The following is a 60,948-nucleotide window of genomic DNA, read 5'->3' on the forward strand; positions in this document are numbered from 1 at the left end:
CAGCATCAGCAACACGTGATGCTTTCGGTCTGTCCTGCTCCCAGCGTAAAATCTCTGTTGAATATCAAGCCACTTGTTTTATGCATTCATGAACCTATTTAGAAGGTTTCTGTCTTTCTAAAGAAGGCAGAAGGAAAACAGTGGAAGTTACCCAGGAGTTCTGTCAACTTTGGTGCACTTGGGATCAAGGACATACATTGTTTTCTTTCCTGTGTATCCTAAAAGACGATTAAGGGAGGTGTTTGGAGAGCTGTGCCCTGGGGCCTATGCTCCAGGCTCCTGTCCTTTTTAGCATCTGGGCTGTGTTGTCAGCCATCCCTTGAGACGGTCAGGCTGCTCAGCTCTTCTAAAGAACCACCAGCAGCACAGCTTGTGCTTAAGAAGCCACTGCCTGACATTTATAATCTGGCTGACTGTCAAGCTGTGCCTGGTCTTTCCTTGGTGCGTGCAACTGTTTGTGGTGAGTGAGTTTGAGCGGTATCAGATACATACAGAGATATAGACGTATTGTTTTTTCGGTCTTTGCCAACCAGGGTGTGGTAGAAGGACTGTCATCCCCGCTGTCTTCTAAACACAAACGCCCTGTCTGCTTTCTACTGAGTCCTTCCAGGGTCTTCAATAGTTTTGATTTTAATGTCTTCCTGTACAAGCTGCTGAGCAGTGAAAGGACCGCACAGGTCACTTTGCCTTGGAGAGGAAGACTTTACTTTCCTTAGAGAGTAAAATCAGGCAATAGCTTCTCTCAGCACCCTGTTGCTTGTGGTTTTGCAGAGGGAGGTCTCCCCACCAGCAAGGCTGTGCAGGGGACGAGCGGGGCCACGGGGACTGCAGTGCTCTGCGTCTGCAGGTCACAGCCATCCTAATGCCACGCTCCGTCCCAGTTACCCAGTTTCCAAAGGAGATTAGGATGTAGTTGGGAGCCCTCTGGCTGCAGACCAGTCCAGGCAGAGCAAAGGAGGTGAATGTCAGCAGCTGGGAGACAGACGGGAAGGTACGGATGGAGGCAGCTGGTCCCAGCACGGCCTGCTAGGCCCTCCCAACACGTGTCCTTTGTCACCCACATCTGCAACCCGGGGGTCTGGTCAGACCCTGGGTTATAGTAGGAAGATCAGGTGGCAAGGGCAGCTTTCTCTCTGCCATGTTTGGCCAGGAGCACGTTGCTTCTTGTCTTGGAGTCAGCCGTTGCTGCTCTAACCCATGACATTGAAAACTCCATCAGATGACACTGTTACCATTGCATTTGCTCTGGCTAAAGGCCAGAGAGGAGAAGTGAAAATTTTTCCATGCAAGGAATAGTTGACCTGCAGGATTCCCAACTGCTACGTATGGGACCAAGTGACTAAGAACGGGCAAGTACCAGAGAGAAGCTTTAAAGTGTTACCACCTTGTATGAATAAAGCTTAGCACCAGCAGAATTATTTACAGCAAATATCCATGTTTATCAATGTGGATTTAATGTGCTAATTAGTAACAACTGTGATTTATTAGGAAGGATGCACTTGGCAGATGACGGACAGTAATTCTGCACTGACTTGCCCATTCTTCTTCTGTGCTTCATCCGTGGGTGATACTACAGCTGTTGCCATTGCCTGGTGCTCCCTCTGCCCATTTGTTCTCTGACTGCTGAATTCAGGAGAATTTGGGCCTTTAACATAATTATTATTATGTTTCTATTTTATGTCTCTTTTCATGAGGCCCCTCAGTAGCTGATTATACTAATCAGAGGTGATTATTGCCTGTACCCACTTAACCCATATTAAAATGCAGCAGCCTGAATTTGTCTTCAGCACGGCCTCCAGAAGATATGAACCCAGCATCAAAGAAAATTAATTCATAGGTACATCATCCTATGGGATCAAGCTAAAATGTGGTCAAAGAGCTTCAGAGTCACTGTATGCTTTCATGGAAGGATACAGGCAGAAGAAGGTAGCCGTGGTTTTTTTTGCACAAGATTTTTCCCCCTTCTTTGAGTTAGGCAGAATAACAGATCACAAGAATACTTATCAGAGAATATTCTACTGCAGTTAAGAGAGAACACTTTTTTCCTATACAAAAATAATAATTATTGTTGAAAGTATGATCAGCCACATAAAGTATTCTTTCACTCTTTTTCCTGGCCAGATCTCTGACTTGGGCACCTCTCAGCTTTTCAAATAAATGCATTTACCTGGCCATGCTATTACTCCAGCACAAGGAAATACAGGGCCTTAGATACACACAAAATTTGGATACCAATCTTGCCTCTACAAGAACCATCTTAAATCATTTTCTACAAAATAAGGTGCTGGATGATGGAAATGAAAATATTCCAGTTGGTTCTCAAAAGCTTAGGTGGAATTTTGTCCTAAATGGTGATTTTCTCATTTATATTTCTAATCCTTTTAAGCAGTTGCATAAAGATTCAAAGTGGGGCTCAAAGATGCTGGGTAGGACGGCAAGTAGCTCCTTCCAGCCCACAGGGATGCAAGATTTTATGCTCAGGGGAAATCCTGTTCACACTGGAGTAAATGTGGTTTTTGCTCTGCCTTTAATGGAGTTTCCGTTCCTTTTTCTGAACTTAAACAAGAATGGGATTTTACCCATCTTCTCACATGATTATGATGCAAACCTGAATTTTATTTTTGAGTCTTTTTTAAGGGAGGAAAATGAAGGTGAAACTATATAAGCCCAGAGAACAGATACATCTCCAGAGGGAGATGGACTCTAGTAACTGTAGGGTGTTTCTTGAAGCTGAGATGTGAGCTCTAAGCAGAGTTCCCGCAGTGCAGCAGCAATACCAGCAGTGCTCTGGAGTGCTGGAGAAGCTGCTGCAAAGCTGGACTGTGGGTCTCTTACAGGTCGCAGGGTTGTGCATGGCCAAAATGCACTTTCTTCTCCCCACCTCAAGCTGGGGTGGGGTGTCTGGGATCAGGAGAAGGTCATAATACCACAGAAAGGAAAATGAACTGCTATTTCCATGAGTTTTCAGTGAAAGTTTAGAATTCACAAACATAAGGATAGATAAGGAATTGCAGGGGCAGAGTTTTACATAGGCAAACTCTTGGGCATTATATTTTTATGTTGCAAGTAAATGTGACTAAAATATTCCATAAACCTCAAAAGTATTCTTTACTTTAAATCCGATAATTCATCTCCCAACTTTGATTTTGTTAAATAACCAATACCATAATTCAGAGGCAAGAACTTAATCCACAGAAAATTCTGTCCTCGGAGAAGATCAAAGTGAGTCCTGTGGCATTAAGCACACACCTACAGCACTTGATCTTGAAAAAAAATTAAGCGCGTGTTTCAATCAGCCTATCCCTTCTTACTGTTTCCCATGCATTAACCTAAGCCTCTGCCTCAACGTTTTCAGTGCCAAGATCAAGGACCTATGGAGATCTCCACACCGGGAGAGCAGAGGTCTGAAAATGTAGGAAGCAAACACGTGAGAACATCAGTGGGCCGTGGTGGCAATGCCCAGTCATTCCTCTGCATCTACCAGCCCTACAGTAAAAGATTGAAAGTCTCTTGGGTTATATAAATACGCAAGATAAGTGCATACACCAGAACACAAAGGTGAAATGGCCCTGTTTATCAGGCACAATTAAAATGAATAGAGGATGACTAATAAAGAGGCAGTTCAAAATCTTTACATGACACAGTGTCAAGGCAACAGTGTTGTGCAATAGCACCGACACAATTAACACCGTGTCCCTGCCTTGGGCTCCCGCTGGCCTCGCCTGCTCGCTCCAATGGCGGGGCTGGGTGGGCTCCTCCGCTCCAACTCTCCCCTGGCTGCCGCATCCCAGACTCCCAGTGAAACCCCCACAGAGCCAGCCTCTTCGGATCAAGGCAAGGGTATTTTTTCCACTTTGTTGTCTCTATTCTCTCTCCTTTTGGTTGGCATTATCCCAAGCCTCACGGTAACTGCTCTGTGGAAAGCGAGAACATCATGTTGAATTTCTGGGCATGCTCCGGAGTGAGATGAGGCTGAGGTGCCTGATCCTGTACGGGAGCTGGTTCTCACTTTAGCACTGTGCAATGCAATCACTTCCTGGCTATGGATTTTTGCAGTATGTAATTTAAAGGCTAGTTTGGACAACCCTTTGCTCCGGATGAAAGGTTGTGCATGGGAGTGTGACCTTGCAAAATACAGCCCAAGCTATCCCTCTATTTCTTTGTTTAATTATGTTATTCCTTCATAGTGCCTGCCTGGCTGCAGGATTCTCCAGTGCACTGGGTGAGTGTAGCAGAGACAGGCTGATTTTTTATATATATATATATATATATATAAAATACATATATATTCTTTGCTGTTCTTATTTTCTGGCCAAACCTGAGTTTCTCTTGGTTTTATTGCTGCTGGCATGTCTTTGCAACACAGTATTGTTTAAAACTAATAATATAAGCAAGTCTGAGGCTATGCCACCCATCACAGAGCACAGCCAAAGCTGCCCAATGCCACAGCTTGCTGAGCAATGTGTGAATGTTGTTGTGTCAGATATGTCTGTTTCCCCATTCTTTTTTAAGTTTTGGAAGGATCTTAGTGGAGAGTGTGTGCTTCTAAACAAGATAATTAAAGTCATTGACATGCAAACTTGATAGCATTGCTATAGGAAGAGTAGCCCCTGCGTTTGCCCAGCCTACTGTCTGTACTGGCCAGGGGCTGCAGGGAGCTGGTTGAAACACTTCAAATAGAACATGATTTCTGTTCAGAAAATCACGTTATTGCAATTAACGTGTAAAGTGGCATTTCTGAATGTTTTGCTGTATTAGAAGAGAGCGCTGATGTTGTTTGCTGTGCCTGCCGGGCTCACGGGACAGGGGGGTGGCCGTGGAAGTCTCCCAGGTGCAGACCTGGCCAGGCAGTGCCAGCTCACCCAGCGGCTGCCAGCACAACCCGAGGCAATGGCTGTGGCACTTGGTGCCTCCAGGGGAAACCTGCCCCAGCCCCAGCCCAGCCCAGCCCAGCCCCTCTGGGGCCACATCCTGCCTACGCTGCCCACAGCATCCGTCTGTGGGTGCTTAATCTGAAGTGCCTCAGCTGCAGAGTGCGGTATTCTCTTTATTTCTGATTGAATGCCCCAAATGTGTATCTGCATGCCCACGTACGCAGGCAACGGCATCTTCTCAGTGACCATCACCTGGGTGGCAGGGCTGCACTGCAGAGACACACCTTAACTCAAGTGAAAAAGGAGTGAAGCACAGCATTAGATACCTATTTGTACCTTGCCTGAAAGAGGGCAAGAAGGATTTTTCCTGCATCAATGAGGGAAAGGTTGCTGTGTTTTGTGTGATGAGGCTGTGTGCCTCAAAAATGGGCTCTCAGTGGGAAAATGAGATTTGCGACTTGTGGCAGTCAGCCCAACCATGCTATTTGCCTTGCCTCCGATAAGAAAGAAAATAAGAAATATTAACTGCATGCAGGGGTGCCCCTTCTCTTGTCTTCATCAATAATAGCCAATGTTCCTCAGGGCTATTGCTGTAACAACATCACTTCCCTTTCCTCAGTGGCATCAGGTTTATATTAAAAACCTCGTAGCAAAGCTTTTTGTCTGCTGTCCCCTTTTTGGTTCTACTTTTGTCCCCCGTCCCCCATGCTGTGCTTTGGGGCACTGGTTCGTGCTGGGGACAGGGCCATGCAGGCAGGCTGCCCACCTGCCCCCTTCCTCCGGCAGAGCGAGGGCTGGGAGAGGAACAGTAATTTTGGCTAAGCAAAAAAAGCCAGGGGTCAGGTGTGCCAGCTGTGGGAAAGGGCTACTGGGCAGGAACGTGCTCCCAGAAGGAGCAGATCTCCCAGCATTACACAGGTTGAGGAGCAGCTTTCCGAGAGGAGTTGAAGGGGGCCAGGGGGACACCAAAAACCCGCCAAAATACCCACCTAAAAAAATCTAACTTGTTAGTTAGTGAGAGAGAATGCATTCCGTTTTGGATGGGGACTACATGATGCAGCTGCTTGTTGCACCCTGGGGCCTGGGTCAGGGACCAAAGCGATGTCCCCAGCCCCACATTCCCCCAAGTCACCCCAACGGTGGCACAAAACACACGTTTCCCACTGCAGAGCCCCAGCCAGCGCTAATCCCCCCCCCCGGCAGTACCTTAGAGAGAGGAGGAGGCTACAGACCAGTCTTGATGCCACAGCTTTTGGTATCTACTGCTTCCAGAAACAAGAGAAGCATGAATCAAATCGCCGGCAATCAGCATTACCTAATGGAACAAGTGAAAAGCGGCCCCACCTCCGGCTCTCCGCAGCTACCGCGGCCGGGCCGGCGGGACCCGCTGCCTCCTGCCACCGGCTCCTCGCCCGGAGCCGGGCACGGCTGTTGTCGCGGGCACCCACTGTCCCTGGAGAGAGGAAAAATAATTACCGGAGAGAAAGGGAAAAAAAAAAAAAAAAGTCGTCTGAGGAAGGAAGCAGCAAATGTTAAATGAGTGACTCATGGCACGGGATGAGTAATGCCGTCAAAGCACTGCTGGTGTCGGGCATGGAACTGGTGCCGAACCGAATTGGTGGGAGAGCCGAGAGGTTGCGGGACCCGGCAGGGGCAGCGGGAGCGCTGGGGCCGCGCTGCCGCCCTTGACCCGCTCCCCTCCGCACAGCGCCCGGCAAAGCCCCTGGAGGGGAGGGGAGCAGGGCCGGTGCCGGCCGGGCTCCGCTGCCGAGCCCTCCCGGTGCTCGCTGCCGGTGTCGCTGACCTACATTCCGCCGGCTCCTCCCGACGGAGGGCACCGGCGCGACCTGCCCTGCCCTGCCTGGGCTGCGCGCCTTCTGCGCCCCTTCTGCGCCCCTTCTTCCCTCCGCCCGTGGTCGCTCGGTCCCGGCGCTGCCCGCCCCGGTGGCGGCGGGGAGGGGAGGAGGAGCGCGCCTGTGCAGTGCCGGGAGGACGGGCTCAGCCCGCCGCCGCGTTACACAACCGCCCGCCGCAATCGGCGAGTTTCACAAGTCCCGCCGCAGCTCGCCTGTAGCCCGCACCCACCGGGCGACCACCCGCCACCCACCCCCCCGCCCCGCCGCGCCAGCCCTGCCCGCCCTCATGCCATGTCTCCTGCGGGCAGCGGGACCCCAGGGCGGGCGGTAACCCCCGGCGCCGGGGGGGCACCGCGCCGGGGCTGGGCATGGCACTGAGAGCGGCTGCGGGACGCGCATCCTCCTAGACGGTAGGTACCCCCCTGCGGCGGGGATACGGGTGCCGCGGACCCTTCGCGGGGCGTGAGGGTGCGGGATGGGGGGTTTCCCCTCGGGGGGGGGGGGGGGGTGGGAGCGACAGGCCGGGCTGTGGTGTGCCCCGGGAAGAGCAGCCGCCGCTTCGCCTTTTTCTCGTCCAACACCTTCAGGACGGTCCCAGTTAAGTTTTGGAGAGGAAAATTTACAGCCGAAACTTAAGTCATCTGATTCCCCTCCCGCCCCCCCTCCCTCAAAAAAAAATTCCGTGTATCGGCAGAAAGGGACGGGAGCGCAGCGCAGGCTGCCCGGTGGGTTTCCCGGTGGAGAGATGAGGCGGGGAGGGGGCTCCGGGGGCTGCAGCCGCGGCTCCCAGGCGGGGATGCTGGAGCGCGGCCGAGCACCGGCTTCATCCCGGCCCCGCAGGTGTCCGCGGACCCCAGGGTACGGACCGGCTCGGGAACAGCAGAACTGAGGTCTGCGGGGTGCCGGGGTTGCGGGGGGGACACGGATTTGCTGGGGGCTAAAATGGGCCTGATGGCAGTTTTCTCGTTCTGTCTTGAATTTCTGTCGTTCTGGGAATGTGTTTGTCTGAAAACACGGTGGGGGAAAAAAAAAACCTTCAAACTGAGTCTTGCTCTTAAATATAGCATCTAAAATTCAGGTTGAAAAGTTACGCCTCCCACCAGGGTTATTGTGTCATTTGATTTTGCAGAGTGTTTACATTATAAGTGGGGAATGATGAAGGCTTTGAAAGTCTCTCGTATGTTTCAGTTGTGGATTTGTGAATGATAACTCCAAGCCTTGGTCCTTAATGGCAGAGATTGCAAACTGATCGCTCTGGGTAGCTTGCACTGGAAGCACAGTTCAAAGCTGAGCCCAGCCTGATTCGTAAATGAGGTGTCACATGCACTTTAGAGAGCACTTGTCCTTTGTAAAATGACACAGTCCCAAAAAGCAGGAGGCTCCTGAGCCATTTGCAGAGCAGGTCCCTCCTAAGTGGATTTTGGAGAAGTCCAGCACAGCAGTCCCTTTTTGGGGATAGAACTGGCACCAAAGTGCCAACTAGCACTGATCCCCAAATGAAGTTGTCTTCTCCAGCAGGGGAGTAGTCCTGGAGTTAATGCACCTGAAATCAAAGCTATTAAAATGTTCCATGCTTTACCTGCCTGCGAGGGTGCAGTATAACCCGGGAGGGCAGGGCTGTTTATTAGCCCAAGTTTATTTTGTCGTGTGCGGTGAAAGCGGGGGTGCTGATTTAACATGGGACGAGATGGTCTGGCGTGTAGATGGGAAAATGTCAGGAGTCGCTTCATTTTTAGGCGGAATGATGGTGCTCCCCTGTCTTTATTTTGCCGGATCGCTGCTTGCTAATCCCTGGCTCTGGAAGTGGGAATTTGCCTTAAAGAGCCAGCTAGCTCTTCATGTTTTGACACACAGGCTTTACAGTCCTCATAGGTCCTGCGAAAGTTGTTTGGAGCAGCGGGTAATTTCAGGGGTATGCAGTGCGAACCCCTGGTACTGAACGTACTACAACGTGCTGTTTTGGTTGGGAATTTATGCAATTTTTATAAACTTCCTAGGCTGCAATGCCGCACCACAGTCAGAAAAGTACATTTGGATTTTTGGTTTTCTAGAAACTGTGTTTTAAAAAAATATATATGTGCTAATCAGAGTAAAGCAGTGTGTCAGGGATGCATTGCAGAGGAACAGAGTACCCTGTGCACTGATGCGCCGTAACGACAGCGCTCTGGGGTTCTGTGGCTGATGAGGTTCTGACAAATGCAGAAAGTACTAATGAGGAGAGGAGGCTCCAGGAGGCTGGAGAGTTGAGCCAAAAGTGGAAGTTTGTGTGGCAGGGAGGCATTCGTATCTCTTGGGCTAAATGTGTTTACTACTGAATCTTTAGAATTTTTCTGGAAGATGTAATAGGAAAAATGCAAATGGCTTTAGGAGTGGTTCCTTACTCCTCATTTATTCTGTTCATTCAGAGCTGTGGATTAGAGTTACTTGATCTAGAGAAAAAAGTAAAATTGGTTTGAATTTTTTTTTTATAAACTACAAACTTCAGTGAAATTTGGAAGTAAGGAATGTGATGTTCCTGTTTTTTAGCCACTCAGACTATGTCTGTATTAAATTATTTCGCTGGTTTAAGACACACATCAAGTACTCAAAAATAGCTCAGGGTTAAAGATTAAAATTAGCAAATGAGTAGTTCATAATTAAAGTCTCATGGTGTTGGAAGCAGCATTACATTTCAGAGATACTGGTGTCGAAGCCAACTTCTGCTCATTAGTAGTATCAAAAAATTGGTAGGATGTCTTTACAGTTTGGAGCTAGGGCTTGTCTATGCACAGAAGTTGCATTGTTTTGCCTTAAATTATGCAACCTCCCAAGATTCACATGTAATGATACAAAGGTTTTGATGCCAACGTAGCTCATTCCTTGGAGACTAGGGGAATAAGCTATGTGTCTATACCAGAACAACTGAATCCAGGCTTGTGCTGAAACAGTTATGGAGTCTAGTGGAAGAATATGGCTTTACCCAAAATAGTAAAACCTGTAAAAACCAAAATAGTATGGACCAGTCTTTGCTGGTACTGAAATGATACACCTCTGCATCACTTCAGTTCCAAATCTCTGTTCAGGAAATCAGGCAGGTACAAAAGCTGTATTTATTCGTTATGACCTGGGTGACACCCTTCTTTCACGTGAATCTTTGTTCACCAAAAGCCATGATCGGCTTGATGTGCCCCACGTCATCCTGCTGCAATAGTGACTCTGTGCCCGTCGGCACAGCTGCAGATGGTGGGGCTCGCCTGGCCAGTGGCCTGTGTGCCCGGCAAACAGTGCCCCTGTGCAGAAGCCCTGCAAGAGCCTCTTTATTTTTACTCTAGAACCACTTGAACCCCAGTTTTAAGTGAGGTTGAGGCAGTGGGAGGCCTCGACAAGCGCTCTGTACACAGCTGGGCTTGCTCCCTGCACGTCTGCTTGGCCTCAGAGGCACCAGACTCAGTCAAACCGCAGAGGTGTGTACAATTAATGAGAGACTTTGACCTACTTCATATTCCATTATTGGCTTTGGCCTTGTCTACATGCGGAGATTACACCAATTTAGTTTAAGTCCATTTTTAAAGTGATTTGATTAACCTGATGTGACCTCGTGTAAGGACATTCTTATTTTGGTTTGAATGAACTTATTTGGGTTCAACCAAAACCTGCACTTAGTCAATTTACACAGAACTGAAATTAGCCATGCCTAAACTGAAAGGAGAACTCATGCCTCTAAATAATGACACAACTTTCTCATGAAAGCAGAACCTTCTGTAAATCTGGAACAGAGTGTAATTACTAACAAATCTGCAGGAGACTGAACGCTATTCATAGCAAAGTTTTAAGAAAAAAAAAAAAAAAGAAAAAGAAAACAAGTAAAACTTAAATATCTTAGTGAGACAAATGAAGAAGTGCCAATAATCCCAGTCCTGGAATACTAAAAGCAGTAGCACGAGGCTTGCAGCAAGGCTCTCCCGTGGCTCTTCAGCTGCAGAAGGGGGGAAGCATTTGTGTCCTGTACACAGAGCCCCTATACAGTCAAAAAATTAAAAAGTGATGCAGGGAACTATAGGTCTGCTGATCTGAATGCAGTAGTATACAGTGTCTCGTGACGTATTTTGTAGGAAAGAATAATTAGACATGGAAATAATGAGGAAGCAGGCTAAATTACAGATTTTATCAAAGATGGATTGTGCTAGACTAATCTAACATCTTTTTTGTATAACAGATTGTTTAGGTGGGGTAAGGCAGGAGTGTAATTTATCTAAAGTCAAGCATTTGATACCATGCCCCAGAGGACATTATTGCTTCAAATGACGATGGTGGTTCAATACAAGAATTGAAAAGTGGAAAAAGAGCTAGTTAAGGAAAAGATACACCAGTTGCATGCAAATAAAGTTTTCTGAATGGAGAGAGGTATCCAAAGAAAGTGATCAGGATGGAGAGAGATTAGTGCTGTTGCTCCCTTGGGACCAGGCTTGTGCCTGTTGAATGGAGCTGCTCTGACCTGTGGGCAGGATTTGGGTGTGTGCCCAGGAGCTGTGCGGGATGACACAAAGTTGGGAGGTATTGTCAATATGGAGGAGGATCAGATTATCATGTGAAAGGAATTTAGATGACTCTGTTGATCGGAGTGATAGAAATAAAATGACATTTAATAGTGCTGAATGCAACGTCATGCAAAGTTCTAAGTATGGAGACCAATAACAAGAATTTCCAGTGTGAAACAGGATCTCATCAGCTGTCTGTGACAGAAGGGAGAGATGTGGATGCACTGGCTGGTCAGAAGATACCTGCAAGCAAGCAGTGAGATATAGCTGTGAAAGAGACCAACGACATCCTTGGATATGAAAAGAAAATAATATGAGAGATTCAGGAGAGTGTGATATTATCATTGTAGAACCATCATACAGAGTGTCAGCACAAGAGCTTTCCATTGCTCATGGAGTAGCCCCTTGGGATTTTGCATAGCTCTGGACACCCCAGCCAAGAAAATGTTAAGTTACAACAGTAGGAGGGCTAGAGATGTGGTTACACAAATGGGCCATCTATTGTATGAAGGTATATTGTATGAGCTTAAAGAGCATAATTTGTTTAGCGCTGGCCAGTTGAACAAATGAAAGGACAGGTCACAGCAGGTCTTTTTACACACAGTTGTGACTAAATAGCAAGAAAGCAGAAAAACTAAGTCAAAAGATATCATCCACAGGAGATCAAATTGTCTGAGTTGGTCATGAATAAATTTGGATGGGAAATTATAAGAAAGCTTCTAGCTACCTAAGGATTGAAGTTGTGTAATAGTCTTTCAGTTAGGGAAGTTTTGAGATAGATCTTGATAATCTTATGAAAGAGATTATACAATTAAGCTAGAGAGTTCCTGGAGATAGGAAATTAAGTTTGCAGACTTAGTCCTTTGGTGTCCAGTACAGTCATATTTTTAATGTAAGGTTGAAAGGAGAATGGACCTGGTGTTGTTTGCACTATTAACCCCATGCACCAAGACTTCTGCTGTTTTCTTGGGAGCCAAGACAAGGATGAATTTTCCCTGTTGCTGTAGATTTGAATCTTTTTTTTTCCCCATATTTGCCTTCCTCTCAAGCACTACCCATTGAAAGTGTGCGGTGCAGAGACTCCTTGTAGCATTAGACAGGCACAATTGCCTGCAGTTTTTTTCTGGCATGCTCCCTGGTTTAACCTGTTCATCAGATTTTGGGCCAGAGAGGCATTTTTCCTTCAGGTTGTGTTGCCAGTAACCGTATTGTATTTCATGGTATATTTTCTGGGGTCTGCTGCTAGTGTTGTTTAATGAACTTTGGCTCCAAGGACATGCAGTACTGGCAGTGAGCTTTACTTGTCCTTTTCTGTGTCACAACACAGTTTAATCTTTTGTGGTCCTGATGTGTATCATAGGTTTGTTGTAGGATGTGAGGACATGTTCTGGGGCTCCTGCTGCATCTCAGCAGGTTGAGGAGATGTTGTGAAGTAACCATTAATAGTGTTGTTTTCCAAGACTGGAGTGCTGGTGTTGGTGTCCCCACTGTTCCTTTTCTACCTGATATTCCTAAAATAAGTTGCAAAGCTGGACTTAAAATCAGCTCTGCTCTGCTGCTGGTCAGAGCAAAATTCTGTACTCTGTGCAGGATAACGTCTAGAAGAAATAAGAGATTGCTAACCATTAGTGATGGATTAGTAATTTTAAAAACACAGTTTTGTTATTGGAAAGTTGAATGTATAATGTGCGTCTTATTACAAGAAAGAGAAAAGCAAAGAAAAAAAAGGGACAGAAACAAGCAGGCAAGCAAAAAGGGAAAACAGCTTGACTTAGCCTGAAGCAGAGATCACATACCTGATAAGCTGCCTGTAAAGAGAAATTGAAATATGGAAAAATGACAGTGAAGATGACGATAATATTGAGATGGTAGAAGAGGAAGTGTGTTAACCAAACTCCATGGAGCTGTTGAAATGCATTGAATCACCTGACTGTGACTTGTATTCTTAGGCAAACACAATTGTATAATTGATTAATTTGTCGACATTTCTTTAGTGCATAGCACTATGGTAACCAAGAGGCTCACTAAACATTGTCACAGAGAACACTGTAAAATATATCTTTCCCTACTAGGGAAGGAGGGAGGGAGGCAGAGCAAGACCTTGGATCTCTAACTATGGAGGACTGATACACACACGCAAACATACCCAAGCGTGTACATCAGCAGTTGGAAATGGCCTCCTGTAGATGGTGGTGGAAGATGAGCACGGGAGGGTTTGTTCATGATGTACATGTTCTGGGTAGCGTTGAAGAGGTGACACTGGCTAACAACTGCCTTGAGCACTAGTGCTACCTGCATTTTGCGGAGCAGATGGACGGGGACAATTATGCCATCCTCCCACCAGGTTGTTGACATCCGGGTGTCCCAAGCAGACAGGGAACAGGGAAAGCCAAAGGGCTTGGTCTTCCTCACACCACCACTGCCATGGCGTGGAGGACTATGCCACCCTGCACGTCACCCTTGTCAACTTCTGGGACCTCAGACCTCCAGGGCTGCTTCTCAGGGATTTGCTGCACAAAACAGAAATGTGTAGAGTTTTACACCAAGCACCGAGTACCCTGAGCTTGGCGAGTAGTTGTGTTGTACCTGCAGTTGCCACCTGGGCTGCTCTCCGTGCCTTGGCTCTGGGCAGAGATTTAGGCAACCCCCCCTGCTCACCATGGCAGGGTCACGGCTCAGCAGACACTTACACTGGACCTCTGCCTCCCCACGATTTGTGTTCTCCCTCACCTATAGGTGATCTGTAAGTCAGTGTGAGGTGCTTTGTTGTGTGACGGGTATAGAGAGATTGATTAATTGATTGACTAATAAATAAATGCAAAGATATTTGTAGGTGTGTTTACTCTTGTTTACAGACTGCCCAAGCTTAGGCGAGATTTTCAAGTATGTAGCAATGGTAGGAATCATATCCATAAAAATGCTAATCTTCTCTCTTGCTTCATCTGTTCAGCCCACAAACACACGCATACACACATGCTTAAAAGAAATTAATAAGGTTTGTTTGTTCTCTTCTGGGCTCAGCCTACTTTAATCTTGTTTTAACTCACAGCACAGCGTGGTTATTGCTTCGGGACAATAAGGTTTTGACCATAAGCAACTTACTAAGTAAACCATTTTTTGAGAAATAAACGAACAACAGATGAGCTGATAATAGCTCCTGTTGCCATTAATTATTTTGCACAGATGTGGCAGCATGGTAGGAAGATTTTCAAGCAAACGCAGAGGACTTATCTGAAGGGGATGGGATGAACCCCTGGCCCTGAAAAAGGCAAAGGTTGAACTTCCATCAACTTCTGTGCACTGAGAACCTCTGCCAGAGTATCAGCTGAAGAGAAAAATAAATGTCCCTGAGAGTCAGCCCTTGGGTTTAGGCTGTTTAAGGCTCTACTGCGCAAACTGCAAATCTGTTTTTATGTATAGAGGAGGGTGCTGTGTGTTTGGTCCACTGGTGGCTTGTCACAGCAAACACAGCAATTAGAGAGGCTGTAATAGCTGGGGAGGGTTACACCCCTTGCTGAGGATGTTTGGCCATAAACCTGTTTGTCCTGTCTCTGAGTGCAATGTACACTGGCACGATTTACAATAAATTAGAAATATTCACTCTGATCAAACTGTTTCCGATCAAATTTTATTAAGTGATGTATTAAGCGTATGTATTAAGCGAGTCATGTGCGGAAAAAAGGCAGGACTTTGGTTGACTGAATGAATATCAACAGTTTGCTTTTTCTCTCAAATAGAATAATTGGAATAGTTTCATTTGGGGGCAGGTTTTTAATGGAAAGTGCACGGTAGGAAGTATTAATAAAACAAACTCTTTGTGCTAATCTTAACACCTACAATTTCTATTTAATCTTGCTTATTGCAGAGGGCTGACCCTTGTCATTAGTGGAGACAATGTGTCAACACAAAAAAAGTGAGTTACTTTATTTTCTTTGCATCATAAGCTCTGGGGTTTGCCTCCCACACAGCAGCAGTGATGTGGAGCTGTGTAATTGCAGGGGGAGGATACATTGGCCCTCGGGTGCAAGTGGGACATACAATTCTCATGCTCATTCTGCTGGAGCGTGGACTTTTGTGAAGCTAAATCACTTTCCTACCTGGGGCATCTTCACATCTCTTGAGATTTGGGGCTTCAACTGCAAGACCTTCTGGTACCTATGTCTCACCAGGCCCGAAGCAGGAGTCCGTTATTTGGGGAAGTTTGCACAACTCAGGAGCCCTTGCTTAAAAATTTTGTTATGTGGGAAAATTGTCTACAACTCTATCTTTTCTACTTTCTGGAAATAATTCAGAGTTTCAAAGAAGAGGGTCCCAGAAGAAGGTTATTATGGTAGGGGAGTGTATATGATTCTGTAGTAGTCCTGGTATACTGTATGGAAAGGGCAACGATCCGTCACCTAAAACGGGAGAAGAATAAATGCAATGGACTAAAATTGCCACTAAACCATTTGGAAACAAGAAATGAGTCTGAATCAGAACTTTGTCTTAACCAGGACACATGTTTTGAATCTGGACCTGAATTCTTTATCCTGGGCGTATTCATAGTTAAAAAGGCAACTAGCAGACCTATCAAGATCTAGAGTGTTAGACTGATTAGTTTGTTGGTACTAGGCTGTTGTGACTAGAGCAGAATCTGTTTTCGCTTGAGGGATGGAAAAAAAGACTAATGCAAAGAAGAACAACTTCTGTGTTTTGATTTTTTTTGAAGACACGCATATGAATATTAATAAGTGATCCAGCTGGAATAGCATTTCTTAAAAATTGTCCTTAGAGATAGTGTATTATATTAACATGAATTTGAATGCACGGTAAGTAAAATTTTATAAATATAGATCATCATCTTATTTCAAAAGCAGCAGTGCCGAGGAAACTGTTCTGGGATTTTCTAATATAGTCCAGTTTGAATTGTTTGAATAAGAAGAGATATCAGTGAATAAATCAGATAATGAGCTGCTTTACATAGAAGGCATAATGCCTATTTATGATGTATGGAAGTCCTGAGAGAGATGAATTGTCAGCTTAATCTTCTTTGGGCTGTGTTTGAAATCTACTTTTATGAGTCATTCCTGACTGTCCCAGAGATTACTGCTCAGATGCTTATATAGACTTCGTTTATATTTGATATACAACTCTACAAGGTCCTTTGCAGGCAAATGTTCTTGTTCTTCAGTTGTTTTTATTTGGTTCCTTGACCTTGAAGTAAAATTTGTAGTGATTATAGGTGTTATAGGTATAGAAGTTTTCTTCTGACCTGGTTGCTCTTGTCAGAACTTAGGAAGCACTGTTATTCAATGGATGTACCTTACCAGAAGTAGCAGTAATACAGATCATCTCCTTTGTCATTGGCATCTTTGACACAACGTTGAAGAGCTTTGCTGCTGACCTGAGAGGGGCAAGGATTTCTCCCTTGCTCTGTGCAGTAACTAAGAGTATGGAGTTTGGAGCCATTGCGATAAATACTTCTTTTTCCTGCTTTTTTGTAAGTTCTTGTGATTAAGTTTCCTGTGGAAAAGAAGGATCACCAGATGAATTAAATCAGGTTAACTGAACATTGGATTTCTTTCTTTGTTTCTAAAACGGCATTGACCGTTTATCCATAAAACAGCTGGGTTTTGAGCAAAAATGGGGAGTTTATGTTTGTGTGTTTTATGACATGAACGTCGTGTTTTTTTAGGGAATAATTTCAATCAGCTTTAGTAGCAGCTGATTTTCCTCCCAGCCTTGCAACACTTGCAGCAGCTTCAATCAAAGAGCCCTGATGGAGAAACATTGCTGGAAGGATGTCATGCAATGCTGGCGTCCGGCAGAGCAGGATTGCTGCTCTGCAGAGAGGAAGCAAACATCTGTGAGATATTAAAAACTTTTGATAGGGATAGGAAGATAATTCTCAAGACGATAATTCCGCGTCAAGCTCTGCTCTAACCTCTATCTCCTGCCAGGCTTCCTAAGCCCTAGGTCATAAGGTTACAGAAAATTGTGGGCTGGTTGTGTCATCCTTCACCTGTAGATACAGAACTTCCCAGTTGCAGCCAATCGCCACCAGACCCAGGTAGCCTGTCGTCACCCTCCTATTAAGGATGACTGTTTCTAAAACATTAACATTCATGTCAGGCCTAGATATGGATCAGCAGAGGCTTAAATCATTGTCAGGAACAGATGTGAGATACCTAATCAGTTATTTCCTAAGGAAAATGAGTTTGATTGCATGAATAGTTGTAAATATTTCATTCAGCAATTCAGCTACTGCGGCACTGGTAAACAAGCTTCTGAGGCTGAAGAGAAGCATTTTGTGGTACTGTACTTGATTTCTTATTCATTTAAACTTTAGTCTAGAAGAAAGCAGCTTAGGTACTTTGGATTACTTTTTGTGACAGCACTGATCGTAACTAGGGGCTCACTTTGAAGAGAGCCCAACATGGTTAACCCTCATAAACACAGCCAGCTTCCTCCTGGTTTGCGATGTGCAGCATTTGTCCGCAGGATAAGCACAAAGCTGCAGATTTTGCCACTGGAAGATACCGTGGCGCAGATTTTGGCTTCAGTAGAAAGACGACAATCTGAGCACCAAAACCTCCACCCTCTGCCTTGGTTTTATGCCAGGCTTTGGTGGTGACCACAGTCCTTGGCTGGGCGATGATCTGGGACTGCGTGCTCTGTGCCCCTGTCGTGCAATTGCTACGCCATAACTCTGCTGGCTCTCTGAAGCATTGACTATACATAAGCAATAATTAAGGACATGGCTTTAATTTCTTGTTTGTTCTGCACTTCTCACTTGTTGAAAACAAAACTGAATTAATTCGGAAGAAAATTCAATGTTTAAATCAGGATGGGTGTCATACTAATTCCAGTGAAGTAGATAGGAATTTTACTACTAATCTTTTGCGAAAGGGCTGAGAGGAAGAAAAGGAAGGAGGAAGTTAGCTTTTCTCTCTGCCTGATTGAATGCTTTACCTGCTTGAGTTTTGGCTATTGTTTGCTTATGATTTTTAGGAGACAAGCACAAAAGCAGTGCATGAAAGAAGGAGGCTGGAAGTACAGAAGATATTTGCCTCTCAAACATGGTGTGAAATTCTGAGGAAACAGGGGCTGCCAGCTAAAGGTCATGGGCATTTTTAACTTCTGCTGCTGGCTTCATGCTACTGTGTAGATGTTTGTCAGGGAACTTGCTGGCCTTGGTGGTATTACATAGTTATCACAGAAACAAGCTGCCTTTTAAGCCATGTGTTTTTTATGCGTGTACATTACAGTATGATTCTTTTCATCAGCTGGTTCTAATGTGTATTTTCTTGGCCAGCATAATACTGTTGTGTTAATGGACATTGTTAGTATAGGGACATATGGTTTAAGGTGCTTTGGTCAGGAAAGCCCTAGGTAATAAATTCATGTTTATCCTAATTCTGGAAACACAAATAAATCCCACTGTTTTCACTGTTTCAAGAATTACACAGATGGTTAAAAAAAAGAGGCACGTGCCAATGGATCTGGCTAAATGAAGGGTCAAGCTTTTCAATGCTCTTTTCACTCTGTCCCAGGTGAGATAGGATCTCACACTGCAGCCTTTTCAGCTGACCCAGTCTCTTACTTGAAAACCAGGGACCACAGATGTCTATAGGTACAGATCCACCATCCTCATCAGCCACATCCATACAGCCAGGGCTGCTCAGCAGGATGGCACTATCCAGCGCTGCTGCCATTAACTAATTGGTACAGAACAGTTACCCTTTGAGAGACGTGGAGCCGTGTATTTAATTTATTGGTTGTATTGGAGTCTTTATTTTGACTTGTACTAGGAGGATTCTTAGTACTGGACCATTGCAGATGTGGAGAAAAGGCATATTTTAAAATTTTATACATGCTTGCACAATTGTAATCCATAGACAGCATTTAGGTGTCCAGAAAAACCCATATGTCCTTAATTTTAGGGATGCCCATCCTTGGGGGACACGACCAAGTCTCTGTCCCGTGTCCTTCCTCTGCCGTTGGTGAGAAGTCCTCACCTGCCCGTGCTGCAGCGGGTGAGGAGGGACCCTGCGCTCTGCAGCGCTGCTCACACTGCGAGAGACCAGAGGCTCTTTGAGGGCACAATAGCAGAAACGTTGCTCTTTGATCCCTTCCCGTTCCCCTGAGTCTCTGTGTTTACTCAAATCTTTTTTACATGAACATTATCTGGGAGAGACACATCTTTTCCGGTCTTCAATAGTTTAAAAAAAAACCCAACCCTCCAAGAGAATGCCCAAAGCGAAGTGGACATTCAGTCATGCTGAGTCATATTTTGTTATTATGGCTGATTATCCGGCCAGCCATGCAAATAAACTGCAAGGGGGAAAAAAAGGATGTGTGTGAATATCTTATCTGCGACAGAATGAGGCCTTGGGTCTTTATGTGTAATTTGTGTAACAATAATGACCTAGTATGAAAGTGTTCCAGTGACTGACATATTTGCAGTCTAAAAAAGATAACAAAGTAATAAGAGAGAGAGAGAGAGATCTGTGGATGTTTATCTTCTCTTTTCTTCTTTCTGAAGGAAAGTTTTGCTCTCTCATTATATTTCTAGTGCATATCAGCGGTACCATGCAGAATGATGAATATGATTGCAGTTAATTGTTTAAATATTCTTTTATTCCTGAAGCTTTCAAAACAAATAACCATCTTTTAAGGAACGAGCTGAGAAGTGATGTGGGCAAGATAGTGCAAAAGAGAATATTGGATGTGAAGTTAAAAGTGCCTCAGAGAAGAGGAAGAGAAGTGGGGGAGGGGTGTTTTAAAGAAAGAAAGAAAACCAGTTATATTATTACAATACCAGTAACATAAGTGGCAGTAATTCGTTTTGAAAGAAATTTGTAAACTTCAATAGTTCAAATTTATCCTTGGTGTAACAGCGATGGAATTACACTTGGATCAACATCTTTTCTGTTGCATAAGTCTTCTAGTGTGACTTAATGCAAATGCTACAAATGAGCATGACTTTGTCCAAAATGCATTTGCTGACTATATTTATCATCTGTCATAGTAAACAAAAAGAGACATATGTGGAGAAGGTCTGGTAGCCACAGAAAATATTTTGCATCGTAGTGTCTAACTGGTGCCATTATGAGCTATTCTCATCTCAAAGAGCTGCTCTTTAGGGCAGCTGAGACACAAATGTACATTTGGTGTTTTGGACCCTTTGCAACTGTATGATATATTTGTAATGCAGGAAGTAAAACATGGGATGGAAAAGTGCCACTTCAAGACAACTGTGAGTGATTTTGGAAATTCTGAGTAATGAGATGAGTTTTCTCACAATAATGCTCAAGTCCAGCCCTTAATCATACACTTGAAACAAGTGGGCTCAGACCTTATGAAAGGTGTTTACTTATTCAGCTTTAAGGCACAGGCCAAGAAATAACTTGATCGGATTAGCTGAGTTTGAATAGGAACGGCAGCAAATAGAATCAAATGAGTGTGAACGATGCTGCTGTGCTCACTATGAGAAAAATATCTGCCAGCTGCCGTTGTGGAGTATAATCCTGCAAGATGCTGACGCCTCCGGTTCCCATTGCCCGAGGGAGCTGGGCCAGGGCACTTCAGGCGAGCGGCTCCCATTACTCACCTTAGTCAAACAATGGTTTTTCTCTGAAATCCTTCTTTTCCCTGTTACATAAAGGCTGATTCTTTTCTACCTCCTCTTTCTTGAAAGGCTCTTGACGCTTACAGGGGCTGGGTGCGTTGCTGGTTATTCTCAGCTGCAAGATTACAGAGATGGCAGTGCTAAGGTCAGTGGGGCATGAACACGGCTCAGCTGGAGAGCAGATGTGAGCAGATCATTTAAGGAAAGCAGCTGAAATTCTCGGAGCCAAATGAGGATAAGACAAATTTTGAAATGTAAGGGCTTTGTTTAAATTCCTTTTGACTGATGTGCACATTATACCTGGAATGCTCCAGAATTAAACACACCAAGAGGGTAAAGAAGTTTCTTATGCTTGAACTTGGACACGTGAAGCCAAAGATGTAAAATGAGGTCAGTTAGCTCAGCTGCAGTCAATCCTTTGATATTCATTTAATGGATAAGTAGATAAAACTCTAAGTAAGCTTGCATGGGAGACTTTGAATTTTAACTGCTTTATAACTTTTAACTCTTTATAATTTTCTTACAGGTCTTTTACATAGACTGGACATTAGGAAGCATTTCTTTACCGAGAAGGTGGTCAAACACTGGAACAGGCTTCCTCGAGAGGTGGTCGATGCCTGTCAGTGTTCGAGAGGCATTTGGACAATGGCTTTAATAACATGCTTTAACTTTTGGTCAGGCAGTTGGACTAGATGATCATTGTAGTTCCCTTCCAACTAAAATATTTCATGCTATTCTATAGGGCAGTTTAACTGTTCAGGCAGTGCTGTTCCACTTCTGCTGCAGTACCACTACAGGTCTGCTCAACCTGTTTTCTCATTTCTTCTCTCTCTGAACCAGAGGTGGTCTGGCTCTGGGAAATTCATTGTTTTGGCAGTCTTTGGGATTGAGTTTTATGCTGAAGTCAAGAAGTTGAACTCTGGATCAGAAGCTGAATTCTCTTCTGGTGTAGGGAGGCTTTCAATCTGGTTCAGACCTACCTCTAATCCTTTTGTCGTAGTATTTCCTTTTTTTGAATAGCTTCCTTATGTATTGAGTTCCAGAAATTCCAGGCTGGTGATACACATGGGAAACAGATTGCAACAGAGAGCAGATTAAATTACTCAGGTCTAGGATTACTGAGGCAGAACATTTTTTCTTCATGTTGTTTGAAAAGGGAGAAGAATCTTCCTTTTTTTATTTATAGGAAGAAGTTTGAGATCAAATGACTCTGAGCTGCCCTTTTATTGGTCAGTCGGTGATCTCTTGAGGCAAAAATAACGAACTGGGTTTTTTTCCCCCTCCTTCATTTGAAAATCGGTTCTTACCAGTGCTGTGTGTTTAAGGGAGTTTTAAGACTATAAGACTATAGATGCTTCAGGAAGCTTATTTTAGGAGGGAAGACTTGACTGAATGCCAGTAGACGGAGCTAATCATGAGGACATCTGGATTCACTTCTTAACTCTGCTGCGTGACCTTGGGTCAATGATTTAGGTCGAGCTTTTCCAAAATGTGCATTGTCTGTAGGTGCTTATGCTGGGTTTCAGCATTACTGAAAATTAGGCTGTAACTGCATTTACTGTTTCAAATTCAGCTTCCCAAAACTGGGACACCCGTAAGAAGAGACAGAAGTAAAATGTGTGCCCGTTTCCTCACTTGTACATCAATGATAACTGTGTTTATGGGGTGGCCTGAGTCTTCCTGATGTAAAAGCATTAGAGGAGAGAGAGGATGGCAGCAAGCTGCTTGCAAAGCATCAGAAAAGTAGACGTTGTTCAGCACAAATCAAAGGACGCTGAACAAGAACCAGACTTCCAAGACCTCCCACTTTACCAGCCGAAGGGCTCCCCAGGCAGTGTAGAGGACCAAGCAGATCTAAGGAAGCGCAGAAATGACAGCGTCAAGGATAGCCATCTGTCTTCAGACTGTCTGAGCATCCAGCCCATCCAGCTGCCTTCGCACACATTGCCCAACAGCAAAAGAGGAGCAGCTGAGTAGTCCTTTCTTGGAAGGGGGATCCAGGGGCATTGTATTGAGCGTGACCAGGGCAGGGCAGGTGTAGTAAGCCATGTGCTTCCAGGAGGCTCTGATTTGTGTCACATACAGTTGGTCTGTGTATGCCAGAAAGGGGCAGACTTACTGTGCAGGTGTGGATCAACTATGCTAAACGTCCGGTCATGTAGTGGAAGAGTCCTGGTAAGTATCAGGCTCCTTTCATTAAATGGGCGAGGGAGTTGGTAGATTCTTCTTGTTTTCAGGGGTGATAGGAGTGTAGAGCACTTTCGCAGGTGCATCCTCCAAGATTGACTCTGGTTGCTGCCAGGCTTTGAAGTGAGCTGAGGCACATCAACAGGGCAATGACCAGAGGAGTACTGTATGTAGACAGAAGATGTTCGAGTTTGAAAGAAAATCCTCCAGTCCACAAAGAGCTCCCACCATCTGCTGGTCCTACAACCTGTGAGCAGATGGACCTTGAAGCTAAGTCATACCAGCATTTTTCTCCTCACTGGAGCAGAATAGTTTGGAAGTGTGGTCCTGTAACCACCTAGGACCCACTCCTGACTCACTTGAAGGCCCCTGCAGTACAAGGCAAACAGCCCTCAGGCCTTATGTTTATTTTTGCATTAGACATTCAACCTCCAGCACAAGCAAACACAGAGCACAAGTGCTCATCTCCTCATCTGTACCATCCTTAAGCACCTGAAATTCATTTTATATACAGGACTGCGAAGGGCAAAAAAGAAACAAAGCAAAAAATGTATTGTTTGAGGAGAAAAAGAGAACAGCTAAGGACATGAATGCTACGACTGTCTCTTTCAATGAACTGGTAGTTGCTGGGGGTGTTCTCTTGCTGAGGAAAGTAGAGGAGAAGGTATTTAGTTTAATTAGATAGCTGATTTTCTCTGTTGTATAATGATTACATTTATTCTGTGCACAGGGAGAGCATAAGGCGTAAAAGTAGGCAGTTTAATGACAGATAGACTTTAGGTAGCTGTCTGCTTGGGATGAGTTTCACCCATAGTAAATACAAGAGATGAGAAATTACAAGAGGGATTTCAGGGTAACACATCCAAAAAGACAGCTTTGACATGTTTGTCCTAGTATCTACATGGTTGCCAAAACAAAATCCGGAACCGAAAAAGGACCCAATGACCTTGCTAAATGCCGTAAATACAGTTGATGCAAGCTATGTCCTCTTGGTGCGAGTAACGCACAGCACCTCCCAGGGAGAAGCTCCAGCTGGTGATCCCTGAAAACGGAGCACAAGGTGTCAGGGTGCCCAGCGCCCGCTTCAGAGGCAGCTCTGCAGTAGGTACAGAAGCCAACGCTGTTCAGTTCACAGAGAGTGTTGGTTTCTTTTAAAAATGTTCCTACTGATAGGAGCAGTTTGCTCTGATAGTGTTGAAACTATTCTGAATGAAACCCTGAAATCAGCCAGAATTTCACCAATGGGTCTGTGATTAGATGTTGTTCATATTGTTTAAGCTGCAGAATCAATAGCTTTGGGGATTTCTTTAGCTTGTTGAGCCACTCTTTTCATTGCTGAAATTTATTGGGTTAACCTTCCCACACATGCACACCATCCTTTGAGATTTGCCAGAGAAATGAATATGATAGAAAGTGGTCTGAGGCATGAGAGAGGGAGCTCTGCTCACCCTCCCTCCGCATGCACCCGGCAGGAACGGTCACTTAACTTCCAGCATCGGGCGGTGAGCGGTGCAGGAGTCATCCTGAATGTCACCGCTGTTTTCCTTGGTAGAAATTGCTCTCAGTATTTTTTTGCAAATTGCTCTGAAGTAAAATGTGTGTTTATATATGTGTGTCCGTGCACCCACCCACACACCCACACACATGCATTTGCACCATCAGTATCAGCCATAAGCAGAAGCAGAGCTTTAAGATCGTTCATATTTACTGGAAGTTTTGGAGAATATTCTGTTCTGACTGTTAGATTTCAATATTGCTGCCTTCTCTTTAGTTCTATATGCCTTTCCTGGAAATAGTCCTATGAAAACGCACATCTCAATTTCTGCTGAAGGATTGACTGTGGACAACTGCCTTTTCTCCTGTTCTACACAAGAAAACTGAGTTATTATTTGAGGATTATTTGGCTCTTTGCCTGAGTCAGGTGTGTTAAAGAATTGTTTATGGGTTAGATATCATCATTTCATACTACATTTACCTTTCCTGTAGTAACTGAACAGCTACAAGTGGAGGTATCCATCCAAGACTGCAGAAGTATTATTTGCATATGCATTTTTATCCTACCCTGCATGTGCCAGTTTTGTACTACTTAGGGCTGTGAATCAGCAGTTCTGCCTTCTGCCGTGTTTTGAGACTTTTAAGGGGCTATTAGACAAATTGATAGAATTAATTAAATGCACTCCCTTCTTGTTACAGAAACCCTGGAGACATTTTAAATAATACTCTACAATGTTGTATCTTCACCCTGCAAGGTTCAGTAATTTGCTAGAATGGAACAAACTTGGCCAGCTATTTTCTCCAGGATCTGACAAAAATCCTAGAGGACAAAATGTTCCAGTAATCATCTTTTCTTTTCAAGTGTCTGTTAGTTTTTAATCCTTTCCCCTCTTTCTTTTGTCAGAAAATGCCATATCTTGGTTAAAAAGACAAAAAAAACCAAAAAAGCCAACACACCACCATTGTTCCTCCCTGTATTTTTCATTTCAGTTCTGAGCTGAATCACAGTGTTCTGATCCAGCCTTTTATATGGTGTAATTGTTTTGTATAATCCATTTTCTTTGGGCACCTCTTAGCTTCTGTCTGAAGCTGTTTCTGCTATAATGAATGTAGTAATAAATCTGTCACAGGTAACAAGCTAAATTTAGAGCTCAATAAACCAGGGGAGAGTATGCTGTAGATAAGTGAGCACATCGAGATGCAATAGTTACAATAGTGGCACAAAAAGTCCACTTCTGACAGGTTAACAAAAGAGGACAGAATATTTGGTTCCCTCACTGATTCACTACCCTTACCCATGTTCCAGAAAATAAAGATGCTGTGCTAAAATATAGATACGGTCCTGGCATGTCACCCTGCCTTGACACCCCCAAAGAGGGAAGGTGTGTGTCAGCTGCCCCAGAGGAATGTGCTCTACGGGACCACTTCCCTCTGCCATCCCCCAGTGGAGATGTGGGGTGGTGTTTCTGTAAATGATGGAGCTGCACAGCTGCTACTGAACTAAGGGGGATTCCAGTTCCTCCAAAGAGGCAAAGGGTCTGAAACTGGAATTAGGAGCAGGACGGGACCCAGTGCTCCTGGACCTTGACCAAGGTAGTGTGGGAGCCGACCGTCTTGAAGACACTCGTCTGATCCCCACCAGCATGATCCCTAAGGCAGCAGGTTCCTAAATGGAATTTGGTGGTCCAGCATGCCTCAGACCTGGGCAAGCCAAGAGTTCCCACAGCTGAATGGCTGATTGATTGTCAGCACTGAGATCATTGTAACATTTTTTTTCTCTTTTAAGAAGAGGAAAGTGAAGAACACAGAGAAGAAAAAGCAATGGAAAGATGAGGGCAGGTGACATAAGAAACAATAAGATGGAGAGAAACCACGTTCAAGAAAGATCCGATTCTCTGAATTGCAAACCAATGGATGTTAAGTAAGGGGGATAAGTGAAAGAAGAGCAGGAAAGAGTGAAGAACAACAGTAGGCAAGGCATGGCAAGGAAGGGAAAAGGTGAAGTGCAAGCAGAAAAAAATTAAGCAAGCAGGTCAAATATTGTAGAGATGCAACTCATTTGCTACATATGGTTTGGTCTTTGCATGTCTGTGTCGTGTTTTCACACCCAGCTGTGCCGTAGCAGCGGTGAGGCAGTGCCGGATGGGGTACTCCGGCAGAGGGTAATGCCATAGCCCTACGGAGCAGCTGCTGCTCCTGTTGCTGGCTCGCCTGTCCAGGAACATTTGTCCCAAGGGTGGGTAAGTTTGTCACTGGAATCTGCTCAGTATAAGTGAAAGACCTTTGCAGTGGAGGGCTGTGGGAGCCGCTGCCGTGGCTGTCCCCTCTGCCCTGTGTGATGGGTGGATGCCCGGGGAGCTCGGGGGCAGGTGGCTCAGGACAGGCTCCGGTGCTCCGGTGCATGAACGGAGGCGGTGATCGCTTCTTGTGCTAAACAACACTGTTTGGCTTTTCAAATGTCATTTACATTAGCATCTTATAATTGAATCAGTAGCACTTTACTGAAAAGGTTAAATTCTGCCTTTTAAAAATTAAATCATCTGTTTAGCTGTCAATGACAGCCATGCCCTCCTGTTGCCTCAAGAAGAATGAAACATTGGCATATTGACATATAAATTGTAGTGCCGGAGAATGCATTAACTCTCTTATTTATGAGTGCATTGTGCCACAAAGCGCTGCATCTTGTAATTGAGGGCTCTCTGCTGAATTTGTTGCTTGTAAAATCTGTGGAAATTATTAGCACAGCACATTTCCATAATTAAAATATTTCCTACAGTATAGATTTGAAGACTCCCTAACTGCCATACATTATTTAAATGCAAAATTTTATGAAAATTTAAATACAAATACAACAAAGTTGTACTTTGCATAGAGAATGTTTTTAATGAGACCAGTTGATGTAGTTGGGAAAAGCAATCAAATTAGCTGGGTTCAGAGACCTTTCTTAGGTGACCAGTGAAAACTTTATTTGCTGCCTATCACAAAGAAATGTGCAGCATTACATTCACAGAGTGATCTTTACCTTGCCATCAGTGACATAACCAAATAATTAATACTATAATGAAGCATTCATAGGAACTGTTGTTTTCAGGGGATAATTCTTACTACTGTGGTGTTCCATTAAGAGTTATCCTAAGGTAATGTTAATATTTTGATGATTTGCAGCAAGCCAATAAATAAACATTTTCTTTAGCAAAAAGTTTGCAGTTTTAGATAGCTCCTGAAGTCTGACATTTCTGCAAAACAAAGAATTTTAAACAAATTCCCTCTCCCATTCTCTCTTCAGTAAAAAATGTGCCAGAATATTGCAGATAGCATGAAATAGTGCTTTAAATATTAGCTGTGTGTCTGAGAAGTCCATTTGTCTTGTTAAGGCTGTCATATTACATTACCCTCTCCGTAACCCTGGAAACAACTTCAAAACCTGTGATATTTGAAAAGTCTAAAATATAACTTGCCCTTAAAATGCTATGAGTGTTTTTTGAGACTCCCTGTACAAGGGAAGAAAAAAAATCTTTTCCCTTTGCAGAGGTCATTAAGCAGTGATGGATGTGCATTTCTGTGTGGGAGAGCTGATCCTCACCTGTTGTAGGTGGGGTGAAAAACGATGCTAGCAGCACTGACAAGTGTCCTCTCTCTTTACCTGCCCAAAGAGTTCAGGAATCTTTCTCTCTGAGTGTTGCAGGAGAGGATTTTCAGGAGGCAATAAATAAATTTTGATCCCTCTAGTTAATACAGTTAAGGTCAAAGAGATTCTATCTGGAGCTATTTAAAATACTCTTAACATGCAGACATACTGCTGTCAGTAGTGCTAAGTGCCTTATCTTGCTGAGGAGTATATACAACCCTTATGAAACTATTCTTAAGTATTCTGGTTACTATATTTAGCTCTGGCTCATAACAAGACAAAAAGCACTTAGCTAAATGTAGTCCTGAAGTGCTTAATCCGGTTAAGAATATTTTGTCCTTAGGTGTCTTCTACTAAGACTTTTTGTAGCTCACCATCCTGCTGCATCATGCAAAAAGCTTCTCTTTGTGTTTGAGGCTGGGAATTCTTTTACTGCCATTTATTCTGTTAGAGCCTTGAAAGCCAGTATAGACTGCAGACATCTCTCGAGCTCATTGGGGGTGTCCCACGGGGACTGTCCTGGGAAGCCTCATTCCTCTGCCCTTTGCAGCTCTCATCGGCTGTACGGCAGCAGGATGTGATAGCTGCTGCTAGAGACTGGAGAACTGGGGCTTTGTTTCCCAATTTAGACTTGGTAAGCATTAACTGGACTGCTGTCTCTCTCCGTGGTCAAACAGCTTCCCTCAGCTTACTGCTATTCGAGCTGGCTGGGAGGGCAGCCACTCGTACAAGGCAGAAAACCCATCAGGCTTCCCGGGAGTTTTCAGTTGTTAGACAACCTATGGGCAAGGCAGTGTGAAGGTTTCTGCATAAAGCTTTGCACTCAAAGCTCAGGAAGAATCCCTTTGTTTGGCTGAATTTTTGCATACTTCAGCCTGTACAGAAAAAAGTGTTTCCTGAAAAATTGTGATCGCTCTGCTTGTATATTCATAAGCGTTTTTTAGAATTTAACCCATCGCTTTAAAAAGAATTTTCTTTATGCCTATGTATCTCAGAAATTATTATGAGTTAGTAAAATTTCCATGAGAGTCATTCTTCTAGAGGAAAAAAGCAACTATATGATTTTGGTAAAACAGCACTGACTGCTGAGGAGCAGTGACCAAGATAAGCACCTCAGTTCTATGATAGCTCAATAGGGTAACAAATAAGATCATGTGCTCCTTTTGAACTAGGATAGAAGCTTGTAACTTGACCAGCATACAGCGACTGTGAGAACAGAAGCATAGCAGATCCACCATGTTTAAACTTGTTACACAGCGCTTGTTTTCAGCTGCAGCTTCGCTGCGGATATGAGGCGTTGCATGAGCTTTTCCCCGGAAGCTTGTGTTCTGCGCTGAAAATGCTCACTTCATGCCAACTACATTTTTTACTGGATCACTTACCTCTGAAACACATTAGGTATTTTAACTTTTACTCCTGTACTTCTGTTGCGTCAGGAGGTTCAGGCCTCTTGCAGGTAACTTCTGTATTACATTTACAACAACCCTATCACACTTTATCTGAGCCAATTTTTTTGAGCAAACAGTCTGACATCATTCCATTTATCTGCAATGAGCAGGAATTTGGCTGGTGGTTTCACGTGACTCACATAAACCTTCCCTACAAAGCACTCTCACCGTATCACTGCTCAGGATCTGTGTTGCTTGTGGTGTTCAGCAGTGGCCCCGCTTTGTCAGCCCCTTCCCCATCCCAGCCACCCTTCCCAGCGTGCATGCCTGACATGGGTCTCTTGCAGTGGTTCTTTAGCCACTTCTTCTTGTGTTTCCTTCCCTTTGAGGTGTTTTCAGTAGTTGGAGAAATAAACAAGCTCTCACTAGTCCTTTAGATGGTCAAAAATGTGGGGGTATGTTTGCTTGTTCACAATGGTTACAAATATGTAATCCCTGGCAGTGGCAGTGAGTTTTTTGCAGTGTCTTGAGCTGATGCTGGAGGTCATGGTAACAGGAGAAACAGCCATGAACCTGGGCTCAAAGCAGGGAGGTCACTTCAAGGGCATTAAAAGCTTGTTCAATTTGGAAGCCCAGCATCTGGCTGTTGTTGAAGATACTACTGTCAGTCATGGACAGTTTGGTTGCATCCGCATCCTTCCTGAGAACGAGGCTCATCTGAAGCCAAAAAATTTCAACAGTGACGGTTTCAGGGAGTTGGGCACTGTGGTGTCTGTATAGTCAAGAGTTTAGGGTGTTCATGAGTAACCACCTAAATCACAAACAAAACAAGTCATGTGTTCCATTAGTAGCAAATCTTAGTGGGAGGCCTTAAAAAAGGTGTTCCATTAGTAGCAAATCTTAGTGGGAGGCACTTAAAAAAGGTGGGTGGTTGTAGCTTGCACTGATTTTAGGTGATCATGTTCATCTTGAAGGAGGTTTTTGGTTGCATGATTGGATAGACAAAGTATGATTCCTACTCACCAGTTTTCATAGTATGCATGCGAGGTAAACTGTCATACTCTGGAAGGCCACTGATCAATCTTCAGTGGCCCTAAGCTAGTGAGGCCATTCCTCCATCCTGCTGGGCTACATGGCTTTTTGGACACAAGAGTTCAAGTTGGCCTTCCCAGGCTTCTTCTGCAGCAGCAGGTGGTTCACACAGAGCCAGGAGCGCCAGAACACGGTCCAGCTCCTGTTCCTAGAGGCTCTGCTGAGCTTTCACCAGTTAAGCTTGAGCATGTTTCTAATTTATGGTGGTAGACATTTTCAGCTAGAAGTGATGGCTGTTCTCTGGGCTAAGTCTTGCCTGCAACTGTGTTTTAACTGGGTTTCCTTTTTCTTCCAGGATTAATTTTTCTCCGTCTCTATTTATATGGTGATAAGAAGTGCTGATCTCACTCCGTCACTCTGGACTGATGAATCTGAGGAATAGAACAGGTAATTTCTAATTTGGCTTATGGCTTTCAGTGACTCAGGCACTAAGAACCGCTTCCTCCCCATGGAGTGCATTCCTATGTCGGGACAAAACTAGATGATCTTTAAGGTCCCTTCCAACTCTAACCATTCTATGATTCTATGATTCTGTCTGGGTCAGCTGCAGGGAAGGAGATCCTTGCCCTGAAGCAGGAAAAGGAGAGTAAATTTTTGTAGCTTTTACTGTGAGCAGCATCTTTGACTTCCTATCAGTTGTGGGTGGTTTAATTTGGTGTTACTTTTATAGCCACCGGGTTGTTTGGGCTTGGAGTAGTCTTAAAGCAGGGAAAAACATTTGGATGTACCCATTGAAAAATGCCCCTTGGGTGCTGGGTGGGGTGGGAGGGTTTTACCAGTGAAAATGCTTTCTGGAGGTGGAGGCAGATTGGTGCTGATGCCGGAGATGGGGGTGATCTTCACTTTGAAGGTGTCCGAGTGGGGAGCAACCCAGCAGAGCCGATCCCGGCAACGCGGTGTAGAGTGATGGCAGCTGCTTGCCTGCATCTTCCTGGCTCCCCCTCCCTTGGACTTGGCCCATCTGAGTCCCAGAAAGCAAGTCGCCAGTGAAGAGTTTACCCTCACGTTGAATTTTGCATGATTTCACAGGGCTTGAGAGTACTGTGTCCTTACTGGAGTTGTTGCCAACTTACCTGTGCTGCTGGAACAGTTAAGATAAAGTGAAGGCAGCAGCCCACAATGACTGTTTTGGTGCAGGGACATATAGAACCTAGGGGACTCGGGTCACATTCCCTTCTTTTCACTGGTTAATGCCAGGTGAGGAAGTTTTAACTTGAAGTCTTGGGTATGAGTCCCGGTAGCAACTCAGATGATGTGGTGTAAATCCACCAGTGCAAGCAGCAGTCATTGGCTGCAGGGTGCTTTGGATGAGCCTGCCTATCATATCATCTCTTAGATGTCCTGAGAAGACCCTGCTGTTGCCTAATACTAATCCTTTGGGGGATTAGCACAGTTTCCTTCTTCCTCCTATGCCCTTCCACTGGGAAAGAAATCTCAGATGCATTTCAAGCATTACAATGCTTGAAAGCAACCAGCAGGCTGTTGGATTTCCCAAAACAGGACCAGGCGCAATGCTGCCTGGTGCAGAGATCAGAGTCAATTTGACTCTCACATTTGCAAGGGAGATCCTGATTCCTGCTCAGAGTTCAGTGCTTTCGCAGGGTTCCCCATCCTGTGGCAGAGGGGAGTGCAAAGGCAGGTTGAGGGGCTGCTGGCTCTTAGCTCTTTCCCTCTGAAGTCATGCTTATTGTAACTGTATGTTTGGGTATATAGCAATGGTCTCACTTCTGAAGCCTCAGGAGCTGACAGAACAAGTAAGAAGCTAGAGTGGAGTGGAATTTGGGAAAAGGAAGATTGAAACATCCAGGAGGTCATAAAGCACAAACCAATAAGCTGCCTGGATGCAGTCCTGAGTAGCATTCTCTAAGCAATCCTGCTTCAGCAGGGGAGTTGGACTAGATGATCTATACGGTCCCTTCCAACTCTAAAAAAATTCAGTGAAAAAAATTCAGTGAAAGCTCCATATTCTGACATCCTCAACAAGATCAGGGATTATGTCTCAGTAAGTTCTTCTGTCTTTTCCTTCCAGAGCCCTGTGTTGTGTAAACGAACTGATGGATGAAGATGAGAAGGACAGGGCAAAGAGGTATGAAGGGATGCACTGACAGTGGGAGCTCCCTCATGGGAGAATTATAAATGCTGTGTTGTCCGATGCTTAAAAAAGTACTTGGGACCACTGATGTCAGAGGCAAAACCCCCATGCAGTTCACGGGCTGTGTATAGCAGACCACAAACAGCACAATTAAGTCACAATTTTCAAGCTTCTCATAATGCGTTCGACCACCCCTAAAATGGGTTAATCAGCTGAGTCATCCTTAAAGTACATTGTCGTGCCCTCAGAATCTCCTGTTATCCTATGGCTATTTATTATCTTGATGCAGGACTCTTGACCTGTGATTTTACTTACATCATGCACTGCTGCCCACCTGGGGTAGAGTTCCCTGTGAAACTTAGAGAGCAGTCCTGCTTTAGCACAGGTATGAGTTAGTCTCCCTTCAGAGAAGTATTTGGCTCAGTTCTAATTAGTCATCGTGCAGGAGCGCCAAATCAGAGATAGCTGTGAATGCAAATGCTGGATCTGAGAACCTCCAAATGCCAACCTGAATATGAATGGAAATGCTTTTTGCATACCACACTCGGTCTAGATCACAGGAAGCATGTGTCATCATGAATACACTTGTAAAGAAAATTAATTACTACTGGAAGAGGTGGTATGAAAATAGATTTATCTCAGATATGACCACTGGAAAGAACATTTTGGAAGAAACTGAATGGATTTGCTTCCTCCTTTATTGTTTTTAATGGAGGAGAAAACCCTAATTAAACATTCTTAAATTGTATTAATGCAATCTGGAAACTTGTCTGTGGTTTCTTCAGCCAGATTCTTAACATTCCTGGTTTCATATATCATGGCAGCAGATTTTCAAAACCAGATACAAGAGCGTGTGCTTGACTTCATTCTGCAGTTGAGATGTCTCTGCACGGTACTGTCTTTCTATAAGCTACTTTTGCAAATACAAGTCAGGAATAAGGAATAAAGGCCGTTTTGACCTTTATATGTGTGTGTGCTAACTGCAAAACAAAAGTTCATAAAAATGAGGTGGACAAACCACGAACATGTAGAGGTCAGGACTTCCCTTACTGGAGAAATTTCACCTAACAGCTTCATCTTGTTATCACCACTTTTGAAACAACGGGAACTGCTGCTGGAATGTACAAAAGGATATGGTCTTGCTCAAATGAACGTAAATCATATTTGTCATGTCCAGGTGTTCCTTTCTGACTGTGAGCTCAGTCCTGCTGCAAGGTTCTAAGCACCAGCAAGGTGCTTACACCCGAGCCTAATTTTAAACAGATAAGCACTCCCATCAGAGTTTAGATTCCTGTATTTAAAGTGTTTTGCTGAGCCAGGGCCATTTACCTCTCCCTGGGTCAAGCTGTACATCCCTCATTTTACTTAGTGGCATTTATGTTTCTGCCACCCAGGGCATCACGCAACAAATCTGAAAAGAAGAGGAGAGACCAGTTCAATGTCCTCATCAAGGAGCTTTGCACGATGCTGCAGGGCCACGGCCACCCTCTCAAGATGGACAAGTCCACAATACTGCAGAGGACCATCGACTTCTTACAGAAACAGAAAGGTACTGGAGGGCGCGGGCTTGCTCCCGTTGAAGGTGCTGGCTCTGTATCTGCCCAGCAGCCACTTTTACACTCAGAAGATGAAAACTGCTTTTTTTTCCCCAAGCGTCCAAAACCTCCAGAGAGGACACGAACTGAAGCATGGGGCAGAATAAGGTGTAGCAGTTGGCCTCAGGAAACGGGCTAGGGTTTGAATACAGTACTGTCCAGTTAAACATAGATATACTTGAAAAGATGCAATGCTGTATGTTTTTTAATGTAGTGACATCCCTCCATTTCCCTCGCTGGCCGCCGCACTCCCTGGCATGCTTTGTACGCTCTCAAACAGAGCACAAGGGAGGAAGAGCTGAGGAACAGCACATTGCAAAAGCCAGGGAAAAGGGGTTCCTGTGCCCTGTTTCCAGGTCTCCTGATGTAGGACATGGCTGGGTGAGCCTGTCCTGCTACCTGGGCACTCCCATGAGCCTTCCTGAAACGGGAGTCACGGACACCCTCTGCTCACGGTGATGCTCAGCTACTCTGAAATTAGCCCATTGACCTTAATTTTTCAAGGATTTCCTCAGACCACTGAAAATGTCTCCTCTTCCTTTTCTTGATTTCTAATGCACTTGTATCATGATGGCGTGGAAAATGACTGTTGCATACAAGAAGGCTTTGTGTGGAGAATGATCAGAGGATGATTCCTCTGAAAGCCTCTTAAAAGAAATCTAGTGTTACTTGAAAATGAAAAAAGAAATTCCGACTAGCATGAGTCATGTTGCTTTTTTGATGTTTTTCTCTTTAAGAAATCACAGCACAGACAGAAGCCTGTGAGATTAGACAAGACTGGAAGCCTTCATTTCTTAGCAACGAGGAGTTCACCCAGTTGATGTTAGAGGTAAGATGAAATTAAAGCTGCATAGATTAGTGAGAAATAATCAGTTCAGTGGAGTAGTTCAGGGATGTAGTTCTTTTTCACCTGTAGGTCCCAATGTTAATGATTTCTGCTCTGCTGGCACATAGAATCCAAACCTGACAGAGACCAATGTTGTGCTAAATGCTTTACAGACACAGAATTAAAAATGTGATTGTTTCACCTTAAAGATAAACAGCTTTTCATTTAGAATGAAGACGAATTTGGCCCAGATTTAGCCCAGTGAGGGAGGAAAAAGAGAATTTCCCTTCTCAGAAGAGCCACTAGAGCTAGCAGTTTTAGTAAAAACTTGAAAGTACCTGAAGAAAACAGAGCAGCTCTCTTCCTCCCACATCCCATTAGCCAGGCAGCATTTACTCTGCTGCCTTTGCTGCTGCTGGCTGCGCTGTGCTGTACTTGTGATGTGAGCTGTATCTTTTGCTTGGATTGCCTTTAAGTGCATTTGGGAGAACAGCTCTGATACTCTCACCTATAAAATGCTTAGCTGATCTAGAAACACCCCCTGAGCCTATATTTTTCTCCTTTCTTAAGGATGCTGCTTTGGGTTTGTACTGCATGCTCCTCTGGCGAGGGCATCTCCTACCCTGCGTGGGTAGCTATTGCTCTTTGCCCCACCAAAATAAGGGTGTATGCTGGGCTGAGCTGGGAGGTGCTGCAGTGTCTTAGTTATTCCTTTTCATCAGGACATCATGACTCACCTCCCTGGAAAAGTCTGTTCATTCTTTCTGGGAATTTCTCTCACCAAACAAGCTAGTTTGTTCCAGCTGAATCAAAGCAAATTTCCCTCTTAGAAGTGGCAGGGGAGAGAGCGCCCTTTAATAACTGTTGGCTTACTGGACTACGTTCGACCGTTGACCAGTTTACTTAAAATCAATGTTTTTTTCCAGAGAGGGCTAATTTTCAGCAAAGGCAGAGCATGACTTAAAAGAAAGATAAGGGGTAATGGTTTTACACTAAAAGAAGGAAGATTTAGGCTAGAAATAAAGAAGAAAATTTTTACAATGAGGGTGGTAAAACACAGGCCTGGGTTGCCCAGAATGGTGGTAGAAGCCCCATCCCTGGAAACATTCAAGGCCAGGTTGGACGAGGCTCTGAGCAACCTGATCTAGTTGAAGATCTCTCTGCTCATTGCAGAGGGGGTGGGACTAGATGACCTTTAAAGGTCCCTTCCAACCCAAACTATTCTACGATTCCATGATTCTATGACAGTAAGGTGGGGAACGATGTGAGGGATGCATCTTTGGCTCCCTGTAGCTAAGCTGCAGAGCAGCCTAACGGTGTCTTTAGAAGAGTTAGCTTTGTGCATGGCGCTAACCAGAGATTAAACCTCCCACACTTTGGTAAGTGTTAGAGAAGAATAGGGACAGACACTGGGTCAATGGTACAAGAAGATACTGTGAAGAATAGGGAAAAGCCCTGAAGAGGAAAGCACGTGCAGTGACTTAAAAGGGACAGAGAACTTCAACTCCAGGACAGAAACTGTTGTGAATAAGAAAGGGGAAACAAAACAAACCTTAAAATTGTTGTGTCACTAGTCTAACAAATGAGTGCTTTAACCAAAATAAGTAAGGATTTAGATTGTCCATTAATTGCTAAAAATATAGCATTGTATCATTTTTCTGTCTCTGCTTATCCATCCATCCATCCACAATGCTGGGTTTGCCGTGATGATATCTAACATTTCCTTACGCACTAAATTGGTTAACTGTTGTGTAATTCAGAACACATAATGAAGTGACTGAAGTCACTAGGATTGTGTGGGTGTAGAAATTCTAACCACCACTGTCTTGCTTCATGTTGAATAAATACTCACTGGGTGAAAAATACAAGTCAATTTACTATTAATGAGCAAATAAGAATATAGAAGAATGTTGAATTAGACAGCATGTGTAATTTTTATTTTTCTGCATTGAACTGTCATTTCCATAATTGATTTATGTTAGTTTTAGGCTATTAGATGCATCAGCAAAGAATAAATTAGCCTATTATATTTTAACTTGTTCCCTCGCATAATTCTTTTTTTTTTTTTTTTTTTGCCTGCCTTTTATCATTAGGCACTAGATGGCTTTCTCATTGCTCTTACCACTGATGGGATTATTATTTATGTATCTGATAGTGTCTCATCTCTGCTTGGACACTTACCGGTAAGTTCTGACAACACAATATGTTGAAAAATCATTCCTCTGCCTTAATGCAGCCTCGACCCTGGAGGGCTGGGGCTTGGTTTTGTCCAGCCGAAGAGCCAACTGACTGGGGGTGGGGGATAAACCAACAAACTCTTAGGAAGTTTCTCAAGCTCCTGGGAATAACAGATTCTCTGCCAGGGGCTGTGAGTTAACTAAAAAAAAATCTAGGCAAAATCACTGCAGTCGTAGTGCACTGCTTGGCAGCACATCTGAGGGAGGGCCTGGGTGGTGTTTATCCCACCAGGTATATGGAAAATCTCATGCTTATGAAATCTGTGCAGGCTGAAGCTCTTCTTAGATAATTTAAAGAAGATTTCAGCACTCAATATATGCTCTTCTAATGTAATTGGTTTTTTTCTACTTTGAGCCCACGGTCTCTAGTAACAAATATGTAGCCTCAGAGTTTTCTGGGAGAATTTCTAGACATCAGTTGGCTGTTGGGCACAGAAGTTTCTGCTGGACCCTCAAAAACATTTTTTATTTTTGTCTGGTGCCAGGCATGTGGCACCAGTGATGCCATGTGAGGGCAAATTGGAGCACACAGTTAACCCGGCTGAATGTCATGGTGTGCAGAGAAATAAATACGTGCTGACATTTTGGTAGAACCCCTGTAGCAGGATGTGTGAGTTTATCAGCACTGAAACACTTGCAGGTTGAGCTGATTTTGCCAGATGTTCAGCCTAGAAGACAAATGGAGGATGCGAGGAGGAGCTCCCACTTCTGTCTCATGCTTCCAAAGGGAAATGTTTAAAATTTTCATTTAGATACGGTGTTTCTTATCACGTTGTATTCCTGTGATACCATGGATTCTTCTCCAGCTTGCATCTGGCTGAACCAAAGGGCAGCCTCTGGGACCCGTACAACCTTTTGCAAATAGAGAGCAACCTCAGGGTAAAATAACCTAAGGGTTATACTCTGCCCTAGATCCATCTGCAGACTGACGGGGCTTCCTTGTCTTAAGCATCCACGCTAGACTGGCAGCATCTGTGCTCTGCTGGGGGATGAAAAGGCGTACGGTTGTGTCAGGCTGTACTGCTGAACATGACAAAGCATTCTTTTGTATCAGTCAGATTTGGTGGACCAAAATATATTGAACTTTCTGCCTGAGCGGGAGCAGAGCGAGGTGTACAAGCTCCTTTCTCCACATATGCTCATGACAGATCCTGTTGCAGCTGATTTTCTAAACGGTAAGCTCTGCTCTTGTCTGTCGGTCAGGGAAATTTGCCAAAGGCAAACAGTTCCCAGGGGAGCCTGCACAGGGCTCTCCAGCTATTTAATTCTCCTGCCTGCCACTTCTGTTTTGCCGCAGTTAGTATTTCTGGTTTTTAACGCAGCACATCGTCTAATGTTCCTACATGCTCCCAGTACTTGGTCTTTGATTTGGACAGTCTTTGTTTTACTGTCTGCTTTGCATCACAGGACAGTGAAGTTGCCCTCCTTAGATATTTTTCCCAGGGCAGGATGCTGGACTGAGCCTGTGAAAGGAGTGAGGGGCTTGGGGGGAGGAAAGGGGTAGGAGAAATCCCAGAGGGTTTTGGCAGAGTCTTTGTTCCTTAGGAAACTTGCATGTCTTAGGACACCTAAGAAACCCTACATGTAATTTAAGCATCAGCCTTCCTATCTCAACAGTCCATCCGGATCTCTACTGCTGGTTGCTGTCCTACCTCAGAATGTCCCTTTCCCCCAGAAAACATCCCCAATGCCAGAGCAGGCAGCAGCCTCTTCCCAACATCCACATCTCATCCAGCCTGTGTTGGGAGCCCCCTTTCCCATTGCCATGGCCAGGCAGTGCTAGCCTCCCCTCTCTTCTGCCCCATCAGTGGAAGCTAGGCAACCCTCATGCTGGTGCTCCAAACTGGGGTTGGTTTCCCTCTGACTGGAGACCGAATGGCCTAATCCATGGAGTTCAGACCTTGGGCAGAAAACTGAATAAGAGATTGGCACGGTGCCCTCCACCGTTAATGGAAAGGTTGAGGGTGACTTCAATGCCCTTTGGATCTGGGTCCTACCGAGCAGGGTCAGAGCAGAGCACTGCAATATCACTTAACAGCTTTGCTTGAAATCATGCACGCACAAAGTCAGGGGAAAATACCACTGACCAATATTGCCAGCGCTTCCTGCCCAGCATACTGGGGTGGCTGTAAAGCCATGGGAGAAAGGGTTAGAATACATTTCCTTAAGCAGAACCTTAAGATCAGATAAGAGCTGATCATTGCTCTTATTAGTTATTTATTTACTTGCGGGTGTCAAGAGCATCCCAGCAGGGTATGCTCAGGTGTACCACAGCAGCAGGGTTGGCTTAAGCACCTAGATAGATTCAATATGTGGAGTGTGCTAAAGTGCAGACTTCTAGTAACATTGTGTATGCCTCCTTCTCTTTTTCTCATTTCAGCAGAAAAACAAATAGAGTTTTGCTGCCATTTAGCAAGAGGCAGCTTAGATCCAAATGAACCCCTGATGTATGAATATGTGAAATTTGTAGTGGATTTTAAATATTTTACTCATGGTAAGTTAAAGCTCCAGCCTACATTCACCTCTCTGCCTCTCTTCTTTAAATTGTATGTTGATCTGTAGCCTCCTAAAGCCCTTGTTTCAGCTGAAAATTCCCCGTAATGGGCAGGGATGGAATGAGCTGTGGGTACATTGGAGATATTTTTCATATAATAGTGGTGGGGAGGCTGTTGGTCAGAAGAATGCACTCCTCTGCTTGCAATGCTTAAAGAAGTGATACCAAACTGATCCTACCTCCATTTGACCCACTGCCAATTGTAAAGCAGCCTACTTACTCAACCAGTAAAATGCGCTATTCTGTTTCACTTGTGGCAATAAAATGACACTTTAAAAAGATTAAATAGTTTAAGAAACTTGTAAAATCTTGAATTTTGTTGGGCTGGAGAAAGGCTGACAAGGAGACTGTAGCTGCACACTGTGAGCTGCTCAGAGCTGTCTTCTGAAGCTTCTCTGCAAGCCGGGGGTAGGTGGTTACAACTGTGTAACTCGGAGCCTAGAGGGTCATTCTTTAAATAACATCAGCGTGTATCAGTGTGGCATCACCTTGTGGGTAGGAGGAGTTTGTTGCTTGGGTTTCATCAGTCATTGTACCTGTCTTAACATGAAAAGAAAGCTCTTCTTCCTCTTCTTCTTAAATAAATTGTCTGGTTGTGTCTAGTGCCTACACCCTCCTGTAATGGCTTTGAGTCAGCTATTGCACGAGCTTTCAGGTCAGCCACGGAGGAGCAGATTTGCCTCGTAGCAACTGTTCGTCTTGTCACACCGCAGTTCTTAAAGGTGAGACCTCTGCGACAGCATACGATCATAGAATCCTCCAGGTTGGAAGGGACCTTTAAGATCATTGAGTCCAACCATCAACCTAACGCTGCCAAAGCCACCACTAAAGCATGTCCCTAAGCACCATCTTCCCTTTCGTGCGGTGCTCAGCGGCACAGCTGCTACTGGTACCACGAGCTGTGTGCTCGGCTGTGTCGAGGGGAGCTGTGTTGCAGCAACCCCTCCGAGAGCACGTTCAGCAGCACAGATTGCTCGTGCAGAGGGTTGGTAAATGAGAGGGGCCACCGCTGTGTTTGGGAGAGGCAGAGGACACAAGTATGTATTTTGGAATGGTGAGATATAACGTGGGAGTTGCTTTTGAGAAGAGGCGGTCGTGTGATGGGATGTCTTGGACCCATCAGCGCAGGGAGCACGAATACAAGGTGACCAGCTAAACCACTTGAAAAGTTGCAGCCTTTAAAGAAATACATCCCGTTACTCCTTTGTATAAGAAGGCAGCCCACATCTTGAAACACTGTGAACACCATGTTTCATGGATTCTTTCTACTGGTCTGTGAGTGTCCTGTGGCACCGAGCAGTGATGACAGGGATAACGACCCTGCACATAGGTGATTCTTGCTCAAGTGACCATTAGCCAGCTCGGTTTGAGGCTGGACCTGGTGTTGTCATCTGTCTTCAGATATCAGTATTTACAAAAAGCGGGGGAATTTTGTCTACGGACTGCAAGATGAGGCCCTTGGACTATTTATCCTAGCTCTGACATTCAGCCCAGGGTAAATTATTCAACCACTTTTCATCAGTTTATGCATCTATAAAACAAGGCTTATTCATTCCTTAGAGGAAAATAAGTCAAGTGCTTTAAAAGCACTGTATTTTGCTAGGGTTTGTTATTCCAAGAAGATGCATCCTTAGTCTTGATAGAGGGCTCCTTTTGTCATTTCATAGAATTAAATGTCTGAATGTGCCAACTGTTTTGCAGGAGCTCTGCAACGTTGAAGAGCCGTGTGAAGAATTTACATCGAGGCATAGCTTGGAATGGAAGTTTTTATTCTTAGACCACAGGTAAGAGGTTTGGTTTCAGTCACCGAAGAATAAACAAAATAGAAGATTTTGTGTAGCTATTGCCTGAGATCCCAAGCTCTAATTAAATACAACTGAGGAAGTAATAATACTCTGAACTTACTCATTAGGCATCCTTAAATGCTTTATTCTTTTCCATGTTTTAGACAGGTAAGAAACAATATAAAATAGTGGAAAAATGTCCAGAAAAATGTCTAGCTTCACCAAAATACTGTCATTAAAACAGAGCAATATGGTCCTGTTCCATGTATTGGTTTAGCTCCTCTGTTTCCCACCTACGGTTTTCAGGAATCCTTCTAAATCTTTTGCTGTGTTAATAAACTTTAATAAACTTTTGATTTTCACCTTGAGAAATGATGGAATTTATAAAAATAATAGAAAAAGCTATGGATTAGGTGATTTAATTGCAGATTTGTTTTTGACAATGCCATATGGTGGGCTAGGATTCAGCTTGGTAAATGAAACAGACTGGAACCACTTTATTAAGCTGATTAATATAGAATTCATTTTCTTCAAAAGAAGCTAGAGGCTTTTGTTCACTCTTTTACTTTGCTGTATTTGACACGTATGCGTAAGCGCATTGCAAAATCCTACCCTTTCCATGATCCATCCCTTTGCAAGCTGTGCAAAGGTAGTCATTGCTAGAAATAGAAGAATAGTAAATAAGGCGGTAGGAAAAAAAATATTTGGGAGGAAAAAACCCTAAATATCATCTGTGCATTTAGAGCAAGAAAGAGAGAGACCAAATATGAATGAATAATAACTTGCATTTATAAAGTAGAAAAGATTTGTACCTCACACATTATACCTTGAAGCATGGATCCCAAGGGTCTTTTCCAACCTGAATGATTCTATGGAGGAACTGACCCTGTGACAGCCCTATGGTTAATGCTGTGTGGTTTGGGACAGTTGGCTTATTATTTGTGTTGTCGAGATCTTGCTGGAGTCACTTTGTGAGACTTCAATTGGCCTGTCCAATAATGCACATTTTTAGAATCAGGTGATTAATGTTAAAATTCATAAAAGATCCCTAAGCCCCTTACTTCACTGTCTGATGAAGTGAGCTGGTTTTCCGAAAGGCTGTGTCCCAGCAGCTCCTGTGAATAAGGTGAGCAGGAGTTGCTTTGAATCCTGTCAAAGTGTCCTTTGATGAATCTGGGTTATGACTCAGAGAGGAATCTCTCTGCGCTGGGTACTTGCGGCCATTCCAGTCTCACTGATATCCCCAGTGAGGAAACCATTGTTACTGAGGGTGAATTAAGCTGATGCAGATGCTGAGGCGGAATTTGGGACAGCCTCAAATGCGAGTGGTGAGCCCAGCCCCAAGAAGGAGCAGGGGATCGTGTGGGTTGTCTCATTTAATCACCAATTCAAACCTCTCTCCAGTACAGTCCACAGGGTGCTGTGAAATGTTGTTGGGTATTTTGCTGTTTCTTGCTTATTTGTGTCGACTCACACCACCTGATGCTGAGGTGCCCTGTCAGTAGGGGCAGAGGGTACCCAGCATGAGCTGGAGTCAGGACCTTCACTATCATGATGACAACATAAATTGGAGTAAAGACAGATAATGCAGAAAATACTCCGTAGATCTAGATAAATATTAGAAATATAAATAAGTGTAGAGGAGGAAAACCTGTTAACTTTGATAATGATCTATTTCTCTTCTGCGCTGTGGTTCTCTCCTTACTTTCCCTTTATTAAAAGACTGCACTCGAAAGGCTCTCTGAAGGTTGTGCATTTCCATTTGCACAGCAAGTTGCAGGCCTCAAAGCTGGAACTTAAGCTAACAAGACACTTTTAAATTGTTCTGCAAGCAAGGCATCTCCTTGTCAAATGACAGATGAGGAGCATTTTGTGGTTGCTTTCTCATTTAAAGAATTCTAGTGAAAGTCAGGAAAGCATAATACTTTCCTGATCAGCTTAAATGTTCATCTGATGTGCATCTGAAAGACTTTATTGTCTTGAGTATAAGCATGTCATTAAAGATAGGAGAGACACTGGTACGTTCTGCCAAAAGAGACAGTAAGGAAGGACATTTTAATAAATACACATATTATCATCATTAACAGAAATCTGGGTCACATGAGGAAAAGGAACACAGTGGTCTATGAAAAGTTATTTGAATAAATAAGACTATGTTGTGGCAGAGACCACGGTGTACTAAGCGTGCTCTGTTTCAAGAGCTTTGCTATCAGAGAGGGTGGAGGACTGGCTCTTCCAGCCAAGCCTTGTGCTGCGACTCAGGACCTCCTGCTGAGACCTTGATCCTTCTGGGGATGCTGTAGAGCAGATCCCCATCTCTCTCTCTTTTTTTCCTGTCTCCCATTTGTTGCCAAACTGCTCATGGGTGTGGGGAAGAGAGAGGTTGTAGACCTTCCTGGGCCCTATTCAGTTGAATAATCTATGCCCACCATGTCTCTCAAGAGTAGAAATGTGGAGCTGGGTCGCTCAGCCAGGACAGGAGAACTTCCCATATTAATATCCAGAAGATTCAGGACTGATCCATCCAAACCCAAATATTTAAACAATACTTAAATAATTTTTTGCTCATATTCTTGGCTACTTTATGGTATTCACCTTCCTTAAGAGGGTCACTCAACAAACCGGGAGAGAGGCAGCAGCAGTGACACCTTCAGCCTGCCCTGGTTTTGAAACATTAGCCATTTCACTGACACATCGCCGCCTTGTTCCTGCAGAACACACTGAACTTGGCAGGTGAGCCTCATCCTACCAGCACATCCAGCAGCCAAAACAAATAGGTGGAGCCAAATAAGCGCAAGTCCTGCCTCACAAAGTACATGCAGCGCTTGAACTGGTGCAGGCAGGAGTGTACTCGAGCGTTAGGGGACAGAAGGTGGCATGCTGATATAGGGAGTAGAGGCAAAAATAGTAGTTTTCTCCTCCCATTTCGGTGTTGTTTCATAATCATAAGCTAGCAGGCCCCGGTGAAGGCTGCACCTAAGCTCAGTGTTGTTAGGACACCTGCTTAAAAAAAAATCTCATATATTGCCTGGAAAAGGGAAAATCTAGAATTGACAGCAGAATAGTGGGCAAGTCTTGCAATGTGCCCACCTAAATACTTTCTCGATTCCTGCTCTACCTGTCATAGAAAGAACCGTCCTAAAAACCAGCCCCATGCCTATTCTTATATTTACTTCCAACATAAAAACATTTTTTGCTGGTTATAATTTCCCAAGCTTTTCCATGGGAACAATTACTTTTTCTTTTACCCAAGCTGGTCCTGACACACGTTGCAGTTTCCCACTTACTCTCTCTTCTGCAATTACTACCCAGATGACATTTACATCCAACCTACTGGATAATTTTACTCGAGCTCCAGGTTATTATGCACACGCACAGCCGTAGCGTTTCTCAAGCTGTGTGTCTCACAAGCATACTTAATGAATTGAGTCACTTGCGTACGTACATGCCTTTCTCTACACCCACATAATGAATAGGCTATGAAACAGTAAACACACACCTTTTCATTTTCTCAATTTTTACCTCTCCCTCGCTGTTGTTTTTTGGGGGTTTTTTTTATGCTTCTGTATGAAAACACATCATTGTGTATATGAAAATCCACTCCTGATTTCCCTGCCAAGTAAATGTATGAGATGGTTTTGGTCACTAATATCACAGCGTATGTGCCAGGTTGTCAAAGTGTCAGATTTGGTGCTCACTCCCTGCCCTTTGCTTCCCTTCTAGGGCTCCGCCTATTATAGGATATTTACCCTTTGAGGTTCTGGGAACATCAGGGTATGATTACTACCACGCAGATGACCTGGAGCTTCTTGCTAGGTGCCATGAACACTGTAAGTTCCTCTCGCTCTGCAGCGTGCCTGTCTTTGATCTCGTTTGTCACTCGTGCAAAACCTTTTACTGTTGTCACAAAAGGCATCTTTATCTGGGGCACGAGGGAATTCTGTCTTCCCATGACAGTCTGTCATAGCTGGCACTTACCTGGGAGGTTGCATCCCTGCAGAATTCACCCAGATCAGGAACTGTTTGTGTAGGTTCCCCAAATTGGCAGATGCCCTGCTTGAGCACAGGTTGTCTGAGAGTGAAATGAGATTAATAGATGGGAAGTCAGAACTTTCTACCTTCTGCCCCCTGTTTGTGAGGGCAGCCCCAAACCCTGGGAGTTTTCTTGATAGTTACAGTTCATGGGGTCTTGCTGTTCCTCTGGGCTCCGGAGTCAGCCAGGAGGCTCAGCTCACCAAAATGCTTTCTGAAATCCACATTTGGATCACCTGCCTGTGCAATTAGACATTTTGAACCTCAGTTAACTATTAGTAAAATGCTTCTGGAGCCTCAGACCCTTCTTTAAATGCAAAAATACCAAATATAGGATGTGAGTGGCTCACATCCTCATAGGATGTGTGGCTCATTTTTTTGTAGAACTGAAAGTAAAGCAGGAAAGTCCAGTTCAGGCTGATGTGTGATCACCAGAGAATGTCCATGAAGTTCATCTTTGTGCAAGGTGGAATACTGTGACCTACAAGAGCCCAGGAGGAGCCAGGTCAGAAGGAGCACATAGCCTGAGTACTGAGGCAGTGCAGCCCACTGCTGAAGCACCATGTCCTGCTGAAGGCTGGAGCTGATCTGAGGAAAGGCAAAAGGTGGCAGCAGACATGGTCTACTATTAATTACTGTGCTTTTCCTACCAGATGAGCGGGTGAGATGTTTTATCCCTGAGACTATTTTTCTGGTTTGTTAAGTGCACTTCAGACTGAGATACTGAGCCAGAATTAGGTCTGTCTTCCAGCTGGTTTGCATTGCCAAGCACTGTAATGAGAAGTTGAAAAGTAACTGCACACTTCGTAAAATGCATCTAGGTGATCAGATATTTTGCCAAGAAATATTACTTATAGGTTTCCTGTTGGGCAAACTCTCTATCTGTCTCTCTGCTATCTCCATTTGAATGGAGAGTGTTTTGTCAAAAGAAAACAAGCACACCCCAGAGAGTGGAGAAAGTGGAATGCTGTAATTACTCTGAAATGCAGAGCAGCATGATGTAGGGACATCAAGAAACTCCAGATCCCCCCAGCACCCCATCTCTATCATATATCATCTACCACCTGCACATATTCTGGGCATGTTTTGTTTGGAGAAGAGGAGGCTGAGGGGGGACCTCATTGCCCTCTACAACTACCTGAAAGGAGGTTGTAGAGAGGTGGGTGTTGGCCTCTTCTCCCAAGTGAATAATGACAGGACCAGAGGAAGTGGTCTAAAGTTGCGGCAGGGGAGGTTTAGATTAGATATTAGGAAGAATTACTTTACTGAGAGGGTGGTCAGGCCCTGGAACAGCCTGCCCAGGGAGGTGGTGGAGTCGACATCCCTGGAGGTTTTTAAGAAACACGTAGACATGGCCCTTCAGGGCATGCTCTAGTGCCTGAGATTGTTGGTTTGTGTCTGTTTGTTTGGTGGTTTTTGGTTTTTTTGGGTTTTTTGTTGGTTTTTTTTTTTGGACTCGATGATCTCAAAGGTCCCTTCCAACCATGAAGATCCTGTGACTCTGTGATTCTGTGATATAAGATGCTAAAGGACCTAGTAGAGAATGGACAAAACAACTTCTTCTCTGAATGTCAAGTTTCCCCACTCCACTTCCCTGCCAGCTGTTCTGCCCTGTCAAGGCAAAGGGCTGGTACAAAACAGTGATGGGGAAGCAGGTTTCCTGGCTGAGCACCCCGAGGAAACTGTGAAAGGGGCTAGAATGCAAGTTTTGTTGAGTGCAGAGAGCATGTAGATGAGAATATTAAAGGAATATTTTCATTGCTCTCAAGTACAGTGCTTTTTAGTGCTCTTTCCTTAAAAGACCATTCAGACAGAAGTGAGCTACTTTGCCAGATGATGTCTTTTTGGTAATATGTGAGTGCAGTTTGACGTAGACACTAACTATATTGCAAGTGAGATCAGATCATTCAGCAGAGAATCTATTTAGTGATTTGTGTTCTACATCTCTACTAGCCATGGATCTGCTCTTACATATTAAAAGAGTACTTGCATAACACACCTGAAGGAAAGGATTGTTTAATCTTGCTGCGCAGGGGGACAAAGTAAAGTGCTGGCAAAGTGACTTACAGAAGTTGCTTCAGGAAACGTCTGCCAGGACTAGGAGCTGAGTGTGTTAGCCAGAAGAACATCTAACTAAAGTTAGTGGGATTGCTAATAAAGTTAGTCCCAATATTTAACAAAGTAGAGGTTTGCAGGTGAGTAAAAATACTTGGGTTAGTGTGGCTTGGTAAGTTCCTGTTCATTGACCACTGTGGGCAGGCATCTTGCCTACTGTGAAGTGAAATGGGTTTGCTTAAACCACGTTTGTATTTTACTTTGCATTAATTATGGGTCTTTTAAGTGAGCATGTTTCATTTTGTACTCCCAGCAGTCTGGGAACAATTAACGTGGTTATTTAATGTAGTTCCCCTCATTATGTTCCAGTTGTGTTACACCACTTGAGATTTTTCTAGACGTACCCTGATAATATGTACCAGGTCTGGTGTATTTAGGGCATCTCTCAAAAGAAAACTCTCAGTTAAACTGCTAAAACTCCACTATCTTATTATTTTGTGCCATGAGTAGGATCCTGACTTCAAGCCCCCAGTCTTTGAAATGCCTTCTCATGTGCTTGTGAAAGGCCAATACTTTGTTTATTTAATGCTACTTATGCTTATTTCAGAGGAGTCCAGGAATAAGTTACAGGAATATAGCTAGTTATATAGTTATGCTCATTATTAATTATAAGAACAATCTCAAAACAGCAAAGAGCACTCCTGAAAAACAGTCACAGAAGAGAAACCAAATAAAAGCTCAGTATGTGGTTGTGTATCATCTGCCATGTTTATAAAGCCGCAAGAGCCATTTTAGTGCAGTAGCAGACTGCGGGAGGGGAAGAGGACCAAGTGGTTTTTCTAATCACCTTTGCACCATGAAATTTGTGTTTGCTATAAATTGTTTGGTGGTTTGGTTTTTTTTATTTAACAGTGATGCAGTTTGGAAAAGGCAAGTCCTGTTACTATCGGTTCCTGACCAAAGGCCAGCAGTGGATATGGCTGCAGACACACTACTACATCACCTACCACCAGTGGAATTCCAAACCCGAGTTCATCGTTTGCACTCACCTGGTAGTTAGGTAGGAGCAAGCACCAAACACTTCACAATGCATGTCATGCTCAACCATTATTTTATTCTAGTCTGGTTTTGTGTTAGCCAAATATTTGCTGTGCTTATTGACACACTAAGATGGTATGTAACTCTATCAAACTATTATGACAGGGAACAGGGGGAAAAGCATAATGTGTTTTCATTACTCTTTTTTTCTTTCTTGGCAACCAGGCCAAAAACCCAGAAGCCACCATTAGCCAAGTCTATCAGCGTGTTACATTCCCCTTTTATCCCTAGTGATGACATGGCCGTAGGAAGAATTAAACCTGTTAAGAATCAGACAGCTTTATGGGTGTGAATGGGATCATACATCTCCTACAAAACCTTTTGATCAGAGCTTTAAATGTTTATGGCTTGAAGTTAGCGGCTGTCCTGCTTGCCTTATTCCTCACCTGAAATCCAGCCCAGGATCCCCCCCTAGTGGGAAGCTGCTTGTGCTGGAAGGAAGCGCGTCCGTGGGATGCTCTGTGATATGCACCTTCTGGAGGAGAATCTGCTGGATTACCACTGTCATCTTAAAAAAGATGGTGTTGAGACTGAGCATATATTTACTCAAGGGCTTGAAAAATAGCGACACACTGTTTTTCTCTATTAACTTGAGTAGACGTATTGCTCACTGTGTCTTTCTTTACTGTCAGGAATCAATTTGTGAATTTTTTTCTGGTCCTCCTTTTTGCCCCTCAAACACCTGGAAGAACAAACAGTAGTAAACTGATATTCTGAAACACAGACCGAAAACACCTTACACCACTGAACAGGTGTAAGTGATCAGAGCTGTGTGTGCTGATATAAAGCACGTTGTGTTTTCATTAGCAAATTTTTTTTTTTTTTTTTTTTTTTTTGTGGTTGGACTCAATGATCTCAAAGGTCCCTTCCAACCATGAAGATTCTGTGATTCTGTGAAATGTTAGACAGAGGGATTGCTTCTGAGTTGTGTTGCTTCAGCCGTTCTTCAGGGAATTTGGCTTCACTTTAAGCTCTGAATTTATTGTGCATATTGTTTCTTCTTTCTGCTTCCTCTTGAAATTCAATTCTGTCTCATATAGTTAAGGTTTAGAATATATTATTGAAGCACACAAGTTAAAATGTGATTTCCGGACGTGAGGGACGTTAATTCCGATGTAGCACGCTGCACAGTGCTGTCTGCACGCTCAGAAAGAGGAGACCTGGCCTCCTGCTCCCCAAGGCATGGGCTTAGGTCTCTGAGCCACCGTGTAACATGCAAAAAAAATTATTCTTGAGCAACAGCAGGCTAGAAAATGAATGTATGTTTGCTATGGCAGTTTACCTGCACAGAAGCTGTAGGGTCATTTTTCTGCCTGATTATGGAAAATGGGCATCTCCTTTATTAGGAAAATTGTACTGAGGACAAAGACATCTATTTTGTCTTCAATAACCAAGTGCACTTTGCTTTTACATTAGTTTTGTTCAAAGGCATCCAGGGCCAAAATTTGCAAAGCAGTGTCTACGTTGTTTGTGCTTGGAATGATTAGTGCAATTAATCATATAGGCTCTGCAGTCCTGGGTGCAGTGGGACTGGGACACTGCCCTGTTGTTTCTAATCTCTGGATATTCAGCATAGGCAGTTACTCATGGATTGCAAGGCTGTGCAATGATGTTCCTCTAAGCAGCTTGTATATGAGAAAGTGTGTGTGTCTGTGTGCTGTGCAAAATTTGTGACTCAACGTGAAAACTCCATAGTGACCTGTGTGGTAGGATAGTTACCATACAGTAAACAATACCCATACTGGAAAACTTGATTTTAAGTTTTTTATTGTTTTTTTTTTCAGTTATGCAGAAGTTCGAGCTGAAAGAAGGCGAGATCTTGGCCTTGAAGAGTCATCAATTGAACTGGCATCCTCTTCTCTAAAGGTACCACGTCCCTTCACAGTTGAATGAGTTGGTATTTAATCCAAACTGAGTAATCGCTTGCCAATCTGAGGAAAATATCTGTTCTTTCTTCTCCTCTTCCTTTACTCCCATCTCCTTCCAAACCTTCAGTTGGGTTATGACTCAGGCAGACCCTGAGAAGTTTTCCATGGCTCAAAATTGCCCATCTTTACTCAGGCATATAACTGCAAAGTCAGCAGTTGCATTGCTGCTGTTCTGCTATTCATTGTCTTTCTGAGACCATTACGCAAACAATGGGTTAAACCGCCTCAGTTCAGCAGCAGAGCTGGAGCTGGAGGCTAGATTACTGTACCTGTCACGGTTAGTAAGGCGCAGAGGATCAGAGGACAGAGCAGTACTACATGGTACCTGTTCTGTTAATGCCAGCTCGTCACTGACGCGCAGATGAAGATTGGAAGTGAAGGGAAAACACTTATTCCAGATTTCAGCTCTGTTTACACCATTGGGCAGGATCGCATCAAGCGTAGGATTGTGACCAGGGCAGTAATTTCCATGGCTTGAATCAGTCTGGCATCCCAAGACACCTGCCCAATTAACAAGGTCATTAATTACTTTTAAGTTCTTCCTCTCAATAGTTTATAAGACCAGTAATCAAAATCATTTCAAGTGGGCTGTTGTGTAATTATCATTCCATTAGCCTCATTGCTCTTCAGACATTATTTTATAGAAGCCATTTATGGGATGTATAGGGGAAGCTGTCCCAGAGACCTTTTTCACTTGAGCAAGAGCCATCTTGCAAACCATCTGCTCCTCTGTCACCACAGCACACTTCTCTGTCTTTTTCCCCTTTCCACATGGCAGCTGAGATATTTTTCTGTAGATCTTAAGCTGCATCTGTTGTTGTAAGGCAGCTGGAGGAGAGGCAGAGCCATCACTCCCTTTGCTTGATCTTCTAGAGGGGAGTGGGAAGCTGGGGAGCTCCCGGGGAGGTGTGGGGAGGGCAGTGGTGTGGCCATTGTAGTCACCCATATCCTGCAGGTGAAACAGTCTCCGACAACCCAACAGTTAACGGGCTGTTTGGCATAAACCATCTGCCGGGTGGCATCTGTCATTTTGGTGTGACAGCTCCAAAGCCGTTAATATTCACCAGCGTAGGCTGTTCCCCCCTGTGGATGCGCTGCCAGGCTCCTGCCCAGAACAGCCTGCTGGGACCCACTGCTCCCCAGGCAGCGGCCAGCGGGGTTACAGCTCTCAGCATCACCTGGTACCTGTCCCCCATGGGAGCCATTTGCTGTATGTTCTCCTGAGGCTGCAGCTGATGCCCCCACGCCACTGCTCCGTGTCCCTTCTCCGTCTCTGCAATGAGTAAATCCATTCCCCAGCCAGCCCCTCCTGCTGCCTCTGCCACCACTCCCCAGCGTGCCACAGCTAACGGACTGTGACATCCCTGAAGAAATCAGGCAGAAGGAAGCTAATTATAAAAGCATATTTCCATTTGCACACAGCTTCAGTGGCAGGGGATCAGGAGGGTGGCACGCCAGAGAGCAGGGCATGGGGAGCAACCCCACGGTGTTTGCCAGACATGCAGTGTGTCCCCCACTGCCACTCACTGACGCCGGACGGGTGTCCTGGGACAGAAATGCGTGGCATCGCCCCAAAGCCAGCGGTGCCCAGTGTGTGATCCTGAGGGTCCTGTCAGCCCGGGGATACCTGAAGGCTTTAGGGTGAACATTGAGGGGCTGACCAAATATTGCACCAGGGTTTGGTGGTGTGGTGCTGCAGTGCTGGCCCACTCCGCACCCAGTCTGTTATTCTCTGCCAACAAGTGGTCGGGGAGGTGGAGGTCCCCTCCAGCGCCATCATCTCCTGCCAACCATCTCACCACTTGTACTTTGCTCCCCGCAGAGCCACAGCAGCTACCTGGATGTGGGGCAGTGCGGCAGCAGCCAGGACGCCAGCCGAGAAGGAGTGTCACTGTCGTCCCACAGCTCCCGGCGCTCCTCGCACACCGCCCTCTCCGACTCGGCATGTAGGTGCCAGCATGGCCGTGGGCAGCCCAGCATGGGGGCAAGAAGTGGGCTGGAGGGCAGCGCAGCCTCCAAAATACTGGGTTTAACTGGGGGTGACGGAGGCAGCAGGGGGATGCTCTGCACCAGGACAGACTTACTGTGCCCTAACAAGTTATGGTACTGGCAGCAGAGCCTTGGCCACTTGCTGCCTTCTCCCTTTTAGCCCACTGAGAGGGTGAGAGCACCTTCTCCCCTGTTTGCCAGCAGCTGAGGGTTGTGGTAGTTTGCTGTGGCTCAGGGGACAGGAAGTGACCCGCCAAGCTGAAGCAATTCGATCGAGCCCCGAACCTCACTGATAAAACTTTTATTGTGGAGTAGTTTGGTCCCTGATGATAAATCCCTGCAGAAGGAGTGCAGGAGGCTGCTTGCCTTGCTGGCAGCTTTGTCCAAGCTCCCACCAGTGCCCTCTCTGCCCTGGGGGCACCAGCAACATGACTGCAGTGCCTGTGCGGGGCCGTGGGTAGGAGCCCACTCAGGGGGCTTTGCTTGAAATACTTGCCAGGGAGAGAGTGGGAAAGCTCATCTGGAGGTGTGCATGGAGGGAAGGACAAAATGGGGCATTAGCATCAGAAGGGAACCCTGCAAGTCAGGCAGGGAGCCAGAGGGACCATGGAGGGGCAGTTTGGTGACCAATTTGGCAGCATTTGGGTTGCTGTTCATCTGCATAAATGGAGTTCAGGCTTAGCTAGGGTACCTATGCACAAATGTGCCTTATCACAGTAAACCATCTCTTTTCCAGCCACATCGTCCATGCGGCACACGGACACCAGCACTCCCACCCGGCCATCAGTGCCAGGGGGGCAGGCGGAGAAGGCAGCCCTGCGGCTGGCATCAGCTGGAAGCACTCAGGTCAGTGGTCCCTGTGAGCAAAAGCCTTTCTGATGTCGTAAAGAAATGAGCTTGATAAACCTTGGTCCTGCCCCGAGAGGCTGGATCCCCACCTCTGAGCGCGGGATTTCCCTGAGCTGCGGGGAACCCTGCTGGCCAGTGGAGTTGGTGGGGAGCTGCTAGAGGTTCCTCTGCTGCCTCCCTTTCGGATTCGGTTTGCTCCTCCAGGCCAAACGCCTTCTTACACCAGGAGCCCACTTTTTGGGGGGTTTTTAAATGTGAAATGGGCTTTATCCAAAAATGGATGCTGACACTGAGGATTTGCAATTAGCAGGGGGCATGCAGGAGCTTAAATTCTCCCTTCAGACCCATCCTCAGATCTCCACGTGGAGTTGTCTAGTTCCCTGCAGTTCATCACCAGTATGAACTGGTATCGCACCAACTCTGTACTAGAGGCGCTATGGACCTACAGTAAGGCACAGTTTTTGTTTCTAGGCCATAGCAGCTTCTCAAGCCCCTGGTGAACACCTCCCTCAGCATCCCGTGGCTCAGCCGGCAGCCCCTTCTCAGCACGCTGTGATGGTACGTGGTTTATTTTTGTTAAATGCACTGGGATGGCCAGTCAGCGGGGCAGACTCAGTGGCTCTGGTTCACTGCTCTTACCTCCTTGCTGGCCAGTCCCAGTGTGGTGGCAGGGTCTCAGTGCCCTTTCCATTGCTGTTACTGAGGTTTGCCTGCAACCAAATTATTGCAACCACTTATTTCAGCGAGGAGACAGAGCAAGTAGGACACCCAAAGGAATAGCTTAGAAGAAGGTTTACACTTGTCAAAACCATTGGGGGCCACTGAAGGCTCATCTCTGAATTGCTAACAGCTAACTTCAGGCTGATAGGGTGCTGAAGAACTTTATTGCCCTGGTAGAGGAAGGGGGTGTCACAGAAGGCTTGAGTTAGGCCAGAAAAAAAGAAAAAAGAAAAAAACAAACACAAGAGAAATGTGGGAGTCATAAACCATAACTATGAGGCCCATCCTCACTGAGCTTTGAGGTCAGTGTAGTAAATATTCAGACTGAAATACAGGAATTGAAGACAGCCAACGTAGGTGTGAACGATGGGTCCCAGGGTGGGATTACAACCTAACTTGGACCTGGCATTTGTAATATAATTAGCAGCAGAACTGAAAGCCCAGCCTGGAGGTGTGCAGTGTCTGCCACAAAACACAAGTGATCTGAAGTCAGCAGTGACACACTAAAGGGGCAGGGGAGTCCTGTGCACAGACACTACACCTGCACAGACATTTATCAGACCAAGATGGGGAGTGAGGCACTGAGTGTGAGCCAGTTGTGCTGCTGCTCTGCAAGTACAGTGGTACTTTGGATAAATGTGCAATTGCTGTTTTTTGTCAGCATCATATTTTCTATGGCAAAAGCTGAAAAGCACTCATTTTTCTGAAGCCAGCATCACTATGAGTGTGAGTAGCAGGACTGGTCCTACCCCGTGATCTTGTTCTCTGTTCTTCGCAGCCAGTGTACCATTTCCCGACCCAGCTGGGGATGATGCATCAGCTGAAAGAGCAGCTGGAGGAGAGGACTCGCATACTGCAAGCTGACATCAAGACACAGCAGGAAGAGCTCCACGTCATCAAGGAGCAGCTCCAGCTAGTGCAGGACTCCAACCTGCAGGTACCCGCTGCCCCTGGGGTTCCCAAACCCACAAGTCTTTTTTCTTCTCCTTTGAGCACACAGATCAGTAATGAAATTGTCAGTGGCAAAAGCATTTAGAAATGAACTCTGGATAAATTGGTAGTTTGGTCTCAGATGTGGGAGTTGTGTCTCCTGAGAGATGAGTGGCGTCAGTATCTACTTAAGTATTGAATCAGTAATTTTCATTATTTAGAAAAAAGCAATCCCAAGCTAATCCAAAGTTCCCCCTGCACGAAAAGCTCGGCAGTTCAGTGACTGGTTATTACTGCTGGATCCCCAGTGCCATTCCTGCAAAACGTAACAGGCGTAATGGAGCTGAAACAGTCGTGGCTCTGAATAAATATTTGAGCACAAACTAACATTTGATTTTTTTATTATTCATGGTTTGCTTTGCCCCTGGATGTTGCTGCTGCAGTGTTATATATGTTGATGGAGACAGCCTAGTAGCCAGTATCTCCCAGGCAGTTGTGGTTTAACCCCAGCCAGCAGCTGGGACCACGCAACCACTCACAGTTCTCCCCCCTCCCCACAGAAAAGTAGGGAGAAAAGGGACAAAAGGAAGGGAAAGGAAAGGAAAAAAAAAAAAAAAGGCTGGTGGGTTGAGATAAAGTCAGTTTAACAGGACAATAAAGAAAATAGGAAAAGTAAAATAACAATAATAATAAAGGTAAAAGAATATACAAGGTAAGGTAATACAACACAGGTCACTCTCACCACCCAGTGATCCGTTGCCCAGCCTGCTCCAAGCAGAGATCGCCGATTCCCACCCCCTGGCCTACCCCTGAGCAACCCCTGAGCATGGCGTCTGTGGTACAGAATATTCCATTGGTCATTCCATTGTTCTGTCTATGATCCCTCTCAGCTGCAAAAAAGTCCTTGAATAGTATAGACATCACCTAGCAACAACTAAAACAATATGCATTATGGACATTCCTTTCATACCAAATCTGAAACACAGCAACCACAGTAACCAGAAAGAAAAATAACTATCCCAGCTGAAACCAGGACAGCAGTGCAACCACTGTATGAGCTGCGACAACTCATGTGTCTCCTTTATTTAAAGATGCTGATGCAGCAGCCGATCCCCGTCGTCTTTAACAACGTGCAGCACCCGAACCCCAGGAGGCCGCCGCCGCCGGGGACGCCCAGGCAGACCACAGCCAAGAAGTCACAACAGCAAGGCCTTATGGGGACGAAGCACTACTGCAGCACCCACCTGCCATCACCGCACCAATTCCTCAGGGACTCCTGCAGCACGGCCGCCCAGGTCACTGGCTGCTTCGTTGTCCTCATCATACCCTTCCTGGCTTTTAAATACTTGTTTGCCATGTCCCTCCTCCTCGTGGTCTCCTCTGTGTTGGTTTTAGTCCATAGCTGGCATTACAAAATCTGTGTCACGCGTCAGTTGGGAATGGTGTCATTCAACTGTAAAAATAAAAGCCAGGTAGTCTAAAGGCCTTAAGCCCTGGGGACCGCTGGAGCCATCCTGGTGACCAGAGAGGAACCGATGTGGTTCCTTGGGAGGTTTGGGCTCGTTCGCTGCTCTCAATTGCAACACGATGCTTGTTCGTAGCCAGTGTGAGTTGTGACTTCGTTACATGGAGAAGCAGACATAATATTAAAAGATTAATTCTCTTCTGCCTGAGAACTCTTGGAAGGCAGCTTTGAAAAACAGCTTTGTCATCACTAGACCTAAATCCACCATATAGATGGTCACATCTCCTTGGGAAAGAACTGAGGTGTCCAAAAGCAAAAGATACCAAAATCACTGCTTTAAGGGGAGGATAAGAGTCCCTGCTTTCCTTGGGGACTTCAGATCTGCACTCCTCCTCCCCTCTCAAGCTGGTCTCTCCCCCCTCGAGCCGTGCGTGCCTTTACCCTTGTACTCTGACTTCTCAAAAGACCATCTGCTCCTACTGCTTGGGATCCCAGCACCCATCGTGCAGAGGCAATAAATGCAAATGGGTTGGTTCTCCAGAACAGATACACTGTTCCTGCTGCTATGTTCAGGGAGAAAATCCTACTGTTCCTTCTCCTTTTCCCATCTGCATACTGGAAGCAGTTATTTTAGCCTTCTATTAGGGAGCTTTAAAATCTCATGTGGGTATCTGTGTCTTATTTCAGGTACAGCAGCAGCAGCAGCAGCTAATGAGAGGAAATCAAGGCCAGCAAGCGTGTCTGCCAGGGCAGACGAGCATTTCGGTGCCCCTCTACAACAACCCCATGGTGTTTTCCCAAACACATCCCATTACAGTGGCTGCACAGATGCCAACTGAGGGCAGCGAAAGGCAACCACAGTCAGACTACAGCCAGGACAGGAGCCTCAGGTACAAATGCAGCCCAGCTGGGACCATCCTGATTGTGGTGATGGAAAATAGCAGTACCTGGACAGGGGGGAGGGCAGGCCCACCTGGGCTCAGGGGAGTGATGGTCTCTGGGTGCCAGGGCAGGGGCGTAGGGATGTTCCCTCCTGCAGAGATCTGAGTCAGTGGTGAGCCCAGAGTGTGTGCAAGCAGGGTGCTGTGCACACCATGCCCTACCCTCAGGGGCCTGAAATACTTTTCTCTCCATATTTCCACAAATTGTCCATGTAGCTCGGTAATCTTTGGACATCTGCTGCTGTCAGAGGCAGTGAACAGGAAAAACTTGCAGGGACAGCCTTTCCCAAACCTCTGTCTGCTTGCTCTGAAGCTCCAGAGTTTTTTCTCCAGCCAGGACAAAGCCATTTTTCTTTTATACAATGCTGAGACTGTTGTATAAAACATTTACAACTGCCTCAAACTATTCAACCACCTTTCAGGAAGGTATTTGCAGACGCTGCCTATAGGATCCAGCTGTTTCAAAATACTGTGTAAGGAAACAAGATAAACTCTAGAAGCCTCACCATCTGTAAAAAATATTTCTTACATGAAAGATTTAGCAAGTTCCAGCTCACCTCTGTGAGTGCATTAGACAAGGTGATAATAAGCATCCTATTTCATTAGCTTTATTTCAGGGGCATGGTTTGCACACTTTCAGGGAGGATTTTCTGAGGTTGGTTTCTAGAGACTGACAGTCAGGCATTTGGCCCTCTCCTTTCCTTGACCGTCCTCTGTTTTTCCTCCACCGCAGGATGCTGTTGGATCAGTCTATCCAAGCCATGATGCCCGCCGCCAACAGCAGTGGCCAGTCCACGCAGAGCAGTGCCACCAGGCAGCAAGGAAAGTGAGTCTTTGCTGGCCCTTGTTTTCATGCAGTGCTGTAGAGCACACTTTGTGGTGCAGAAAATTATTTTGAAAAACTTGCATGTGATCATGCAAACCAAACACACTCAGTCTTAAAAGAAACAAAAGCTCAGCTGGTTAGGAGAAAAAGTAATTTTTTAATTACAAAGAACTTTATGATGGCTAAAATGCTGCGAAAAAAATATTTTTTAACCAATTTCTAGCTTTTGCAAAGCTTAAAGTGCCTAATCAAGTCATGGAGCCTTAAAAACCTTAATTTTCTGCAGTTCCACACCATGCTAGATGAGGAGGAGGAAGTCTGGGGCCTGCTTTCACCAGGGTCTGTGTGGTTTGAAAAACCCGGTTCCAGTCTGGTTCCTGCAGCACCTGGGCTTCCCAGGGCCCGCAATGGTGCGGGTCTGGGTTTGGGTTCTCACACTTCGTTTTCCTCCTTGTGGCAGATTCGTTGCAGAGCAGCAGATCTTGCCTCCCTCGATACAGACGCAACCGATTACCTGTAGCACCGTCCGACCTCCAGCCCCATCGCCTGTTTTCTCCCCGTCTCTGATGATCCCACACACCAGCTTCACATCCCACCAGCCAAACACACCGGTTCATCTCCACCAGTGGCCACAGCAACAGGTTCAGCAGCACCGTCTCTACCTTCAGGTAATGGAGCTGGAAGAGATTTGTGAGGATGCATGGGGATGGCTTTGGGGTTGGGTTGTTTTTTTTGAAGAAATGGGCCTTACTTGGCTAATCAAACCTGGTTGGTGCACTCACATGTCCTCCATTCCCATTGTATCTACACGTACCCAAGTGCTCAGCCTTTCCAGACTGGCTCTGCACCCATTCAAGGCCATATTTTCCAACACACTCAGTTATCGCTTAGTGTCCAGAAGAAATATCCAGTTTTTCAAACATAGCTTGTCATCTGGAGGAGCTCTGGTGGGAATTCTGCTGTAGATGTGAAACATGATAAGGGATAAGCTCTTCTGAAATCGTGCCTCCTGCTGTTGTGTCTCAGCATAGCAAGATTTTTATCAACTGCCGTCACTGCTTTCCTTTGATAAATAGATGTTTCACTACACAAATCTCTGGAGAAGGTGATTTTGGTTTTTCAAAGCACATCTTCATCAGTGCATGCCAAACTAATGACACTGCCAAGGAGAGGGGCTCTTGAACCTAATAATTAAGTAGTAATACACTCCAAGACTTGCCTGGTTGGCAGAGGTAAGTTACGGCCCTCTGGCAGAGATAACAGAAAACAAAGCAGGAGGTGCAGGTACAGCTGAAAGTAGCCATGCGGCAGAACTGGGTTTAGAGTGAGGAATTAATCGTCGTTGTCAGTAAATGTGGACATGAGCCATCCCCGCTTGGTAGCTTTGCTCACGAGGTGCACTGAGGTCCTGAGGACTAGCAATATAGACAGCAGAATGATGATGCTGGGGGAGATAAATAGCACCAGGGCAACAGAAAACCAGACTTTGGTGCCACAGTGTCTTAAGTGGGGGTGAACCAGCAAGTTCAGGTCTTTGGGGTACCAGCCACGAGGTGGTATATGGATAAGATTGCTCTGCAACCTCTTCATTGGTTTCTTGAAGATCCTTCCCATAGAAGATGGACGATGCACCTCCTGCAGATTTTCCTCACGTCCAAGTAGCTTATGAAAATCTCCATTCCTACTGGGCTCCCTGTGGGGCTGGTAGGATGGATGGGTCCTGCTTCCCCTCCATACTCTCCAGGCATTGTTAGTCATGCTGATAGCACCCACATCCCAAACTGCTTGTCCACAACTCATACCCTTGATGGGTAGAGTTTACCTTTAGGACTCGGCATTCTCACTCCTGGATACGAGCCTCAGTATCAGCCCCTGCATCAAGAGAAGAAGCAGATGGATGATGGGGCAGGTCTGATTTGTCAGATTTGTGTCTCCCAACAGATGCAAGGACCTGAGACAGTGCCTGGGGGTCCGACACAGCGCATTTTCCAGCCCCCCCACACCCCACAGCAGAACCCCCTGAGCTACTTCCTCCACCCGCAGCAGCAGAGCCGCCACACACAGGGCCAGCCCTGCAACCTGCCCGACCTGCCTGAGATGCAGCTGCCCTGAACGCCAGGTCCACCTTGCAGGGACCACCATGGCTGCAGCCGCTCGGCGCCCCGGGCGCACGCAGAGAGGAGGACACCACCATCAGAGCATGGGACAGGTGAGGTCGAGCCCCATGGGGAAGGTGATGGCTGGAGGGATGGTCCCCACCGGGGACAGATGGCTCTGGGGGCACCTCATCAGTTGGGATTTCCTCGCAGCAGTGATGCTGCTCCGACAGCCGTACGTGCTCTTGTCCAGCACAGCGGTACAACTGGAAGGCGATGGCTTTC

The 60,948-nt window shown here is 45.1% G+C and overlaps 1 protein-coding gene across 1 annotated transcript; it reads left to right on the forward strand.

Moving 5' to 3' along the window:
• Positions 1 to 32,691: 32,691 nt before the first annotated feature.
• PASD1 (PAS domain containing repressor 1) lies at positions 32,692 to 60,679 on the forward strand. Its single transcript, XM_074147273.1, has 20 exons — positions 32,692 to 32,732; positions 34,133 to 34,287; positions 35,071 to 35,162; positions 37,253 to 37,342; positions 38,451 to 38,571; positions 39,777 to 39,890; positions 40,554 to 40,672; positions 41,652 to 41,734; positions 45,458 to 45,564; positions 48,734 to 48,881; positions 50,704 to 50,785; positions 52,670 to 52,793; positions 53,573 to 53,682; positions 54,157 to 54,243; positions 55,184 to 55,342; positions 56,427 to 56,630; positions 57,488 to 57,690; positions 58,475 to 58,567; positions 59,028 to 59,235; positions 60,509 to 60,679. The coding sequence occupies exons 1-20, from the start codon at positions 32,701 to 32,703 to the stop codon at positions 60,677 to 60,679; spliced, it is 2,502 nt and encodes an 833-aa protein (XP_074003374.1). The 5' UTR covers positions 32,692 to 32,700.
• The last annotated feature ends 269 nt before the right edge of the window (positions 60,680 to 60,948 follow it).

This window comes from Numenius arquata, chromosome 5, assembly GCF_964106895.1.
Source record: "Numenius arquata chromosome 5, bNumArq3.hap1.1, whole genome shotgun sequence".
In the NCBI taxonomy this organism is placed as follows: Eukaryota; Metazoa; Chordata; class Aves; order Charadriiformes; family Scolopacidae; genus Numenius; species Numenius arquata.

Bases quoted from the DNA above. Each gene is read 5' to 3' on its own strand.
- PASD1 (XM_074147273.1), top strand. From the start codon at position 32,701: ATGGATGAAGATGAGAAGGACAGGGCAAAGAG. The intron at 48,882-50,703 runs GTAGGAGCAAGC...TTTTTTTTTCAG, and splicing joins TGCACTCACCTGGTAGTTAG to TTATGCAGAAGTTCGAGCTG. The intron at 52,794-53,572 runs GTAGGTGCCAGC...TCTCTTTTCCAG, and splicing joins CGCCCTCTCCGACTCGGCAT to CCACATCGTCCATGCGGCAC.